The sequence below is a fragment of the Cygnus olor genome, chromosome 2 (assembly GCF_009769625.2).
Source record: "Cygnus olor isolate bCygOlo1 chromosome 2, bCygOlo1.pri.v2, whole genome shotgun sequence".
Taxonomy (NCBI): Eukaryota; Metazoa; Chordata; class Aves; order Anseriformes; family Anatidae; genus Cygnus; species Cygnus olor.
Window position 1 is genome coordinate 70504009 of NC_049170.1, and position 61249 is coordinate 70565257.

At 41.1% G+C, this 61249-nt stretch overlaps 2 long non-coding RNA genes across 3 annotated transcripts; one reads left to right on the plus strand and one right to left on the minus strand.

Moving 5' to 3' along the window:
- Positions 1-13529: 13529 nt before the first annotated feature.
- Positions 13530-16117, minus strand: LOC121065703. Of its 2 annotated transcripts, XR_005817267.1 has the most exons (3): positions 15645-16117; positions 14558-14670; positions 13530-14394 (listed from the first exon to the last, which is right to left on the minus strand). It is a non-coding gene; the product is annotated as an uncharacterized LOC121065703 (long non-coding RNA). The 2 variants fall into 2 exon arrangements; XR_005817266.1 differs by having other exon boundaries at positions 13530-14670.
- A 576-nt stretch (positions 16118-16693) lies between these two features.
- LOC121066367 lies at positions 16694-57076 on the plus strand. The gene is made up of 3 exons (XR_005817714.1): positions 16694-16823; positions 18555-18690; positions 55995-57076. It is a non-coding gene; the product is annotated as an uncharacterized LOC121066367 (long non-coding RNA).
- Positions 57077-61249: the final 4173 nt, after the last annotated feature.

Below are 61249 nucleotides of genomic sequence, written 5' to 3' on the forward strand. Positions count from 1 at the left end.
CTCCTCAATTTTTTCTTAAGGTTTCAGCCCACTAGGCTTAAACAGACTGCAAATAACCACTGTGTCACCATTTAAAATGAAACAGAGAACTTGGCTTGGGTCTCAAGAGATTGAAGTGAGCATCCACTCTTTGAGATCAACCAAATGCCATTTAATCCATACTGGCATATCTGAATAGGATACAGAGCAAATAGGAATTTTTCATTAATTTAATTTTTGAAAAAAAAACACCTCATCTCCAATTTGGGAAAACAAATTACAGAGGACTTTGTTTGCAAGTCTTGAACATTTTCACAGGATCATAGGATAAATTAGGTTGGAAGTGATCTTGGGACATCCCTAGTCCCACCTCAGGCTCAAAGTAGGGCAGACAATGGTGTTAGACCAGGTTACTCAGGGCTTTATCCAGATGGGTTCTTAAAACTCCAAAGAGCAAAATTGCACCACCTCTTTGAGCTGTGACTCTTCCAAAGAGGTCAATTGTTCCAGTTTTCTGGAAAAATGTCAGTAAGCTGAAGCCCTGGTTCAAAGGAACATGTCGCATTGTCAGGAGAGAACTGTGAGCAACCTGACTATGGCTTGAATAAATCATTAAAATGTCCTCCATCCTTCCCTTTGTAAAGTGGATCCAGTAGCATTGAAGGTGCCAGAAAGACTATCCTATTTTGAATTGCGGCTGAGCTCTGATGCAGTCACAAGTTCTGGCTCACTCCTTTCCTTCAGCCCTGGAATTCATCCAGTTCTGGACAAAGTCATGCTGGCCTTAAAATCCGCAGCTGAACTCTGTGGCAACATATTATTTTATCATTAATTTAGAGTGAATGAGAGAATCAGTGAAGGCACTCCCTTGCTGGCAGTTAATAAAATAATAAAGTTCAGGATTTCTGTCTTGAGAACTCCTGAAAAGATATGTTAAGTGTGAAATTAACCATAAGCATTGCAGCATGTGCTAGCTTAGCATCAAGGTGCCACAAGTTTTACTGAGTTTGACCCAGGAGTCCCTGGTCCGAAAGTTCATGGACTGTGCTCAGGGGGAAGCGAGACAACTACCAAGTTTTGGTTCAGCAAAGTTCCTGAGCATGGCATAAGCACTTGCAAATTTCCCTCTGCAAGTCTCAAAATTTTTGTGGTCTTAGTATTAGGATCACTTCCATGAGTGAATGAATAAATCTGTGATGGGAGTGTAACAGGAGAGCAGTGTGGTAACTGAGCTAATACTGGTTGCAGAAGCTTTTTTAAGGGTCTGCTCAGAAGCCTGACAAAGACTTTTTTTTTTTTTTTTTTTTTGAAAAGCTGCAAAAGTTTCTTGTTTCTTTGTCCCTGTCTCCTTTTCTATGCACCAGAACTTGATGAAACACCTTTTCTGGGTGAGCTTCAACAGGATAGATGAATTTGTGGCATTTATCTTGATGCCCAATGCCAGGAGAGAAAAAATCAATATTTAATAATTCCTTCTTAATACAGCCCTCCCATATCCCTGCTCAGAATATTCAAGGTCACCAAGCACTGTTCAAAGGCATGGGATAGTAAAAGCTGTGCTCTGAATGCTATCACATACTGCATGTTGTTCATCTCATGGGTTGCATTCAAGGACGCGCCGTGACAGCATATAATAATACTCTTAATCTGACGTACTCAAATGGCTTCCTTGTTATATGAGTACAAGAAACAACTTTTTTTTTTTTTTTAATTTTATCTTAAGTACATGTTTCCTACTGATAATGATGCCCTCCATCAGTCTACTTTAGTAGAAGCAAAGTTTAATCAACAGCTTTCCTACAGCCTCTCTCTTCCCCCCGGGTCTGGCTCTGAGCTCAGGCATGGTGGCTTTCTCTCATTTGCCCATTGCTGGAGAGGTCTGTCTTTTTGTTCTTCTTAGAAATGGACGGCGAGCTACAATTTGTATTTTGGGATCAGTTAAGGAGATAAATGTAAGACAGTCTCCAGCCTGTTGAGTTTACAATTTCACTCAAAGGTAAAAATCATCAGAAGCATGTAAGTAATACAGGCTCCAAATTTAAGGAAATTGGAGTACTTAGAAGTCCAGATTTCGCTGGTAGTTAATGAGACCTAGACTTGGTGAATTTTTTGCTGTACCCAAATGTAGACATTTCTCCCACACTCTAATTGTAGGACAGTGCAGACAAGCTTACACTTGCCTTCCACAAGGCACAAAGCCCTTTTCAGCAATGGTTTCATTTCATATTTATAGACTAGACATTTATTTATTTTCTCTGACTTTCCACTTTCAAACTGTGCTGGTGTATATCCTTTATGGTTCTGGGTGTTGTTCCATCAAGGAGCTGAATCAGTACAGGAGGAACCCATCTGTGTTCCCTGTCACTGGGTAACTCCCTGTACGATTCATGCCACCTATTTTGCCTCCTGTTTTGGTCAACTCCTCCACTTTTCACTTTTTAAATTGTGTTCCAAGTTTCAGTGATATTTGGTATTTGTACCTATGCTGACCTTACTTTTATTTTTTTGTTGTTGTTGTTTTGATTCCCTGTTCCAGCTAACCTGCTAGCAAAGCTGTGCTTGAAAAATGGGCAGATAAAACCTACTCATTCTACTGAGTAACCGTAGGCTTTTTCTTACGGTTTCACTTACAGAGAGCTGTCTTATAGAACCACCAATTTTCATAACGGGCAACTTTTTCCATATTGACTTTGCAAGTAATTGTTGAGAAAGTGCAGAGACCTCTTCTCTGCCTATAAATCCACCAAATGAATCTTTCTTAGCCTCTTCTGAGATCTTACTACACTACACTTAAACTACATGGTAAAACCCAACCACTGAGGATTTATGAAGCTTGGGTAATGGTAATTTATTGGCTTCAGTGTTCTTGCTCATTTATAAAACAGTCTGATGAAGAAGAAGCATTCATACTTTATTACTCTTCCTTGAACAATGACATTTTTATTTCTGAAGCATTGTTTTTCTTTTTGGTTTTAATTTAAAGACAAACCACAATTTCCCTTAATTTGACACAACAGAAAATTGGCCTGAGAAACTTTGAATTCCTTTTTAATAATTACAAAATTCATGGTCCAATATTATGATCTAATAACTGTGGGATTGAAAGTTTAAAACAGAATGATCACGAATAAAAGTCATTAATGAGATGCGATAATTGCATTTTTCTACAATAAGGTAGATATTTTTGACTGCATCTTCACAAATAATCCTAATTTCGGTAGATACTCTGCTATTACCACTACCTCAACAAAACCATAGGAACTATTATGAGAACAGCAGAATTTATTTAAAACTGGACATCTATGAGTTTGTGTCCTGACACATACACCAGTGCAAAACTGCTAGTGCATCTCCATGTCCTTCTTACCAGCTTTATTGGACAAGAGAGAACACAGATGATGCTAGTCTGCAGCTGTATGTGTACAGGTTTGTTAGCTGTCTCAGGCTCACTGGTGTATGTATAGTGCCTGCCTTTTCCTTAATGGAAAGCACTAATTTTGGTCTTTCTTCTCTCTCCAGCTGCCACATCCCTGAAACTTACAAAAATATAATTATCTGTGAGACTTCAACCCTTCTTTCAAAATTGGTTAAAATTAGCTAAAGAAAAAATTCACTAAAGGGAGCTGACAGACAGGAAATCAGGCCAAAAATACATCAGCCATCATGTCAGTTCTGTGTGTCATGGGTAGCTGCTAATTTAATACCACATTTCTTCCAGGCTGGCCTGTTGGGATAGCTATGCCTGCGTCCAGAAGGTATGATTACTCTGTGCCTGTTTCAGTGAGGAGCTCCTTGGAAACGTTCAAATGCGTCCCTCGACTCTGATCATCACTGCACTCTCAGAGGGGGCTTGGCAACCCAGGGTTTTCTGTTCCTTGTGAATTTAGGGGCACATCAATTGGCCTGTGCAAGGCAGGTGGGGCTTGCTTGTGGCCAAGGGCTTTAGAAATGGAAAGGATTGTGTACCAGTGTGGAACTCCTCTCTGGAGAGAAATCTGTGCCCTCAGTGATCACCCACCCTCTGTGCACAAACTGGTGTTCTCTGTTATGGGCAGAAATAACAGACCAAAGCTAATGGAGAAAGGCCTTCCCCATGCTCCATCTGCATTTTTGTCTGAGACACAGCCTGTCTCTTAAGTTTTGATCCCGTGTAGAGTTAGGGTGAGTTCAAGTGTGTAGTAACTGCTGCATCTTAGGTACAGCACCCCTGTGTGTCAGGCCCTGTCGCCCTGATAACATATTATCTTGCACGGGCTCTACTGCAGAGATAGCTTTCCATGCGTGGGGGGGGTTACCAATTTTAGGCCTACTGCTGCGAAAGACCCATATGCCTGGATTTAATTTTGTGCCTGGGAGCACTTCTGTTGGAGTCAGCAGGCATCTTCATCTATGCAGAGTAAGGCTGCATAGGTTGGCCTGGTGCAGGTCTTCTGCAAGGTTTATTCAACACCCCATGCCTGTAAAGACACCATAGCTGCTATTCCATTGATATAAAGGAGATAATGGTGTTACTTTCCCTTTCAAGGTGTCCTGCAGTGCTGAAGACTTTTTATTTGTATTTTTTTTAATTTCTATTGCACAGTGCAATTTGGTGAAGGGGTTTCAGAGAGAGCCCTAAACTAGTTAGCTTTTAAGTATTATAAGCAGTATAGTTGCATTAGCACAGAGCTCAGCTGGATAAATTATCAATGTGCAGCATAGACATACCCTAAATTTCTAGTATGGTTACCTCGGTGACACATTTTCAAACCACAGCTTAGCAAAAAAATATGATTTTTTTTTCCCCATCCCAAATACTGTGCTAGGAAAACTTGCATACATTTTGCTTTTTTATTATCACACTATTCTTTCCTTTAAATTCTAACCTGATTGCCTAATTTTATTTCATTCATTTTTTTTCTTTTATTGGTTGTATCCTCTCATTCATCTGAGCCTGGATCCTCAGTAACCAAAACTGTTTCAGCCAGGATATGGAAGATACCACCTCTGCATAATAAATGTTGTTTCAGTTCCCTCATGATGGAAGACTAGACAAGAGCAGAAAAGGAATGGAGGTTAAATATTATGTCCCTATATAAATCTATGCAGTTCTGAACACACTGTCAACCAGGACACAGTAGGATTAGAAAAAGCTCAGAAAAGGGCAAAAAGCATGATAGATGTAGTTTTTACAGCAGGAGAATAAGTCGCATTCTTCAGTCTAGGGGGGAAAAAGTGGCCGTGGAGGGACAGGTGTGTGGTGCCATGGAAGTCTGCTGCGGAGAACATGGAGAAAGTGTGTAAGAAACTGCCATGGGCAGCCACAACACAAGAATATTCAGTGAAATTCACTGGGGAGCAGGTTTAAAGGTCTTCAGGGAATAACCTATCTTGCAGTGACTGGAAAGTTAGTGAAGCTCATTGCTACAGCATGTGAGCAAGACCAAAAGGCATCAAAATGGGATTAGATTATGTGGATGAAGGTAATAACCTTGATAGTAGCTCAGCAATGATTAAGAAGTTTAGTGGGTAGAAATCAGGAGGTAAAGGATGCATTATTCATCTTAAAGGCAAAATAAGACATTATTGTCCTTTGTCCTTTTAGATACTAAGATGACTCTATCTGTGATGGCAAAAATAGCAGTTTACACAGCGTAGGTTCTTAAGCTAAAGCGTAAAACATTACTGGCTGAGGTGTATTTGTTCACTTAGTCTCTCAGAGGAAGAGTTGCATCATAACTGTACCAATTTTGGAAAGTCTGTAGGAAAATGAGAACTGCCATGTATGTCAGAGATTGATGCCTACCCTGACATACATGGTGATTTTCTTCTTCCTGGATGCACTATCCCAAGAATTTGATGAATGAATGAAGTGAAAATCATGGATTATCAGCATTTTCCATGCTCTGAAGTGGTATGAGGCAAAGTTTTAAGCTTATAATTCATATATGGATTTTGGAGTTGTTTTCATGTTTGGGGTAGTAAATACAAAGGCTCTGGGATCAGACTGTTTCTGCTCAGCTGAATGCTCATTCTGGGGCAGAGCAATTACCGGAAGCTGGACTGCAGGCAGCAAAAATCAGATGGCCTGCAATACACAGTCGGGAGTTGGCTAAAAAGATAACATGACTGACATAAGAAATCTGATCCCTGATCGTCGTTATGTGTTAGCAGCAAAAATAGTGTTATTTTTTTCTAGAAGAGTTTGTTCTGGCTCTGCCTTTGTACCTGGCAGAGAGGCAGTAACTCCGAGGCACAAATCAGAAACTCCCACACACAGCCCTTGATTGCTTCTTTTTCAACTCACCATGCAACTGCCATATGTGAATCCAGCAAGTGACACTTCCTAATGTAAAGCACTATCACTTTCCTCAAAGTACAAGCTTAAATAGACTGTATGATTGTGTAAACGTAATCAATAGCAAGTACAGAATGTGAAGAAGGATGGACTTCTAATAGGACAAGCGCTCTCTTACTAATAACAAATGCTAGTTACTCATACCGGTGGCAAAAGGCCAAGAATTTAGATGTCAGAGAAACCTGGATTCCTGCGTGTGCAAAATAAAACCTAGCGAACAAAGGGTGTATTGAAATTCTCTGCTATGGCAGTCAAGTGGGCCACATTCTTTTCTCTTTTCATTCTCTGCCTATCCTGCTACTGAGATGGTCAACATACAGCTCAGGGCAGAGCAGCAGGTAATCCTATCTGATCCTTCACTTAGTGCATTTTTTCCAGTATCTTAAGACCCATCTTTCCTGCCTCCTCTCAGCATCCCAGCAATATATGTATAACAAATAGAGTGAAGAAAAAAGTGAGGAGGCCTGGGGAATGTCTGTCTTAGTCTCCTCCACATTGAAACAACAGTGCTGCTTCAGAAAAGATCCAGAGCTACATATGCAGGCACTGCAGGGCTGAGCAAGATGGATTTGAGTCTGGATCTCCAAAGGACTGACAGGTAAACTACAAAGGGCAGAATCTTCATTACTGGTGATTTAGGAGGCATAAAGAGACACAACTTGATTTGTGGATCCCAAGCGGAGTTTTCAAGGCTGACAATTAATAATACAAAATCGCCTTGTAAACTGAATGAATCTGACACAGGGTCATGGAGAGAAAATTAAATTTGGAAGCACCAGTGCCATTTTTCTAGTCACTTGTGAGAACACTATGGAACTGTGCTTGCAGATACCTTCCTGCTTCTCTCCTCCTTCTGTGCTTCTCTCCTGCCCTCCCACCCCAAAATTCAAACCTTTCTCTGGGGATTTAAGTATTTAACTTCTTAATCTTGTAATCTGAAGTAACAAGACAGTTGGGTGACATTTTACAAGACGAAAACCATTGAGTCAGCCTCTCATAACTTCACAACTGTTAAAATCCCCACATGACTAATCTCTAATTCCCATCAGTCTACTGCAAATAAAATCATATATTGAGCTGTGCTACTTTAATATCCCAAATAAAGCTCCCACACGACTTCCAGTTCGGCTCAGAGCTTGGTTAGCCTAATACCATAGTGATGTTTATACCGATCACAGACTGCTTTAAATAATGCTCCCCGTAAATGTTTGTGGGAGATTATATTAAGATAAACAGTCCATAAAATCTCTTTAAAAATGCAGGGTGTCTGGCCTCCAGCAGAATGGTATTTAGCAAGATTAAACCACAACAGTACTTCTGAAATTGTATCTTTAGTTCTTCACAAACGAAGGACTATTCTGAAAAAAAAAAGATTCCTCTGCCTATGCTGATTTTCAGCCCAATCCTTTCCAAGTTATATCCAAAGGGCCCTTAGGGAAGCAGCTTTCTTGGTTTGTTCACCAGGCGCAGGTTCCTGGGCCCAGGAGATCTCATTTGCTCCAATTCCTTTCTAACTAGCAGGTTATATTAGGAGATATGCGACATTTGTGCTCTCACATAGTTTCTCCATTAGGTTGCAAAGTGATGGGGTGATTTCTGAGTTGGAGGCAAATGAAAAGACATCAAAAATCAAACCTGTGCCTGTGCAAAGAAAAGAGGGGGCACAGTCCATGCTTATTTTTAATGGCATCTAACCCAGAGGCGGCCATGGCGCTGTTTCTGGGCATCCTGGGTTTTGCAAGTCATTGAAGTTCAGCTGTTCTGCACAGCACAGGAGCTTTTTCCTTGTGCAAGAGCAAAACTTGGCTCCTCTGCCTGCTTTTGGAGGGACTGGCAGCACCTTGGGTAAGAGCTGAGGAGGGCTGGGGCTCTCCAGGCCATCAGATGCAGAGAGGTTTGGGGAAGGATCCCGGCTATCAGACCTAGAGGTGTTTGGGGGTGAATCTCTGGCTGGGGGAGGCATAGTGAGCAGTAGGAGGCTGGTACATGCTACATGAAGGTTTTGCTATGTAGCTTGCCTGCTAGATTAGGAAGGCTGGCCCTTTCTTTCACTTGCTTTTCAAAGGGTAGTGGAAAAATGGTGACATATTCTGTAATGTATAGTCTGTTTTAAAAAATGTATTATATCTCTGCTAGAGGTTGTGTTTCACTTACACTGTGGTTTAAACACTTAGTAAAAATCTCCAGTTTTACCAATTACTGTGCTGAGGAAGCTTCCAGCATGCAGTCAGAGCTGCACTGGGTATGGCATGAGGCCTTGCATGTTTCTCTTCATTTAGCAAACACTGTGACTTGAAGGATAACCTGTGCCACTGTGGATTTTCATGGTATTTTTATTGTCTGAGGAGTGAATTGCACAAAGGGAGATCTCTGAAGTGGTGTGTGATGTACAGCCTCTGTGACTGCCATCAGCAGTATGTTCCCATTATCCGAGGTGGGAAAGGGAAATGCAAATAAAATGTTTGTCTCCTTGGAAAGGGCTCTGAACTGCCTGAAACAGAGGGGACAGGCTGCAGCTGCTTGCTGGAGAGCATCCAGGTCAAATGCATGGCTCTCCTCTACCCGTGCAGTGGAGAGCACAATCTGCCTTTTAACTTTCTGCCTGTTGGTACAAATTCACGGAGCCTGCTTACCAGCTGGCGACACAGAGGCATGGATCCTGCCCTGCCTGGAGGGGAGAACCTGCATAAAATTAATTAAACTTGGCACCTAGCAGCAGAGAAGCCAAAAAGGCACCGACTGTGGGTCCGACTCCCTCTCTGCTCCCCACTGGTACAGGGGGACCACACAGCACTGCTCACTATGTGCTGCTGCTCTGACCTGCAGCAACATGCTGCTGTGGAGCTGTCGACCCAGCAGCTGTCATGGATGATGACTTTTATAAGGAGTGGAAAGATGTCAGGGCTTTTGTCTATGTGACCTGCCCTGCTGTGCAGACTATAACCAATGTGCAGTGCCAAGATGAAGGTAAGACTATAAGCAAGCAGACACGTGCAAGCACATTTATTGGGTTAGTTACAAGAGGGAATTTATTTTTTAGGACATATGTTGATTGCTGATGGCTGTTACACATACCGGCTGACAGTGGGCTTTCACCTCCCGGTAACAGACAAGACTCCTGACCTATCCAGGTGGCAGCAGGGTTTTTGTTCACTGCTCTTCTTTGGGATGCTGCTTCAGCATTTTGTCCTGGCAGCCCACCTGATTACAGTCCCCAGTTGGAATTGCTTTGCCTCTTGAAAGCTGTCTTGCCACAGCTCTGTAGACAAACAAGGCAGGCAGCAGGAATATAGCCTGGTCCCCATTAGAGCTGGAGAAGAGCACATCTCAAAGCATCTCTGCCATGTCACTGTTTTCCTGCATAACAGGCCCCAGCTTAATGGCAATTGTGAAATGCTGAGAGAAATGAGAAGTACCTGCAGAAAGAAAGGAAAAACTTCAAAGGCCAAAGTGGTATAAACATTTTCATTCTAATTTTGTGTCCTTTGGGCTTTTTATTTTTAATTTTTTCACTCACATTTTTCTGAGACCATTTATGTTGCCAGTGAAAATCTCCTAACTTGCTCTTATTCCTGGAAGTAAATATAGTCTAGTTGGAACAACACTGGTCAGATATTTCTAGTTAGAAGCTGAATGGAAAAAGAAAATTCTTTTATATATATATATATGTATGTATATATATATATATGTGTGTGTGTGTATAAAAGAAGCTTTGGTGCACGCTACCCTCTGGCTTTTTAACAGCTAAAATAGCTTAGAACAGGAATAAATTATTTGGTGTGAATATATTCTTGGAAGAACAGCATCTTGAGGTTCCCTAAGATCTGAAGATACTTTATATGTGGTAGTTTTATTACCTGTGCATTTTGTGGGACATCAGGATTTTAGACCTGTGCGATTCCAGTTCCTATACTTAAAGAAGACAATCAAAATCTTGGCTCTCGTTTAGAGAGACTTCTAGCAGTGGCAGTTGCAACTGAAGTTTGGGGACCAAGCGTATATCTTATTGACTTCATGCCATGGTCACAAGAGTTGCAGGCTGTCTCCTGCAGCTCAGTGAGTTGTTCATGCAAAGAGTCACGTTTTCACCATTCCATGTTGTTTTCTCTACCCCAGAGGGTAGGGACCTGGCACTTCACTGCTGCTTCATGTCCCTCCAAAAAAACAAGGAATTCTCATGGCTGGTCCTCACCTTTTGCTCTATGTTGTCCACAAAGCTTATGAAGTTAAATAAAGCCACCAAGCTTCATACATTTATTTTGACTGATTGATCCTTGACTTCTGGAGTCATGCTATTTCATATCACTTTCACATGACTATTTTTAAACATTAAGATTCTAATGCTGATGGCTACATAGCAGTGTTTGAGAACATAAACTCATCAACGTCAAAAATGCGAAGACAAATCTCCTTGGAATTCATAATTATTTAAAAAACTGTTCTGTTTCTAAGTCTGATGAGGAACTGATTCACTAATTCTGAATGCTAGTGGTTGGCAAGTACTGGTGAGAAGGTTGGGTACGCGCTGCAATGAATCAGACATGGCTGAGTTTAATGCTGATAAGAATAACACATATTTATTTGATATATATATGATATATATATATTTATATGTGATGTATGTATTTAATACTATCAGAATAGATCTAGAAATGTTAAGGAAAGCTGCTGCACGTTTAGGTTTTATTGTAGGAAAACCTGTTATGCTATTGAGAATCTTTTCAGCTAGCGAAGCACGTGAGATATCTTCATAGTGTCTAGCCAAGCTTGTGAAATACTATACAAGAGAGGTGAAGATGGAGAAGAAGAAATTAGTATTGTACCTACATTTCTTGGGGCAGCTAAATGGTGAGGTGAGACATCTCCTTTTGTTCTTGCCTGGGACTGTGTCTAGGCTAAGGCATATGCCTATACAGCTCTGAGTTTCTGCTATTTTTGAGTGCTGCTTTTTAAAATTGTTTTTACCATTTGCACATGCTTTTACCTTCTACTTTTGCAAGCACACAGTGTCAAAGGCATGTAAACTAAAGCTTCTTCAAGTTTTTCTTGTTTTTTATCATTTTTCTTCAAAATACCAATAGAAAATACCACAAGGAAATCCCACCTTGTGAAGTCTGCTTCAACCCATTTGCTATTTCCTGATGTTTGGTGAGGAACTACTACGAAGCATCCGATCACATCAAAGTGTGTTTTCCAGCAATATTCATACAAAGGATCCCAAACAGAGATAAATGTGCCTGCTTTTTGTGTAAAGATTAACAACGTGGAATAGCAGCCTCTCCACAATAGAAGACTCTTTTATATTTGTCCCACATTTCTACGTTTCTCTGAAATGTAGACAGCCATACTTCTGAATATGTTTGAGGTAAGTGTTGTTAGAAGCAGTAACCTACCTGGGTGTGAATGTGGTACGTACTGTACACAGGTTGCACAGACTAGTTTATCCTTAATTTTAGGGTAAATTTTGTAGTGTAGAAACACAGTCTGAAGCAATCCATGGAGAATTCATTCTTCTGATTGATGGATTTAACACTACCTTTATCCTACTATCTGAAATAGGGCCTCAGTAGAGGGTCCCCCAAAAATTCTAACACACAAAGATTAGGTCAAGTGCGGGACCAAGGGGTGGATACTCTTCGGGGTGCTCACTGTGGTAAGTCTGACAATTTAAGAGCAGAAAAATAATATTTTTGGGAAATCAGGTGCTCCTAAGGCTTGGAGGAGGGTTATATAAATGTTATCCCAACAGAGTTTCCCAGGAAGAAGACTTGAGTGTGCAGTACTTCTTGCAATCAGTTCTCTGCTCAAGAAGGGTTTTGGTGGAGATGCCATATGTACTGCATTGTATTAAAAGTAAGTCTGATTATTTATCATGGCGATAGTAGAGAGGCAGTAAAATGAGTTTAAATAGAAGCTATTTCAGTGGATATTCCTATTCGGCTGCTGCTGCTACTGGAAGAAAGGTGGCTGAAAGATAACACAGATGGCACAGCAGCCTGTCAGCTACCTTTCTTCATTAACTTAGACTGCAATAAAACACAGCTTTTTAAAACAAAGTTCAAGTAGCCAGAGCCTCTCTGCGGAAATTAATTTCCTCTGGAAGCTAGTTTCATGTAACTCATCACCTGCTTCACTGAACATTATTCATCCCTGTCAGTAGTGACAGAAGTGCTTGACAGAGCTGCTGAAAACTGGGTCATGTGGTGGATAAAACATAGCCTGCTTCCCCAGGCTGCTTTTAGTGTGGACCTCCTGAGACTGCAGTAAATAATAAATACCTGCAGGCCACTGTGGGCACTTGGTGCAATGTTGCAGAACTCATCTTTGGTCCATGAGAGGAGGAGATCCTGTAATAACATAAACCTACGAAGTAGGTCTTCACAAAGAAACTTTTGGCTGCCTCTCTCTGTTTATTACTCTGAGCTGTTACTGTGCTGATTTTTTTTCCTGATTATGTGTAGGTGTATACTCTTGCACAATGCAGTTTCTACCTGTCTGGATCTGTTTTCCAGCTTAGGGGCTTCTTTTGAGGGCTTTGCTGGTGTGGTGGTAGCAGCTGCTGGTTGTCTATGCCTCACTAACCCTGCTAACAGGAGCAGTCGTGCAGTGAGGACACTGTTGCACTGCTCCTGGGTAAGCACTTAGCTATGCATGGATAAAAGGAGGAGACGTTTGGCTGTGAGAGCAGCAGTGGCTGCCAGAACAGCCATTTCTTGTCTTTCCCATATGAAAAGATTGTGGGCTACATGGAAGTTAATGGCTTTTAGAACTCTTTATTAAAAGTGCGAAGTGGTGTTGTTACAGGCTTTTTAAAAGTAATATATTTTACTTGAAAAGCAACCTTCAAAGGACTAAAAAGAAAGAAAATAGGAAATTGTGATCTACTTTTTGTGGTATATATGTGTCTGTTCCTTCCCCTTTGCTTTCCCTTTTGCATTCCCTTCCTCTTTCCCATTCCTCCTTAGAAAGGTTAGGAATTTTCCCAGTTACTGTTTAACAACTTGTTATCCAGCCTCTAAATGTTGGATTTAAGTGTTTCCTCTCACTGGAAGAAGCAAGGCACTGAATCATTAACAAGGATATCTTTTATGCTGAATGTTTGTTAATGATTGATGTTAAACAGCTGTTAAAAAAAAAAAAGTAAAATATCTTCTCTATCGAAATACTTATCCTGCGATTTTCCTCTGTAAAAATATTTTCGGATGACTCTATCCACATGCATTTTTCTTTTTTCTGCCAGAGTTTATTCCTTAAGAATTTTTACTCTTTCCTACCTCACCATTCTGCTTGGATGCTTCATAGTGATAGGAGGCAACATCTGCATGGTCCCAAAGGTGAAGTTGTGCATTATGGCTGAGTCTTACAGCTGCCAAAGGCTGTGATCCTATTGCAGCTTGTCCTCCCTACCCCTGCCCTCTCACTCAGTGCTGCATTCTTCTGTTGGCTCTGTAGCTTGTAAAACTTTTTACTGAGTCAACTTTGCTCCTATCCTGGCAGAAAGCTCAGTTTCTTTTTCTGAGATAATCTGCAGATGGATTAGTGGCTTGTATCCATTCTTGGAGGCTCCTGACAAGCACCAGAGCTGGTGCAAGGTAAGCAAAAGAGTGTGTACAAGAGTGATAGGGGGTGTACAACTTCCCCTTTCAGCATTGGTGGCGAGATGTTGGATGGGCTCAGCCACCCTGTGCTGTTTCTCCACCCAGGCTGAGTCATGCATCACTTGAGCCGTAGCAGCTCACCATACGTGAACTCTCAGCATGTCCCAGGAATCAAAAGTAGAAACAGAAATTCACATAAAAATACTTTTCCAAAGGCTCAGGTGAGGTGAATGATCCTGCTGTCTCTCGAACTGCATTTCACCAGGATGAGGGACACTCTTAGAGCAATTACTCTCTTGTAGTGGTGTATCCCCATGGTGTGGATGGGTTTATTCCCTTAGGAGATTTCTCCAGGTAAACAGAGATGTGGATTTGGGCCTTACACCGTGTCTTAGGAGAGAAAGAAAAATATATTTTTGTCTGTCTACAGACCTTGAGGTTTTGGATAGTGATTGCTTCATGGTTAGCCTTGAGGTGACACTGGTTAGAGAAAAAATGAAGAGGAGAACTGCTAGTGTTGGAAGAGGAAGATTGGATTTACAAATTCAAATTGCAAAAGTCTGCAGAGATGTGAAAGATAACACCAGTGGATCAGATCACATTAATCTTGCCCTGCTATCAGCATTTCATCCCCATTACCTACCAGGAGTCTCCCAGTTCCCTCAGTACAAGCAAGCAAAGAAGCAAATCCATGCAGGAGAATGGAGATCCCTCTGGGGAAAACACACCTTTGTTAGGCTTCCATCTTGGTTGGTGCTACACAAAAGAAAAAAGCAGGAAGAGCTTTAATAGCAGAATAGAGAGCTCCAGCAGGCTTAGCAGCATGAACATTATGTTGGTAGATGGGCGCTGTTGTCTTTAATAGGTTATCTTTTTCCATTAGAACACTGTTTAAATTTTTAAGTGGTGCACAAGATCATAAGGGCTTTTACCGTGTGGGTTCTGATTTTCATGTGGGTTTAGAATGTGTGAGGGAAGCTAATGCATTAAGAACTACTCATGAATCTCCTCTATTTCCAGACATCTCCTGGGAACTATTGAACTATCAGTTCATCTTTCTTATGTGACTTTTAAGATCAAAAAAAAAAAAAAAAAAAAAAAAAAAAAAAAAAAAAGGAAATGGTTTTCTGGTTACTTCCCTGTGAAATATCTTACAAAGAAATACCGGGGCTGAAAACAAGAAGTAGAACATAAATTCCGAAGAGCTTAAATTCAACTAAACCCACAGTCAGGTTCCTCAACATTTATTTTGATTATATGTTCCAAATAAAGGTAAAAGTCATGGAGAAGAAGTAAATGGCAGTTTTTCTATCACAATTTGAATTCAGAATGCTTAAATATGCACAGTATACTCAGCAATATGACTAGCTTACAGATGGGAGGGGGGAACCTGTATTCATGAATTATGGGTCTAACAAAAGGGGTTGTTTTTTTCCTATCCCACAGACCTCACATCCATCAGTGTGTTTGACTTGCTTTTTCTTCTAATCACAATGATGAATATTCCAAAATTTCTTCCCCCTGGTATTTTACAGTTAAAGTAATTTCTAATTTGTTTTAAAACTTGTAAATATGAAGAAAGGCTTAGCTGTGTAGAGAAAATGTTTATCACTTTGAAGGTATCTTTGGAAGGGGTGGTGGAGAAATGCCCTGAATTTTAGGATATTTTCAGGTTCAGAGAACAAAGGAGGAAAGCACATAGACCTGAGAAAGAAAGTTAAGCAACTTACCTATTGAAGCAGTTGCCTTGAAGTGAGTGGAATTATTTCCCCAGAGAGAATTTGGTCTTAGGATTCAAACTGTCACTAAACAGAAAGTCAAATCAAGACCAGCAAATTGATTTTGCTTCCAGAGTCTTTCTTCAATGTTTCCCCTAATTAAAAAGTGAAGAATGATGTAATAAATTCAGCTTTTTTGCTCTTCACTGATGCATACTGCCCTGAAGAAACTCTTCATTGTATCCATTTTATTGTCAGGGTTGGGAGGTGGAATGAAGGCCCAAAGGTAAAATTTTCAAAGGTGAGCACCTACATTCAGTTTAACTGGAAAAGCAATGGTTTTACAGGTGGTGAACATCTGCATCTTTGCCTATTTCTGGGGCAAGTTGTGTTCACCTTTTATGAGAAGGAGGTCACCCGTGCCTAGATGTGAGCTGTCAGCACTCAGGTCTGCTTTCGTGTCTGGGTGACCTAGTCAAACATGTACAAAAGCTTGTGGTGCAGAGGGAAAATGAGAAACTATAAAAAATGAAAAGATAGTAAGTAGCTCAGGTCTTTCTTGACAAAATTTTGCATGTGTGTCTTTTGCGATCATCTGTTTCCTCTTTTAATACATGCACACAAAATGACTGCATATTTCTTCCTGCTTTTTGGGCTGTCTTGCACAACTTTCCTCCCCTGTTCCTGGATACCCGAAGTGCTTTGCACAATACTTCCCTTTTGGTTTCTCGTTTTCCTGTATCTGACAGTAATGTTTCTCACTAGGTTCCTTCTCTCCCTCATGCTAAATGAACATTTTCTCCTAAAGTGTGTGTGTGTGGTTTTTGTTGGTTTTGTTATTTGTTTTTTGTTGGTTTGTTTGTGTTTTTAACCTGGAGAATGGATGATGGGGTGCACAAAACCCATCCAGGTGTTGCTAGCATGTTTGGAGAAAGAAAAGCGAGATGCTAGCTCTAGGGGAAAGCTCAGGGTTTGCGTGTAATTTATGTTTAATGCTGCAGCAGAATTTTTTATTTTTTGTCTGGCTCTTCAAAGATGTAACTTCTGTGACATGTTTTGCAGCTTCTCTTTTGCGTGAGAGAGTAAAGGACACTTTGACTCACTTGAGATCCCTAGACATGTTAAAAAAAAAAGTGGAAGAAAAAAGTACAAGAAAACACACTCATGGAACTGCTGAGGTGACGTAACCAGGTATCTTTTCATGTGTCTCCTTTGGTTTCCCTTCTATCTCATCAAGTTTAAACAAGCTAATGCTATAAAGGATTAGAGCGGCAATGTTTCCATGCCACGTTTCAGTGTTCTGTATTTTTCTCATGGATTAACATTTAAGCTGTACTTAGCTTAGAGGTTTGGTGGAGGCAAAGGAAGCAACTATTTACACATGAAATGCTAGAAGGTAGTGCCTTTTCCTTAGTGAAATCATGTTATTCTTACTTTTAGTCGGGAGAAAATCCCTTCAATTCTGTGGTCCCTTAAAGCATCCTGGGAAATGGGATGTTTGATTTAGGCTCACTGAGACCTCACGATTTCCTCTTTCTGTGTGGGGTGAGAGGGGCCGATAGAGGAGGAGAGTTGGCCTCAACACGGTTCCTCTTCAGGGTGCCAAAACCAAATCTGGTCTGCAGAGGCAACCCATGTTCCTGGGCAGGGGTTGCGTGATGGCATGCAGAGCTCGATGGTTATTTTAGGAACACAGAGGTGCTGGGTCAGCTATTATTTGGGCCAAGGCAGCTGGGCCATGCTGCTACACTTGCTGTCAAAAAGGGTTGTGTTTGAGTTCAGTGGGAGCAAGAAAAGCCCGGAGAGAATGAGAGTTGCAGAGAAAATCAGTGGACCATTAGAGGTGTGGCAAATGTCATGGTATGACCTGCTGTATGGGAGAGAGCAGAAGAAACTCATGCTGTTGGAAGGACCAGGAGTGCTACTCCTGGCGAGGAGCATACCAAGTAAGAGCTGCGTTGGACAGACAGGAGATGGCACCTGATTTTTTTGGAGAGGTAAAGCAGTTTGCTGCAGGACTGGTTGGCTTGTTTGAATACAGGCAAGGAATGCATCTGGGTATCCGGGTATCAGGTGGTATATATCCAGGTATCCGTGGTATCAGGGTTAGGAAGCTGCATGTTGTAGCCTTTCTGTTATTACCTGATGGGCTTCATGGTGTTCACTTAAGTCTCGCACACCCAGCAAACAAATGTGAAACCTGTGTGTGGAAGACCTGGGGATTTCTGGCAGCCCTGTGGTAGAGTGCACCTGATCTCTGCCCTAGCAGTGGCCCAGCTGCTCCACAGGTCAGCTGTGCTGGGTGCCCAAGCAGCACACACAGAGCAGTCCCAATTCCCCAGCCTTACCTCAGGTAATGGCTGCCTGCCAGCTGCCAAAACCAACGTGTCTGGCTAGTATTTTCCCTTCTGAGTCACTTCCATGCTCATCATGAAAACAGGAGAAGAAGTTAGTATACCTGTGCGTTTGCCTGTTGTTGGTTAATGTCTTTTTATAAACACCTCGGGCTCTACCTGAACCATACTGAAGACAGTAGGATTATTTTGAGGTGGAGGAGATGGACCTAGCCCGTTGGTAACCACAAATCTGGAAAGATCAAAGGGCCAAATTCAAGGTGCAGCTGACTTGCACTCTAATACTTGTTCCCGTAATGAATTTCATTCAGAGTCTCTCTGCTTACAGACATGGTAATTTGGCCTGTAGTCCCTCCCTGAAGCAATCCAATATTGTAGTAGTAATATCCTACTGTGGCTAATAGTTCAAAGAAAAAAAATGGACATGATTGTGCCCTTCATCTCATACTGTTGGGTTTGCTGTAGACTGAGATTGTCCTAAGTGTAAATGGTCATGAGGACTCCGAACAGTTCTCCATAATGATAGAGTCCAACACTCTTGACTCAATAGGTTTCGATGTTTCCACAGGGAAACCCTGGAATTGAAAACCTGTCTTCCTGTAAGTGCCTAGCATGCCATCAGAGACCCCCTAACTGCTCCAAGTGGGAAGAGCAGTTCATTCCTTGGTTGTGGCCCTTGTGGAAGCAACTTGCAAAACATGATGGTGAGTTCTAAGTGTAATGCAGTTGCATGTCTTCTGTGGAAAGGCCTGGCCCCTGAAACTGGCTTTTAAAGATCTAACTCACTCTGATCTGACCTTCCTTGTTATTTGCAAGCACAGTTTGACATTTGGATAATTAAGCACATAATTTATGGCTGAAAAGGGAGGACGAGTGTTTTTTTTTTTTCCTGGGATCTGACCCAAGGCGTGGATAGGTCATGCTAATGGGAGTTCTTATATCTTTTTTCTGACTTCAGTAAACTTACCCTGAGTAAGGTTGTAAAACTTATATTGATAATTCTTGGCTCTACTGAAGTGAGTTGGTGAGTTGTTGCAGTTAGCCTGCTTCAGGATGGTCACAAAGGGATCCCTGATATCCTCTTTTCTACATGAAGATATTGCTTGTATTAAATATTTATATGGACGGAAATATTTTCTTTGTGGTTAGAAAAGTGGTTATACTATAGCTAGATAACCCATGCAGTTCCTGTGAAACCGCTGGCCTATCTAACTGAGACAATAGCCGCTGGGGTGAATAAAGAGAATGGTCTGAATCTGAAATGGCTTGTCAGGCCTTATTTTATCACTCATGGCATGAGCACAAAACTGGCATTGGGGGGATCATTTTGGCATGCGGCGGATGCACAACAGCATGAGCAAACAAACACCTCCGTCATTATAAGAAGTTGGGCATCTGGAGAGAGCTTTCCACTTGCAGAAAGCCACCTTTCCGTATGTTCCAATTGTTTCCACATTTCCTGTAGGTTCCGCATGTATACATATGCAAAGAGTAAATCAGTCCCTGATGTAGCCTTACAGGAGCAGTGTACGCTTTCATGAATGATGAGCTGCCTCTTATAAGAATTGCCAACAGTAGTCATGGCTGGACCCTTACTATTTTGTGCCAGCATAACAGTGAGTAATCGCCATGTGGCACTTGGCTGCAAATGGGCAGGACTTTTATCCCTGAGCCCCCAGGGTGTGTGCAAGGGGCTGGCAGCTGTTGTCCTGCTGGAGATGGATGTAGTACATTTGAAAAGAAGATAACTACATTACGATTGTGCAGAAAAAGCTTTCTTTCTTGCAGCTTTTCTGTTTTTGTTGTTGAACTCTCTTCATATTAGTTTAGATTACAGTTATACTGCTCACCCTTTGTAAATCTGATGCGTAGTCTCTGTTGGTGAAGGAAGAGACAGTTGATGAGAGGTTGATCTTAAACTGAACCTCTGGATCCAAAGCCTATGAAACTGAAAAAGTCTGAGACCCCTATTGGCTTGTGACTAATGGGCAACTCTAACACTGGGCTTACAGGATGGATGCACAAAAACCAGTCATACAGTCAATTTTTTTGTGAACCACAGGACACTGACACCTAATGCAGAGGCCTCTCTGACCAGCTGTATAATGTGCTGAAAGTTACTTATGAATGGAAACTCAGAACTTGTTCTTGCATTGGAGAAGCTCCATACAGCTTGTAATTCCAGACCTTGCTCAGATATCACCTGGTGCTTTTTAAAACCACTTTTTCCAAACCTCACGTCTATTGTAAAAAAATGTATAGATGTATATTTAAACATCAAAGTGGTTCACACTGTGTCCACAGCTCAGAAACACATTTTTGTCACCACTTTAAATACAGTAGATGTGTTTCTGAGATCCTGTACATTTCCTGTAAGGATATCTAAGACAATTTCTTTGTTTATTTTAAATGATATAAACAGGCCCATAAGGTCCAATGCTCTGTTTTGTTACACACCTTTAGGTTGTTGCTATTTCTCATGTTTCCAGTGGTGAAACTGATTCCCTTTTCTGTGTATAGTGATGAAGAATTGGTCTTGTAACGTTTGCCAATGCTGTTCCTGTTTTTTTCACAAGAGATCACTTCAAACTGGACACGAATAAAGGAAAAAATGGTTGATTTAGGAGCATGGAGTTCTCTGACACTCTAGAAGCAGAAGTTGTTCTTGCCTTTCACATGTGAATTTTTGCAGCTGGTTTGAAGTATCCTCTTTCTTGACCTGTCAGTGCACAAAGGCTGGAATAGAAAGAAAAAGTAGTAAGAACGAACCTTCTTGTCAGTATCCATTAAAACTATAGCCTGCTTTTCTTCCTACTCTGTGCTTCGCCTTTTATGCAATAGATATAATATAATTATAGAATTATAACTATATAATTTTAATGTAGCTTTTATGGGACTTGAGCATTTACCAATCCACTGAACAAATGTGATCAGGTCAAATGAAGATCAGTCTGTAGCCTTTCAGAGCCATTTGTTTTGTAGGGGCACTGAATATCTTAGCCTCACCTGAAGGCTATTTTGAAGCACCCTGGTCTGGAGAAAGCACAACAGTGTCTCTCTTCTCTTTTTGTATATGTTTCTCACTTGGATTTCTCATCACTTGAAAAAACACGCAAACAGCTGAATGATATTGAATGTTTTTTAGCCTCAAGAACTGAAAACACTTTCCGTAATTGATGGTTTGTTTTAAGACCACAGGAAACTACTTGTCACTATCCATTAATGAGCACTTTGCTAGCTGTTTGCCATCTTAAGAAAAATAGATGATGAAGCAGAAAAACCTACCATCAGCAGTCTGCTATTTCATCCCTCAGTCAAACTAATACTGAACTAACTCTCCGCACAAAACACCATTTTCATTATCTATGCTAACTATTTTTTCCCCAGCCTCATTAAAACCTGCCAGAACAAGAAAAAATTAGCTAAATGTACAGTGAGCTCAGGAGGAGGGAGACTCTTGCTCTTCCCAGTGGAGACTGGGGACTGTGGCTGGACCCTGCTCCGTGCAAGAGGCAAATCAGTGGGTGTCTGTGTTGTGGGCTAGGCTATTTGTCATAGCTCATGTGGGGAAAACATGTTGGAGAAGACAGAGGGGTAGAGATGCTGACCCATGTTCACAATCCCGGCACGCAGGCAGCATGGCAATGTTCTCATCTCTGCCCAAGGGGCATGTCTGGCTGCAACAGCAATATAAATAATTTAGCAATGAGATTTATAGGCTTCCTTTTCACTGGTGTCTTAGATCGTGTCTGGTCACAATCACCAAGATAATTGCGTTGCACTCGTGTACTAATGGCACATTAATGTGTAAGAGCAGAGCTGTGTTCTTTAGGTCACTGATTAAAAGGGAAAACCTCTATACTCTTGAAAAAAAATTGTGAAAGACTGTTTTTTCTCTTTTTATTTTTATTTTTCTCTGTGTGTGTGTGGTAAATTTTCAAAGGCACAATGGAATATCTCTACAGGTTGAACTGGCATCTGTTAGAAGTCGAGGCTCTTTGGCTGTAAAAGCTCATTGTTTTGCTCATTCTCGCAGTAATTAAACCAGTGTGTCAGACTTGATACGTATTCTACATACAGAGGTGGATACAGCAATTGCTTTGTGAGTGGAAAAAAAAAAGGACCCATTGCTTGCAGTTAACATTTCTTTTTAAAAATTGGGAAAATTGCCTTTTAGTTTTTCTGCTGCCCTAAATAATTAATGTTTTCCTGTTTTCTACAGCCATTTTCTGACATGCAAATAGCAATTCATTTTTATGTGGGACAAATCCTACCTGTGTGCTTTTCACTCTGTGAAATGGGTTTGGGGGGAAATATGCCTTTTTCCATGAAAATCATAATGACTGAATTATAGCGTGACTCAAGTGAGCACTGTTCTCAGCAATAATATTACAGTTGTCACAATTGTATGTGGGCTTTGACATTCCTGGATGGTATTTGCAATTAATCCGTACATTCCTGAGTCAAGGCAACTGGTGAAATCTCTCCGAACCTTAGGTGGGACCCAAATGACTTATGTCGAGGTGCTAATAGAGTCATTTGAACACATAACAGAGAACAGACTGCAAAACAGGGTCAGCCGGGAGCATAGGTGATGTAGGTTGTTGCCTTGGGCAGCAGCAGGCTGCCAAGGGCACAGCAAAATGGTCATGTCTTCATCACTTACTCTGTCTTTGCCAGTGCCCGGGGAAATCAGGTTTGCTGCCGCTGCCAGGGCAGGGATCAGGATGTGTGAGATGGGGGCCAGCTGCTTGCAGCAGTCACTACTCCTGCCCGGTGATTTCCCTTCTGGCAGCAGGAGCTGCCTGAGATGAGATGCACAGTCTTGATTTAAGGGGCTGCTTTTTCTCCTGGTGAACACTGAGATATTCCTTACCAGCCATGCTGGCCTGCTCAAATCCTGCAGGATTTGCAGCCTTCATGAGAATGGGTAGTCTCTCTGATACGTCCCTGCCACCAGCCTGTGGCATAGTCCATCTGGAGGCCATAAGCTTTCCTGTATTCTGAGCTGTACTTTGCAGGAGTGCCTGGCTTTCCTGGGTGGTTGTATTTTCCAGCACATGGAGGTATGGATACTGTCACAACCTTCTATAGCGAATTTCAAAGTAGAGGTAAAATAAATTTTATTACAGCGTATAGAATTTGTGTTGTTGAAGAAACCTTTATTAGAAGCTGAAACCTGAAGACATGAATCAGAGGTTCTGGGGTCCATGGTCTTCCGCACAACTTCTTGGCTGCAAGACAAGCTACAGTAAGGGAAACCTCTTGGTTTCTGGAGACAGAACCATCTGCAGAGCATAAGCATCAGTTCGGAGAGGCTTTCTAAGGGACATGTCCATCTTTCATGATCTCATTTAATGACTTCTCTCTTCAATAAGGACTCAGTGAATCAGAAATACAGTCTCAGCAGTGTACTCAGAGACTGAAGCAGAGAGCTAAACTGACAACTGGGCAGCAAATGTTATGTTCCAGCTGCAAAGATGTCATTTTCTGGTAATCCTTCCCAGTGCCTGCACATTGGTGTAGTTCAGGCAGCTGCATTAGACACAGTTGTAGATACTGCAATATTTATTGGTTTCAGGAACAGAATAGAAAGTATTTCCTTGAGTTTGAAAGCCAGGAATCATTTTGCACTTGGGTGTAGGATGGATATCACTTCTTCTGAGAGCAGCAGTGCAGGGCAAAGTGACCTGCATCAACAGGTGACCAACATCCCAGGTAAGGCCTGCGTAGGTGCTAATCTTTCTAAACGCATCCCCTTTTTCTTCCTCCATGATTAAAGAAGTGGTGGGGGAATGTGTTAACCGTGTTGATTCAGATTCTGCTCACTAACACCACAACAGCCATTTGACAGCACCACAGTGATTTCACTTACAGAAAGTGGGGGCAGCATACCACTGACTGGCAAATTCAGGGTTATAAGTGAATTCTTCTAGTAACCAGAAAAGGTGAAGGTTTCACCTTTGCTGTTCTTTGAGGCAGCATTGAAGACAGCATTGTCTTTAGCCCTCTTATGTATCTGCTTTTATTTGCACATTAATCCCTGCTTTGATTTTGCTTTTAGAAGTATTTCTGTACAGTTGCAAATGATTAGTTGATTGTGGCTGACCAAGTGAGCTGTCACCACCAGTCAGCTGAGCTGTGGCTGCTGAACTCATGCCTTTACAGTAACCTATCCCAACTGCTAAAGAAAACACGTTAGCATAAACTGTTGCATGTCCTCTATGTAATAACCCTTGTGTAACACTTTGTATCTGAGGAGAAAAATCCAAGTCACTGGAGCAATGCTGTTGATTGCGGTGAGATTTCAGATATGACTGCTTCATGTTGGTTGTTTTCAAGCTCCTAAGTAAGACTTCGTTCAGTTTTTCTCCACAGAATTCAACTCCCTATTTTTAGGTATGATTGAGCATGCCCCACAGGCAAAAAGAGGAGAAGATTGGGAAAAAAATCTCTCTGTAGAATAAGTAAAACTTGGCAGAAATGTTTGTAGGCTCTCCAACTACATGGTTAGCTCCAAGTCCAGCACAAAAGCAGTATCTTCCACTGAGACTCTATGAAATGTATGCATTTACTGGTACTTCAGTACGTAGTAAGGCAGTGTAAGTTCTTATCCACACATTTTTTTAAAGAAAAAGGAGCATATTTGATCTGTTACTTTTCAAAATTTGGGATTAAGATACACAAGGTAGTGTCATAGTTATTTTTAAATGTGCGAGTGTTTTATGGTAGGGCATCAATATCTGGCCCAAAATGGCTTCTTGAGAAAAGGGATGCCTGCTCTGAAAAAGTCTGTGTACTGCTGGTGAATGTACTCGGTGCCAACAAACACTTTGGAGTGCTGCGGATTGAAACCTGGCTGATCCTAGGAGCAAATTAGATGACTGTAGTGGCTAAAAGGCTTCTGTAATTAGGTCAAAGTGGGGATGCTGCTTGAAGCAAAAATCAGGTGCTTTTCAAAATGCATATTCCTGGCAAATAAGTTGCGGTTTATTGCCTCATTGCAAAGCTGGGCACTCAGTGATTCTAAGACAGTTGTCACTGGCATTTAAACACTGCTATTGCCTTATAGAAGCAGGAACAAACCACTGAATAATGAATACTTAATGAAAAGCTTGACGTAGAACTACAGTGAATAATTTGCTACAGAATTGTAAATAAAACAGTATCTTTAATTCACTGCCTAGGGCTATTTAAGTATACCAGGTATGAATTATGTCCACAGGGGAGAGAAGCTAAGGTTAGAGTAACCTGGGCTGCAAGCTTGGTAGCATATAAATATATATTTTATTTCTGCTGTGACAGCAGGGGGTGTCTGGGCCAGTTTTCAACATAGGTGTGCATGTGTTGGTATGTCTGTGCACCGAAAGCTAAATTTTTAGATGTACCTGATCTATATTCAGCTGTTCAAATGCCTATTTGTCCCCCCATCCTTCTGTGCTCTGTGTATGTTTGCATTAACATATTCTTCAAGTAGGTGATCACACTGTATTTTTCCCCACTGTGGACTTCTCACCTTAGTCAAGATAGATGGTGTTTTTCATTTCCTTTTTTTTTTTCTTCTTTACATTTCTCCTTAATACACATCTCTGAACCCTGCACTGAATACAGACTATCCTCAGGGACTGCAAATGCTCTGATCATAGTTTCTAAGCTCTTTATGAACACGGGTAGGTTTCTGCTGTAGGTCTGCCTTGCCACTAGCGAGGTGAGCTAGTGTTAGCCCCATTTCACATGTGAGCTTCTGGGATGCAGCTGTTAAAGCCATCACTGCCTGATATGTCTACTCATTTTTGGATTCTGTATCTGAGATGCTTAGCATTTTGTTCTGTTCTTGTATTTGCATTTAAAGCATGTCTCCCATTGACCTTCAGTGGAAGCTGAGGATTCTCATGCATTATCCATGTATCAAATGGATCCCAAACTGGACCTGAGAAGTCTAGGCATGTTTAGGGCTCTGAGGGCCTGTTCTTAGCGAACTGTGATGTAGGAAAGCTGTGCCAGAGAAGGGTGGAAATACTGTTTTTTAGAGTGGCACAGAACTGCTGTGACTACAAACCCACACTGTCAAGGCAATCTGGGAGACATCTCAGCTTCTTTCAGTCAAACCTGCTGCTGAAATTACAGCTGGTCCTCAGTCAGTAGCTTGGGCTGTGCCCCCCTCTCTGAGGATGACCTTGTGGGCACTTTTTACTTTCAGATCCACTCTCTGCTCCTTAGTTTGAGGATGAAGACCCCTGGGCCTGAACATGAGAAGGTCCTCTGCAAAACATGGAGCATTTCCATAACTTCCATGTGGACTTGCCTTTCATAGTCATCCCCAGAGGATCCCATCCTCAGGGCTTGGCACAGGGAAAGTTTTTCCTTCCTCCTCTGCCACACTGTCTTAATGACCTTTCAGGAGGAAAGTTAGGGCAAGAAGAGGGGCTCTTCCACTATACTGTGAAGTTTTCAACTCCTTTGTGGGTATTTGGGAAGGCAATCCAAGATACTTTTCATGCATAGAGCCCCTATACCTCCAGGTTTATCATCAAAGGGAAGCACAAGCATATGTAACCCAACTTTTGCAATTGTGAGCCCTGTTGGATGGAGTCCCCTGTAATATGCCCCCTTTGTGTCTAAAGTACAGTTCATCATACATACTGAATAAATGTGGAAAGTGTGAGAAAATGCTGTATAACTGAGTATTGGATTCTGTTGTATGCACTCTCCGGGAATGAATTAGGGTTTGCACAGGCACCTCCTGACTTGCAGATGTTAGATTTGCAACGTGGTTTCTTTGCACTGAGGGATATGGACTATGGGCCTGGTCTATCTTACAGGGACAGAACTAGTCTCTGCAGACTGCCTGAAAATGGGTCTTTGGTTCAGTTGTTTGCTCCCTGTGGTTATGTAAGACTGACTTTATTTCTGAACTGAGTAGCATCTTCCTTGACAAGTGGCCTCACAAGTTCAAAGCAATGTGCTACAAAACAGTGCTAGTATGGAGATCAGTATCTTGCAAGACTGGCTGTTTAAAGTGCTGTAGAAAAATAGCAAGAAAATAAGTGTATGTGAGACCAGAAGGCCATTTATCCTGCTAGCAATTCTCATACGCGCTTACTCGAGCTTATTGTGATGTGCCCTGGGGACTCAGCCTAATGGCAGAAACATTAAACCTTGGCATTAAGGGAATGGACTGTATAACTTGGTTGGAAGGTTACCCAAGCAATTTTATTATTTTTGCCTATGATATTTATGGTGAAGCAGCTTCAGATTTCTAGGAATACATCTTATTTCAATTCCTTCTGAGAATTCTCTGTTACGAGAAGTATTGGTTTAAAGAAACTATTCAGAAATAAACAAACAGTAAATTTCTCTGAAATGTTTTAATTCTGTTTTTCCAAATGTTACAGGCATCTAGTATCTCAGATTGTTCTGGGAGACAGAATGAAAACAGCGTTGAAGATCAGTTTGGGGGTTTGACAATTAATACATATGCATGGGGCCAACGTGACCGAGAATAACTTGATATATCAGCTAGGGCTCTTAGGGGGGAACAGGGACACCTCGTTTAAGTACGTTAGAAGAAGAGGAACAGCTATAGCCATGAGAGGTTCCTTCAGAACAGTTTGGTATATAGGAAATTCTCTTAAGAAGATCAAATCTTGCTCTTCTTTAATTAGAAAGAGGAGGACATGGGTCTTCAGTGTCCCAGATGAATGCCTTCACTGCTGGAGCTAGTGGAAAACAGACTTACCCCTCCCCGCTGGCGTGGTGTGAAGCACACATGTGAAAACATCTCCTTTCTCATTTTCAGATTCCTCCTGCTTGGATTCGAATATGGAGTCTGATTCCAGATTCATTCTGTTTTAATTTTTCCTGAAGTTCAAAGTCTTTTTGAGGTGCACCTATCCCAATTTAATTGAGTATTACTTCCTCAAGCAGCTGACACAACCCGTTTCAGCTCAGTTCCTTGCAGGGCTTGCTAAGCCCCGAGGGGGTGACAGTGGGGGAGTGAGCCAGAACTGCCTTAAAAAACTGTACTTTTGAGCTGCTGCCACATCACGTTAGCCTGACAGAGAAACAAAATGGAAATGAATCGGAGCATGAACAAAAGTGAAGGTGCTCCTGGTACTGGTGGAAGAGGCAAGCCAGAGGCCTTTGGCAGGGGATTAGAGATGTCAGCTGTGTGTTTCTTTGGTGCCTCTTTGGAACAAGCCACTGTGGCTCTGCATCTTCCCTTTTTAAGCATTCACAACAGCATTTTTTCCCCTGTTCATATGACTCCTTCCAAATGCTAACTTTAGACACTACATCTATGTGGGCTTTTGGAAATCTGTAGGAACTCTCTCTGCTTCTCTGGATAGAAGCCAGCTTTGACCCAGGAGCCATGTTAGCATGGTACAAAACCTGGTCTGATCTCTCTGGCAGGGTTTAAAAGCTCAAGCTCAGATTTTGCTAGCTGGCTTTCCATTATAAGAGTGGGTTCCTGTGCAGATGGATCAAAATAGAGGCAGACTGAGCTTGCAGTTACTTACAAAGTAAGGCTGAGTTTATCCTATGAATTTGCAGTATAAAACCCAACAAACCTAAATAGCATGTCAGTTCCTGACTCCTTTTTTCATTGCTTCTCCTGTTCAGGGGAGCTGCTACCTTTTCTGAATACGAAGTGTAGGGAGAAAACACCAAAGAGGAAAACAAGCAAGATACGTGATGTTCTCATTGTATTGAATTTTGTGCTGGAACAGGGGACCCTTCCCTGCAAAGTCGTGTACGAAAGATCACTCCTTTGCGTGCGACTTAAAGTTGAGCTTTCTCATTGCCATTTCTGTTATGTCCATGTTTTAGTGCTCTGCTGAGTTGGCACTGCCGGAAGCAGGTTGTTCCTTATTGTATGCTGACAGGAAACATTGCATCAGAAGGCACGCAGAGCAGGGTGGCTGCTGGGCATTTGCAATGGGAGATAATGTCTGGAGTGGCTTGAAACAGCGTGGTTTGTTCAGCATGTAAAAAACAAAATTCTCATGGCATTTTCCTCTGATTGCTAAGTCCACTGCAGAAGAGTAAAAACAGATGACACTTAAAAATAGGATATACCCTGAACCATTGCAAATGCCATCTGTTCTTCAAGAAACAACTGGTAGAAAAAAAATAACCTTGGGTTGAAACCTTGCATGAAGTTGCCATTTAAAGTAAGTGGGGTTGGCTTTGTTATTTTATTTTTTTTTTGGAGGTGTGGAGAAAGGGCTGTTTGATGGCAACTGAAAGCAAAAAGAAATGGGGAACCAGAGTGTATGTGTTACAGACATGTAGAGAAGATGTGTCATGAAGACCTGTTAAATAGCAAATGCGAGGATCTAAAATCCTAGTGACACTGGAAGAGACCCATGTACTTTTTAAAATCAGCTCATGCAGATGACTGCAGTAAGGTGTCTGCTCACCACCAGAAGGTGTTTTCTAGGGAAAGTCTCTGTATTACTAGTCACAAACAGATAAAGATTCAGTGATTCTCTAATTTATAGAAGGCCTGATTGAACCCAGTTCTCTGCTGAATGGTATGCCTTCCTCAACCATTCTCGTTCATTAAGATCAACCCAGCCTCACAGTGAAGGAATAGGGAATATTGACCTCATCCCTGTATGCTGCTTCCAAATCACACAAGCTGTTGGCTGTGGGAGTAAGGGCAAAGTCTTTTTGGGCTTTGGCTGTTCCCAGCTGTCAGCACTGCTTCTCTTGGCACTGTTAGCCAGGTTGACTGTGTGCTTACAATATGTAAAAGAATTGAGTTTTCACAGATCAGTTGCTCTCCCCCTTGGAGCTGCAGCAACTAACCGTGCCACATGCCCCGTCTGATGCAAAATCCTGGTCACTTGTGCTGTTTTGGATGCTGTGCTGAGGAGTAGAGTGGGACACCTTTAGCATGTTCCTGCGGTTTATTTTGGTACTGGAACAGTCCAAAAACAAAAAGCCATTTACCAAGCTCAGGAGCAACTCTCATCCTTTTATGTGAGCCCGTGGCTTCAGAGCATCTACGCGCTACTTGCAGGTACGGTAGCATATGAAATCAGCAGGCCACAGTAGTGCAGTAAAGCCTATGTCTTGGGAGTCTTATATGGGCTAGAGAACTGAAAATGGGATGCCTGCATTTCAGTGAGTTTACTCCTGCTCTACAGTGATGTGAAAAACAGCAGACTTGTATCCAAGACACATGCCAAGAAACTGCATGAGATAAAGGGAATGAACACCTCATGGTGTTTGCTTTAACAGGATAGTCGTGTTCCCAGTGAGTGTCCTAATCCTGTCAACCTCACTGTTTGTGTTAATCCCAAGTGGAACAGCGTGGTGAGGTAGGAAAAGGGCATTTCAATGAATAGGCTTGATGGTGATATTTCTAGTTCTTTTAACATCTCACAGCCCAGGAATAGTTGCAGTGATGTAATGTAGCTATTTAGAATTCTTTTCAAGCATGTTTTGAAATTGCTGCCTGTGGGATTGATAATTTTGCTTGGAAGTGAGTGCACCTGAGGTAAAGGCTGTATGCGTGTATTTTCAGGCTCTTCCAGTCAATCTGAATTTGGCCATACTTCTGATCTTATCACCAGTCTGAACAGCAGAATATTCGAGCGGTACTAGTTTGTGTGCAGCCTTTGAGACAAGTGGCTAAGGGACAGGCCACACCTACTAAGCACATTTTCTGCTGTGCAGCAGAAGAAAGCAACAACCTACTTGCCAGTGTTTGGTCCTAGTCCTCCTGAGGTTAAGACCTCTTAGTAATTGTCCCAGGGAATGAGTAATTATTTTGTGATGTTGACACAGCTACACCACATTCTTGCATTCTGGGTATATGCCTTAATTGTGCTGCAGCAAAAGATTGCTGCATCGCCCTACCACAGAGTGACAAAACGCTGTGACCTCGAGGGGAAATCTCCCTGGAAGCATAAGAAGTAATGTGGCTGGCATAGTTCACAGTGGGTGGGAGAGCAAGCTTCTCATTTCAAGAGTGACAACAAGGCCAAAAATCTCGAACTCCTTTTTCATCAAAAGTTGTTTCATACTGAAACAGTGCAGTCAATTTACCAGCCCAAAGAGAAAGGTAACACTGAGCCCTGTTTAAAGCAAAATGCACTGTTCTTGCAAGCATAGAACCTAGAAATATGAGCTGTGTGGCATGTGGGTCAATTATAGTTAAGATTTTAATTAATCTCAATATTTCAAAAACAAGCTGCTTTTGCCTACTAGCTTTTCCATCTCTTGGCAATGATGGTCTTGATCTTCCATGGCAGAAGTTCAACATCTCTCTACAGTTGAAGTAAAATCTTCTGCACTTCGATATGTTAGAACAGCCTCATTTTTCTCCAGCTGTCAAGCTTAATGCATTTTTAAAGCATTCTCCTACTTTAAGGTACAACTAAAGTTGTGAAAAGTGAATATGTAACAATGTGTTTATGTTTACCGTACATGTAATTTGTTCATGAGAGACCTAGGTTGGAAACTAAATTCTGCCACCCCCTTCATTCATTGGAATTTCGGCCCTGCTCCTAGGTTATATCTGACTGTGAAGCTTGTAGCATTATGAATCTTTATAATGGGTTAAATAAAAACTCTGTTGTTAGGCAATGCTAATTTTTGGCCTAAAATGTATGAGTTGGCTCAGAGTACATCCCCACCGTGGGTTTATATTTTGTATCCTATCATGCTCTTCTCTGTGACTTCCACCTCATGTTTGCTGTGTTGCCTAATATTTAAACAAGTTCATTAGTTACATCCGTGCTTTAAAAAATATAAACTGCATTTTTCAGGCTATGGACCAACATGCTAAAAAACCATCTGTGATATCAGTTGCTCAACTTATGCTCTCAGAAGAGCCTGCTTTACTTAAGGCGACTGCTCAGTACTTACAGAAAAATTAAGATGGTCATTAAGTACCTCAATTCATATTTGAATATTTCAGCTGAGACTCCATCATTACAGCTTTTATTGTATCTAACCCCGCTGGCTCTTTTGAAAGTGTGGCACGGTTAAGTGCTTCTGTCATTCCTCCCAGTTATTTGTGTGCCCAAATGTGGAGTTAGGTAACTTCAAACACAACCTTGAAAACAGGTGATGAAAGTGGTGAGTAAAAACTAAATGAAATTCCACAGCCTGAGGCTTAGGCAAAATGTCCCTTTGGGTGTTCAGGTTAATGTGATTGCCAAGGGAGGCTTCCTTCTCTTGAAGAGTGAATTTTGGACATGTTTATTCAGCCCTCTGCTCTGCTTGGATCACCATTTTAAGCCCACCCTTGCTGTTCTGTATATAAATAAGTTTAATTGCTAGATATCAAATTAGGAATTCTCTTCTGCTATTAGAATGGTCTCTGAAGAGGGTAAGAATACTTCTGAGAAGAAAAAAAATATATTTTTTGGATTAGATTTTGTAAGCTACACTGAAATTGCCATGCTGGGGGTTAACTGAAATTGTAGCCCTATAAAATTTAGCAAAGCTTACATAAAAGTGAAGGGGGAAATGCACATTGCAGGAAAGTTCTGTGTTTACAAAGTGACCCTCTGCACTGCAGGAACACTTTAAATAGGAACATTAAGGGCAATAAATCTTAGTTGTGGAGCTTTTCTGAATTTTAGTCCTTCTAAACATATTTGATGAGTGGTACCTTATGCCATGTAGGAACAACAAAGGACTCCTCAAAACAGTAACAACAAATACTGCCAACTTGAGGCCAAAAATCTTTAACACTCTCATTTCTTGCTCAGTATGTGCTTCACCTGCCATCAGCCACTACGAGTGGTGGGCATCTTGATTTAGTCATTCAAGTAGATGTGCTTTTTGAAGGTCACTGGGGATTTCTGTTCTGTCATTTAGTTCAGAGAGGAGGAAAAAAATGTAGCTGGGTTGTGAGTTCTTTAGATTAATGCTTGGATGTACCCGTTGGGTAATGTAGCCCTACATTCAGGTTTTTCAGTTGTGTTGGTTTTAGTGCCCAGAATTTGAGGACTCCAGATTTCTTCAAGGATTCCAAGTGGTTTTGTAGCCTGGTTGAAGCAAAAGCAATTGCAACAGAGAAATGAGCTACAGTAGTTCCAACAAGACTGCAGACTGTGTAGAAGCCTGGAACCACGTCCCCTGCAGATGTGCAGAACCAGTGCTGTTGCTCACAGTTTTGCCCATGTGTGTTAGACTCACAATGCTTGTCTCATGTTCTGTATTGCTATATGCTTCTAGGACAGCCCTATCCTCTGCCCAAGCTGCCAAGTACATGACCAGAATAGCTACAATCATCTATTGTGAATTTGTTTTCTCATATCAAAACTGCTACAATAAAAATAGGTCATTCACCTCTGATCAGGAACCAAGACTGACCATAACAACCTGTAGACTCGATTCTTATTTGTACATAGACCCATTTCTATTCACTTGATGTGTCATCGTCAAATTACAAGGCCCTTTGCCTTGCAAGAATGCTACAATTGGTTTTGACATACATAAGAATCAGGAGCCAAGTATCTCAGAGTGCTGAATGATTTATGACCATACTTTTAGTTAAAGGACAAATGACCGTAGTATTCACCATTTCTCTAATGCCCTTCCCTTGCCTTGCCTTGCCTTGCCTTGCCTTGCCTTGCCTTGCCTTGAGTAAAATGGTGGACAAAGCAATGTCTGAGGGTACATCCACATAAATAAGGGCTGGCAGCCTCAGTTTCTTTTGTCATACTGAGAACTGTGCAAGTTCCCCAGTGTTTCATATCCAGCCAACGTGGAGCATGGGCAGTGAGAAGTTTGAGTTTGCAGCAGTGTGTACGTGAGTCCTTCTGCATTTCCCAGTTAATGTCATAGCCCGTGTGTCTATTGCAAAGCTGCTGTTGAGCCCTCAGGAGTGACTAATTCTACCAGTGAAGCTCCTGGCTGCCCAGAACATGTCTTTTGTTCTTAACCTTAGCTTCTTGCAGTTCTGGAAAATTCCACTATCTTCATGCAAGACTGTATTGACCATTACAGCTTGTGTAAGACATGTTGAATCATACTGTACAAACTGTCTTTGGTCATGCATGCACTTAGCTGTTCTCTGAACAGCCTTCTACTTCCATCAGTGACTTCCTCAGAAGTGTTTTTCAGGTTGTTTCCATCAAGCAAGACTCCAGGCTCACTTCTATACTTCCAGCTCTTCCTAGAAATACCTATTTTCATGTTAAATTAGTTTGTGGTCTGAGTTCTCTGATTCTTAGTATCTTTCCATGTGAGACCAGCATTTTTTGACTCCGTTTGGTCCATTGCTGAAAGAAGACAAGAATTAACATGCTAATGTGAAACATCTCTGTACAAGGACTGGTACAGTCCCCACGCTTCAAATTAGTATGATTGGTTTATATTGTTGTAGAAATGTCTGTTCAAAATTTTCATGAGCCTTACTTCCTCCTTAATACATTTATGTTTTCTTTTCTATCACCTTAAAAGTTCCCATTTCATAGTGGGTAAAAATCTGTGCCCTTGAAATTTAGATTTTGTATAGAAAAATCTTTTTAAAAAAAGTATACAAAATACTTTTTCTGAAATCGTTTCTGATCATCTTTGTTCCCTTCTAAATATGAATAGGGGAATTCATGTGCTTTGATTCAGAGTTGTGAATAAGGCACTAGGATGAGGCTAAATCTGGCATGGAAACCCATTTCAGTAAAAGCGTAAGAAAAAGTGTACTACACTCAGCTCCTGGCCAGGAAATAACGTCTCTGTGTCTTTGCAGAGAGCTCCCTTTTCAGCCTGTAGACTATACTTTCAGATGTTAATAATGACTCCTTAATATTTCCGGCTGAGAAGGGGAGACATTAATATTCTTCCAGAGAGCTCACAGCAGTGACTGTAAATTACATGATACTCTGGAAACACAGAGGGAGGTGTTTCCTTCCTTGGACAGTTTAATACCGGGCCTTCATTCCATGATGTATTACCTGTATTTAGCTTGCATTTTGAGTAATATTGTGCCAAATAATGGCATTGTGGAAGCTGCAGTGCAGCTCCTACAGGACAGAGGGCTGGCAGGAGTGTCTGTCCATGCAGGTGAGCTGTCCTTCATGGCCTGTGGCTTATCCTCCATGAGAGCTATGAGACATACAGTCTGGGCTAAAATTTTCAAAGTCTTTCTAGGGATTTACATGCTGTTTTTTAATGGGATTTATGAGGATTAAATCCCTCTCAGTCTTGAAAATATCTTCTCTAATGCCCTTTATTCAGTGCCATGTCAGAAGTTTTGAGAAGTTTTTTTTTCCTTCATCTGGGGCCCTTGTTTTGGGCATGAGATGTTATCGTTGGCAGTTTAGTGCTTTTTCTAATTAATCATAGTAGCAGATTAAACACTTTGATGACATTAAAGAAGGCCAATGCCCAGACATCCTGGCTTCAAAGTAAGGGGAGAACAGTATGTTCATCTGGAATGTCTGTTTTACTGGGGACTGTTCTAGGAATTGTGTTTCACTTAGCAATAATGAATTGCAATGACTGTTACTTAATCAGGACAAATTAAGATACATTTACATAATGAGAATACGTTCAGCTGGAGCCAAGTCATTAAGTGGTGCTTAAACTCATATTACAATCTAAATTTTTGGAAGTTTCCAAGTAAGTATAAAATGAAGATGCAAGGCAGCAAATGTAATTGTTAATTGTTTTTTTCTTTTATTTTGTGACATGTTCTATATCTCCTCACAACTATTTAGACCAAGTTTTTAATAGCTTTTTTTTTTCTTTTTTTTTTCCAGTTGTTAAAATGAAATAATTGACAGTTCATCCAGGTGGCTTAGTGCAGAGGATTTTATTGTTATTAGGTAAAAATACATTTTTTATGTGCTTGCAGTGTCTTCCTCCGTGAGTGTTTTTTCTGCACATTCTTGCAAAAGCTGCAAAATTGTAGTGTTGTTTGACTTTGGTCACCTGGTTACTGCAGGCATAGGCTAGAGCAGCATGCAAGTGCAGGAGGAAACTTTCTTGGGTGCTGCCCCATGTTCAGTCTGCAGAAAACGCCAAATCCAGACTTTTTCTGGGATTCATTTCTGAGGTGGATGGGGAGGAACCTCAGTGGATGTGGAAATAGAGGCACCAGAGTTCTGGGTTTTGGGAAAAAAAACAAAACAAAACAAAACAAAACCTCAGAGAAATGGAGCAGATGATGGAGCATAGTGTATTTTCTTGCAGAGCAGCAACAAAGGTCAGGACCTTCCCTACTGGTACTCATGTATTTCCAAGATCTCAGCATCCTGCCAAACCTATGGGACAAGGAGGAGGCCTGAATGACGAATTCAGTCAGCATTGTTACCAGTCTGATCACCATCTGAATGTTGCCAAAGAAAAATGATATCTTCCTGACAAGCAATCAGCTACTGCCTGAAACCTCTGACTCTGAGGAAAAGAGAAACCTACAAGCTGCATGTACTTGCCCAGGTAAGAGAAGGGCTGATGGGCAAAGTCCGTGTGATAAAATGAAGTCAAAGTAAGGTTACTGCAAAAAGTCTGACTTTATCCAGACCTGTGATATGTTTTAAGCAAGTTAATAGGTAACAAATAGTCTTAAGATAACAAATAGTTTTGTCCGTAAGTATTTTCTCATTGATATTTAGGATCAGGTGCATAGGTTGATCATGAATGAGAACTGGAAGACATTGTTTAGAAGATTATATCTGTACTTATAGGAAAAGAGCCAAGGTTTCTGCCACCTTGACTATGTTTTAAAGTCACATATGTACAGCTCTGTGCAACTCTGAAACATCTGTCTCATTTGGCTCATCTCACTGAATTAGGTAGCCTTTATATTGCGCTCAGAAGGTCTTTGGTTTGGTTTTACAAATCAAAAATTTGGTAGGTTAGATAGATGGGAGACAGTTGTCACATCCTTGTATGTCAGTGAGGGCTTTTAAGCACTTACCCTTCTTATCTTTTACATGGTGCTGTGATAAGGGAAAAAAGGATTTGTCAAGCATCTTCATGGCTGTCATATCTGAAGTCAGTAATGTTCCTGTTTTTATTTACTGTGATGTAATGCTATAAAGCCACCCCCAGCTTCAAGAGTAAAAAAGAAAAAAAAAAAAGAAAAAAAGAGCTGGTGCTTTGCCATTTCTCCCCCCCCGCAGGGCTGGGCTGAGTTTCCCCGAGGTCTGGGAGGATACACATAGGGCGATTTTCTCAGCCTTGCTGCACTGTGGTGTCTCAGCTGGCAGAGCATCATATGGCCATGGGGCAGTAAGCCAGGTCTGGGGATTTTCATATGTATGTGTCCCTTCTCAGGTTGTGCATTCATTTATCCATGCAGAGGAACCACAGCCAAGTGCTGCACAGCAGGTGGATGCGGGGGCTCTCTGGGAGGTGGTAGAGGAAGCTGAGAAGGAGCCCAGGCATGGCTCTGAGTTTATGCCAGAAGGTAGGCCAGGTTTTACACCTGTGTCTAATTAATTAGTGAGGCCAAATAAATAAATGACTTCCAGCATTGCTTTTCCAGCTATGCTGTGATGGGCAGTGGCTGGTTTCCTGCATTACTTTTTTTTTTTTTTTTTTTTCCTCCACCTTGTCGACTCTCTGCTGTGCTGCTTGTACCAGGGACAGGGAGCAGGGTGGCAGTTCAGTCTCCCAGTTAATTGTGTTTTAAATGCGGCATGGAGAGAAGTTTTTACCTGTCTGAATACTTTAGCTGCTTCCTGGGCCAGCTCCCTAAAATTGGGGAATTTATCTTGCTTAACACATGTGGAATGTTGCATGTAGCTTGAAATGGAGACTCTTATTTCTCCTTGACTGGAAATCTCTTTAAAACCTCAGCACACCCACACACTGAAGGTTAGTCTCATTTGATGCATACCCAAGATCTCCCTGGGTGGTACAACACACTGCTGCCTCTGCACAGCTTTTCTTTTAATCTGCTGTGCTGGACTTTTTTTGGCAGTGAGGCTATTGCAGTCACTCAGAAACACTTTATTTCTTTGAGAAACAGATAAAAGGTGAATTTTTAAGAAGGACATACTCTCTAAACAAACATGGGTTTGGGGTCTTACTGTGAATCTGTAGCCTTTGCTGTGAAGTTTATGTTGATATGATAGATGTATGGAGAGGTTTGCCTTTATGAAACACAGGCTGTCTTCTAACTCTCTCTAATAAGGCAAGTGTCAAGTCCTTTTTAAAATCATATTCTGGTTATCCAGCCTACTTAACAAAAATGGCATAATGTTGAAATATAGTAAAGGCAAACTATTTTATAGCCATCATAATGGAGGACACTTTGCACTGTAATAATGTGATGATTCCTAGTAAGTGGCATTGATATCTTCAGGGCTGAATTATAAACTCTTTTCATAATACCTTCAACAAGTGGGTGAAGTGCAGGGGAATGCCTTAATTTTGGGGGGAATTTCTTACCAACCCTCTTTGCTGGAGAAGGGTGATCTTAGAACCTGCTGTTTTGACTCAGTTTCATGGCTCCACATTGCCACCTCTGTGTTGGTGTATGTTTTGGCACTATTAGCTGAGATGAATATGTTATGGAAGAGTGAAAAGAAAAATGCTGGGTGAAAGTGCATCAAGTTTTTAAAGCAAGTAAATCATGGAGAAGAGAGTTACAGAAGACAGAAGTGAGCAGAATGGATCAGCACTATAAAAAGGTGATTCATTTGGGGATTTTATAAGGTCCCTGGGGTCCACTAGATTCTGACCACACATCAGTTTTTCTACATTGGTCCTTCACATGTCATGCTAAAGTCAGCCAATGACTTAAAGACTTAAGAGGAGTCTACTAAAATGAAGCTTAAATAGAAGAGGTTATGAAAAGAGGAATTTCTTTCCTACAGGATAATAGTATCTCCTTCTTTTGGATCCAAATCTACTTGAGGTCAAACCAATCACAAAGCCAGGTCTCATTCTCAAGGTGTCTACTTACCAGAAATCAATGATGTAAATTTCCTTGATCTGAAACTTTCTTGAAACCTGAGGCCTGTGCCAAGGTCTTTGTTGTATTCTAGGAGGTTTCTAGAGTGTGTGAAAGATGATTTCGTGACACAGCTGGTGAGCAAGCCAGCTAGGGATGGTGTCCCAATGGACATTTTGCTTATAAATAGAGAAGGACTTATGGGTAATGTGAAGGTTGGAGGCCATCTTGGGCACAGTGATCTCAAATTAGTAGAGTTTGCAATTCTTGGAAAAGTAAGGAGGGGGATTGACAGAACTGCCACCCTGGACTTCCAGAGGGCAGACTTTGGCATGTTAAGGAGATTAATTGGTGGAGTCCCTTAGGAGGCAGTCCTGAAGGACAAAGAAGTCCAGGAAGTCTGGACACTCTTTGAGAAAGAAATCCTAAAGGCACAGGAACAGGTCATCCCCACATGCTGAAAGATGAGCCAGTACAGAAGAAGACTGGCCTGGCTGAACTCATGTAGAAAAAGAGGGTTTATGACCTTTGGAAGAAGGGGCGAGTCATTCAGGAGGACTATGAAGATGTTGTGAGGCTGTGCAGGGACAAAATTAGAAGGGTCAAAGCCCAACTTGAGCTCAGTCTGGCTATTGCTGTTAAAGACAATAATATGTGTTTTTTTATAAATAAATAAACAAGAAAAGGAAGACTAAGGAGAATCATCCTTTGTTGGATGTGGAGGGAAACATAGAGACCAGAGATGAAGAAAGGGCTAAGGTACTTAATGCCTTTTTTGCCTCAGTCTTTATCACTGAGACCAGTTGTTCTCTGGGTACTCAGCCCCCTGAACTGGTAGATAGGGACAGGGAGCAGAATGAAGCCCTCATAATCCATGAGGAAATGGTTAGTGACCTGCTACTCAGATGTACACAAGTCTAGGGGGCCAGATGGGATCAACCTGAGGGTACTGAGGGAGCTGGTGGAAGTGCTCACCAAGCCACTTTCCATCATTTATCAGTAGTCCTGGCTATCAGGGGAGGTCCCAGTCAACTGGTAGCTGGCAAATGTGATGCCTGTCTACAAGAAGGGACAGGAGGATCCAGGAAACTACAAGCCTGTTAGTCTGACCTCGGTGCTGGTGAAGCTCATGGAGCAGATTATCTTGAGTGCCATCACACAGCACTTACAGGACAACCAGGTGATTAGGCCCAGTCAGCATGGGTGTATCAAAGGCAGATCCTGCTTGATGAACCTTATCTCCTATGACAAGGTGACACACTCAGTGGATAAGGGAAAGGCTATGGATGTGGTCTACCTAGACTTCAGTAAGGCTTTTGACATCATTTCCCACAGCATTCTCCTGAAGAAGCTGGCTGCTCAAGGCCTGGATGGATGTATGCTTTGTTGGGTTAAAAACTGGTTGTGTGGCCAGGCCCAATGAGTCATGGTGAATGGAGTTAAATCCAGCTGGAGGCCGGTCACTAGTGGTGTCCCCCAGGGCCAGTTCTCCTCAATATCTTTACCAATGGTCTGGACATGGGATTGAGTGCAGACTCAGTAAGTTTGTAGATGACACCAAGTTAGGCACGAGTGTTGATCTGCTCGAGGGTAGGAAGGCTCTGCAGAGGGATCTGGATAGGCTGGACCAATGGGCCGAGGCCAACTGTATGAAGTTCAACAAGGCCAAGTGTCGGGTCCTGCACTTGGGGCACAACAACCCCATGTAATGCTACAGGCTGAGGGAAGAGTGGCTGGAAATCTGCCCATGGGAAAGGGACCTGGGGATATTGGTCGATAGCTGGCTGAACACGAGTTAGCAGTGTGCTCGGGTGGCTAAGGAGGTCAACAGCATCCTGGCTTGTATCAGAAATAGCGTGGCCAGCAGGACCAGGGGAGTGATTGGGCCCCTGTACTCAGCTCTGCTGAGGCCACACCTCGAATACTGTGTTCAATTTTGGGCCCCTCACCACAAGAAAGACATTGAGGTGCTGGAGTGTGTCCAAAGAAGTGCAGCAAAGCTGGTGAAGGGTCTAGAAAACAAGTCTTATGAGGAGTGGCTGAGGGAACTGGGGTTGTTTAGCTTGGAGAAAAGGAGGCTCAGAGACCTTGTTGCGTTCTACAATTACCTCAATTACCTTAAAGGAGGCTGTACTGAGGTGGGGAGTGGGCTCTGCTCCCAAGCACCAAGTGATGAGGAGAAATGACCTCAAATTGTGTCAGGGAAGGTTTAGGTTGGGAATTCGGAGAAATTTCTTTACTGAAAGGGTTGTGCAGCATTGGAATAGGCTGCCCAGGAAAGTGGTTGAGTCACCATCCCTAGAGGTCTTCAAGAAATGTGTAGGTTTAGAACTTGGTAGCATGGTTTAGTGGTGGACTTCGGTACTAGGTTAAAGTTTGGACTAGATGATCTTAGAGGTTTTTTCCAGCCTGAATGATTCTATGACTCCTTTCCAACAAACTCACTGTGTTGGCAATCTTTGAGTCATATCTGTACTTAGAACTGATTGAATGTTTAGATATGTTATTGCTGGACAAAATATTGAAAGGCGTGTGACACTAAAGTGCTTGTGAAGGAGAGCTATGGTAAAGTTTCTGTTCTGCTGTTCTCTCATGTTCTGGGTGACAACTAAAAATCAGCAAATAGCTGCTGCTCTGGAAGTCAAGAAATCTCAAGTGAGAAACATGGATGACAATTTTGTCAGAATTGGCATTTTCCCATGAAATATTGTTTTTTGTTGGTTAGGTTTGGTTTGGTTTTTGTTTTTTAATGACCAATTTTGTACATTCAGATAACAAGTTGCTGTTCTGTGCAACTTTTTGTTGATCTCTGCTACCAATAGCTTGTAGAGAGCACCGGACATAACTGGAATGCAAGTAACAGTTCTAGGGGATTAGAAATGCAAGGGTGGATCAGAATGCTTTTGGAACAAGTTAGAGGCGATACCCTGTACTTATTCCATAGCAGACCTTTGTGATCCCAGCATTACCTCACCTCTGAAGACAAGTAAAAATTACCATGCTTCTGATTCCCTTGTTCTACCACGGCAGCATGTCTGTAAGTAGTGCAAGTCATGGACGGTTTGAATGTATCTTCAAACAGTATGATGCAGCATTGCCCTATGGAATAGCCATGATTCAATCATGTCTGGTTTTTAATTCAAGTCTCAGATCTTTTAAAGATCTTGGCATTATTGTAGATGAAGGTTATAAATCATTTTGAGAGGAGCAGACTTTAGATAGAGACATTTTCTTTGAGGAGACAAATTTAGAAATATAAAATTGATAAACAGCAATAAGTATATTTGAAATATCCGAGCATATCCCGTTCAATTTCCTCTTCTTACATAAGTGTAGTCAAAAGCATTTATGGTTTTTCCAGAGTGGTATATGTAGGTTAGAAAACAGCCTTAGGCCAATTGTTAGTGTGTTAGTAATGTAATATCCTGAAGTCCTAACGCTGACCATTGAAGTGCTTCTTCAAACTTTACTTTTTGATCAGTGATGACTATAATGACAATCACACTTGAGGTTCACGTGAGGAAGATATGTATGTCTAATAGGTCAAATCTGAGTTCTCTTTCTTATAGCTCTTGTAAATACACAGTCACTGGGTAAATTTATTGTTATAACCTGTTAGTGAGAGCCTCCAGATTATTCATACAAATTGTGCTTGTTAAGGCTGGCCTTGTAGTGCTAGGTCCCTGGCTGACCAAATGCTGTTGCTAATGGAAACTATTGTCTTTAAAGAAATTGCATCTCTTGGCCTTTTAGTGAAGAAAATAACAGACTTCAAAGATTAAACAAAAAATGCAACTGTCACAATGAGTGAGGTTGCGTTGCTTAATATTACAGTGTTCCACAGCTGGAGAAAAATGAGTGTCATGGGTTGCTGAAAGAAGAAAAAAACAACCCTCTACCACCTCTTCTGACTGATAAGTCCTTTTATAAAAATCTCACGCAGGCAGAGAAGTTGTTTGGCTCTAAAAGCTGAAAGAAAATAAGGTGAGGGTGAACAAACTGGCTTAGGTTTTCTGGAATTCTGAGGAAACATTTGTGTCTTAAACATTAATTTTTAAGTACCATTTGTCAAAATCTCCTTGTGCAGCTCTCCATTACTTACTTGATAAATGTATTACTGATGTTGTCATGCCTCACAAGAGCAAAGGTACCACTGCGCAATTCAGATTTCTGCTCCAGCTGGTGACAATGTGACACTAACCACAGCAGACTTCCCAAAACTTTACTAACACTGTGCAATTACAAAAATGCTGGTCTTTTTTCACAAGCCACTGTACTTCCAGGAGCAGTTGAAAGCTTAACCTCAGCCACATTATGTGAGGCTAGTGCTAGTGCAGGAATTAAGTCTCCTTATGTCCATGCCTGCCTCCTTTTACCCTCTACACTGTGTGCTATCTGGCTTCTGGAAGCTAGCGTTCGTGGTGACTCTATTTGTTCCCTTGACTCATGCTCTTATTGTCAGCAGGTTCTAGGTCTTTTTCCTAGAACATCCTTATTCATATAGTCACTGCTTCATATACGTCTTCACATATGTCACTGCTTTCCTTCATGTCGATACAAACCCTTGGCTCTAATTTTGTGCCACGTGTTAGAGCCCTCTCATGCCTCTGTGTTTGTACCAGTTGAGGTTGTGCCACGCACTTGTGCGTTAATACACATGCTGCTACAGGGCAGAACTTTTGTTGGCCTACCTTATATTAAGGAGCTATTTCTAGTGATGGTCTACATGGGCAGACTTACAGAGAATTTGAAAAAGCATTTGACAGGGTGAATTGAAAATATTTCATGCTATATCATGCAGCATGTTGGAGTATAGATTAAAAGAAAAGAAAAAAGGTTATTTTAAAATGTTTTACTTTCTAGATATCTTCACATATTTACATTGAGGATCAGTCTAAAAAATTGTCTCTCTTTAAAAACTTCATTTTAAATTTGAAAACTATTAAATACTATCCCTGTTTTCTCTTCCTTTTTTTCCTGCTCACTCCTCTTTATACGTACACATGTATATATATACATATATATGAAAATGATAAATAGAAAAATAAGTACACATCATTTTTTCTCAACATTCCCCTTCCCCCCCCCCCCCCGCCCCCATTTGGCAGAATGATGTCCATTTGAAAGGATTTTTGTTAAGATAGGGATAGGCAGAAATTTTATTAATTCCACTTTTGCACATGAAAACATGCAAGGAAATATTTTTATTGTCTAGAGGTCTTTGCAAAAGCTTGCTTTTGCAAATTCTATAGAATTCAGTAGCAGCAATTTGACAGTATTTCCTGAAAATTGAATAGCTGAAGGGATAAAGTTAGGGTTGTGGTATCTTTGGGTTTATACTATTACTTTTCTTGGAGATTAATGTATAAAATTCAGTTACCTTCAGTAGGCCCCATAATCATTTTCAATTCCTCAACTATTGTTATATTAACTATTTATTTTGGCACAAGTTAGCTACTATCCAATATCTCATCTAAATATTACCTGATCTTCTTAAAAAAAAAAAAAAAAGGCAAAATAGATATCCAAAACTTTAAGACCTGGTTTCTTAGGAAATGAAATGTTGGTTCTGTGGGAAACTCCATTATTTCAAATGTATTTGTTCAACTTTCTTGGAAAAACAAAAATTACTCAGGTTTTAAGAAAGGGCTGTGAAAGTATCTAGATTAATGAATACCAAACAGTTCATTTTTAAAAACAAACAAACAAACAAAACAGTGGTTTTGCTCGTTGTATATGTATTTACTGTTATGTTTTAGCAAGATATCCATAATATTAGATGTATGTTATTGGAGTATCCTAAAAGAGGCTTGTTAAATTAAAACTCTGTACCCAGTTCTCCAGTGCGCTTTTTCAGGATGAATTTTTATACAAAGAGCATGGTCTGGTTTAGGACTATATGTCAGTCATTAGAGACAGAAAAAGGGCCTTTCACAGATGAATAGCATCTGGGAAAATTCTGTTGCTTGTAGAGGAGGGGTGAGAAGGTGGCCTCAGCCCTGAAGATCAGGAAGGAATTTATCACATACACATGGACTCATAAGATGGTATTTAAAATTACATGTTCATCCTAAAGTAAAAGAGATGTTTCAATAGTGTGCTAAAGAAAAACTCCAGCTTTTCCTACTGTAGACTATGTGTAAATCACCACTTTATTATTTCAGTGTGTCTTTTGAAATTTCTCTGTTCAGATTGTCTTGCAGTTGGAAATTCACATGTGCCTGCAACCCTCCAGAGGAGAAAGTGATTCAAAGGCTCTTCTTAGATTATGATGGGAAGTGGAGAACCAGACTTCAGGCACAAACTGGAGAGGACTTTGGTGCCAGCGTAACATCCTTTGAGATAGTTGCAGCTCAAAAGACCGTTGAAATGAGCAGAGCCAGATTTTGACTAGACACTGAGAAAAAGAGTAGCTCAGGTCAGTTAATCTATCATATTACATATGGGGGATCTATATGGTATGATACTGTTTCTCTGCCTGCTCTCAAATTGTGTAATTGGAGGGATACAGTCTTCGAATATGTCCTTGCCTGAACAGTAGCTGTTCTGATTTGCTTAGTGCTTTTGATGTAGGACTCAAGAAACTACCCCAGAAATTTCATGGAAATAGTGAGAGAAATATTTGTGTAGCAGCTTGTAGAGCTCACAAGAATGGTATTTTGGGAGGAATAGAAAATGTATGGAGAGAGAAACCAAGCTGTTCAAGGGTATGAAACAGTTTCTGTCCAAGCAGCACCTAAACAGATTTGGACTCTTCAGCCCATTAGTGCCATGACAGACATTGATAAAATCATGAGTCTGGTCTCCAAAACCAGCAAGTGACTTCAGATTTTATTATTCTTAGTTGCCATCTAGACACCCCAAAACCTGAGGAAGTTTCCTGTGCTTTATATACAACTTTCTTGACATTTCTGAGCCACAGCTGAAGGTGATTACTTTACAGACACTTAAAAAATCATGCTGGGAGGGGATGCATGAAGCAGAAATATTCAAAACTACATGGGCAATGGAGCTTGGAATAACCAGTACTCAAACGGATGAACTGAAATCACAGGTAGTACGTTCACTACCACCTTTCCATTCCAAAGAGAATTTCAGTGCCAAAGCGGTGATATTTCAGTACTCCACTGATATAGCAAAAATAAGGAAAGAGAACTGTAATTGTTGAAAAGGACATTTCTTGTAAGTTAAAAAAAACCTCAAAACAACAAACGCATCTCACACTTTCTTGGAAATGATCCCCTCCATCTTTCCCCCCCCCTTTCATCATACTCGCACATGCCTGTGATCTCCTTCCCCCAAATCCTAAAGGGCAAAGCCCTCAGTGGGTGGTTAAGAAATTAAAAAGTCAGACCAGCTACACAAGAGAGGATATTAACTGATGTCAAAGTTCTTGTTTGGCATCCCTGCAAGGGTACAGGGTTGATGTATTTCTGGAAGATGCGTCTGTGTTTTTCCTTTAACCTGACTTCTGAGAACTCTCCTAACTCTCTGACTTCTGAGAACTCTTGTGTAATTGCTCCTTTCACAAATCTCTAGCTGTACCAGAAAAATTTGTTGCCCTGAGGTCAAGATTCAGTTGTGTTGTGTCATCATTGAAGCCTGTTCTCATTTCTGATTCTGGCAGGCTGGCTACCTGGCTTCAATGAAGGTGATCAGTATGACCTCCAGTCCAGTTGTGGAGACACAGAACATCCACAAGGTGAACTGGATCATTTGAATGCAAATCTGAATATAATAAATACGTTTGTGGCTTCTTCCACAGATCTTGGAAATGTGATAGAAATTTCCGCTGAAAATTTCAGCTGATTCATAATGGTTATTGCTGTGGCTAACCAGGTTTGGACTGGGTCTGCTCACTGAATTTGTTGATCCCTTGAGCAAGAAGCCTTGCAGCAGAAACAAGCAGAAAGCAGAACAATTCTAATGGAATTTCCACTTAGAAAATTTCATCTGAGCAACAGTCCCACTTGCCATTTCCTTCCATCATATTTGATGGCACCCAGCACTTTGTACAGTCTGATCGGGTAACCATGGATTTCCTCATGACTTTAAGAGAAAGCACCAGCCAAAGTTTTACTCCAGGAGTAGCCATACAGCTCAGAGGATAAAATTAATCCCTTAACTGATGATCTAAATGAAGTTATTCTTTTGATACTGTTGTTATTGGTCCTGTGTTGGAGACACAGATATTTGCTCTGAATAAAGTGACTCAACTCCTTCCATACTCAAAATCAGAATCAGAGCTCTGCATGCGCCCTGAAGTGCTAGAGTTGTGATGTGTCTCAAAGAACCCCAGGGAAGAGGAAGGGAGAACTCCTAAATAATTCAGCAGTGAGGAAATCTTCCTCTTACCACAACATTTTTCTTACTTAGCACTCTAGAACAAGTTCTGTCTAATGTTAAGAGTTAGAGGCAGGTTCATGTTTATTTTTTAAAACATCTTTTAAATAGAATGTAATTTATGTTTCCAGTGTGGGGATAGAGAAAGTGTGTTGCTTATGCGACGTATTTGTCCTAAGTCCCACCCTTGAGATGTTAGTCACATGGATTAATTCACAGGGACTTTTCTCCTCTGAGAGTAATGGACCATATCACACTGAAATGCAAACAGCTAGAGTTACATTTGATTTTCATCAAGTATATTTGAATGATCTTTCTTACCTTGGCAACAGCATCAGTGCTCCTTTTCAATCCTTCCAAAAGCAGTTTCTCCTGTTGTAGTTTCATGGCTCTTTTAATTGCAAATTAGGCTAAGCCAGATTCTTATTCAGCTTTTGTTTAGGAAAAAACTCCCACAGAAATGTCTTTGAGAACGTGTATAAGTGAGGGTTCAGTAAAAATGTAAACCAAAAGATTTGGTCTGGTTAAAGAGCTGTAGGCAACTGAAATTTTTGTAGGAAGGTGTCTGCTCTCTTTGGGTGCTCAGTTGAGTGTACCCTGCGCTCCTGAGACACACTGAGCACCATCACATGGGCATTTCTTCGGAGGACTCTGAAGGAGAAGCTGAGTTGTGGCCACTGTGTGTTAGTCACTAGCATGTTGACATGTGATCTGTATTGAAATAATTTTGATGCTTGCAGTACTTTTGTCCTGCACATATATGTGCAAAAAAACATGCTCACAGTCACTCAGGAACTGCATGGTGCTGTGGTTGGTATAGGTTTATACATATTAATTGGGCTGCAGCTTTGCTAATCATACTTGTAATCTTCCTAGAACATACCTCAGTAGAAATAATCAAGAAATATTTTAGACGTATTTGTGAAATATATAGTGCAACTGCTTTTATCTATTTATAAAGACAGATGCTTTAGTTAGAGCTCAGGTTATTTTTACTTAAAAGATGACCATAAAATCACAGAAAAACTTAAATAACCTCAAGACACTAAATGCAAAGTCTTGGAACTTTCTGGGGCTTCAACTAAGTCCTTTCTGTTCCCTGGAAAAAACAGTAATTCTCCATATCCTTTGTCACAGAGCTCCTATTTTGGTTTTGGCAGAATAGGAGAAGATAAAACCATGACAATGTCCTGAGACTTGGTTTGGAGGGTAGACAGCTCATTTAGGGCAGGAAGGAGAGGAGTGTTACCAGGTAGGCTGATTTATAAACTGCTGGTGTTTGGAATTACCTGTAGGATTGGGATGTGTTATCCTATAAATCGCAGAGAGATGGATGACTTGATAGAGGACAGAGGAAGCTGCAAGAGAGACTCAATTATTAAGAATCCCTACAATTTATTGTGTTGTGATCACAGCTAACCCAATGGACATCACCTTCACATGGTAGCACAGGTCACGTAATGTATAACTGGAAGGTTCCTGCAAATCTGCAAGGGACTGTTGCTGGCCTTATTCCTATTTGAATTTACAAATGTTTTCTCAAGAAAAGGAAGTAAAGCCCTTTTTTCTGTTGCAAAATATTTTAGGAAAACATGTTTGGGGCAAATACTATTTTCTTTATTGTTTTGCGACATTACTTTGTTATTTTATTTTATTTTTTTAAATCAATATGATGTTTGTGATTGTTGTGAAGGAAGGGTCTTACAGTTAATATTTTATTCTGGAAAAGCTCAGATCAATATGCTTCACTCTCTCCTTCTAAAATTTAATTTCAAATAGGCTGTTGCTTCTTCAGGGTTAGCATTTTCTTCCACAACTTTTCTGTCTACAGGTCTTTGAAACAGGACGGAATTTGTCTCTCACAACTTTTGACTTAATATTGATGTTGTGACTTGGAATGAGAACTCCAGGAGAGAGCAAAACAAGGTGTCTGGCCGTTATTTGCTGGGCAGCCTTTTTGGCCTGTGAGTCTCAGCTCTCATAAGCCATGTGGACTTGGGCTTGATGATAGCTTGTCAGGAAAGCTGAGACCTTCCTGCACCATCTCATCCCCTCAAAGAAAACTCAGGAGGGGACACAGGTGGGGAACAAGAGTAGGAAATTTTTGAAGGGCACAAACATGTGTCTTACAGGAAATCTCTTTTTTCTGATGCCTGCTTGTATATCTTTCTGGTGGAAAACTTTGTTTAGCGGTCAGTTGACAAACTGAAATGTTTCACAGAATCAGGTATCGGCTCCATTGACATTTTCATTCCAGATCTATTTATTATATTTCATTCAATTTTGTGGAAGTCAAAAAGATAATGATTTTATCCAAACAGTCCAGTTAGGCTTTCTGAAAATCATTCACATGAAATATTTACAGGGGACTTTGTTTCATGAAATATTTTTAAGTTTTGACTTTGAAAGTGGTTTCAAAGTTTTTGTTTGTTTTTGTTTCATTTTTCCTTGATTCAAAATCTAAGTATTGGTAACCTGGAATTTATTGCATGATGGAAAATTCATCTTTTAATTTGCTATACTTGTAATGAGGAAATTTCCTGGCTTTTTTTTTTTTTTTAATTAGAATAATGGTGCTCCCCCCAGCTAAGTGACAAAATTCCATCCTTCTTTTTCAGACTGTAAGAAGTATTAATTGAATGTGATATCCTTCTTGACTTCTTGACCTAAGACTATGCATAGTTAAACAGCAGAGTTGTTTTGCCCTGGACTTGAATGCATTTTAATTCTAGATAAAATGAGTCATTCTACATGGTGTTACATAAATATTTGTATTCTATAGGTGTTAATAATACTGAAATACTAAAATGCAGAGCTGTGTAATTACATACACTTATCCTGCACCATTAAATACTTGATTTCTACTCAGTCTGAAACCTGCTAAGTCTCTGAAGAATCCATGAATATCCAGAGCATGAGCTAGGAATGGAAATGTAATACTGCTGAAAAGGAGAGATTACCAGCATTACAACATCCTGTACAGCTTTTGTTTCTCACTAGAAGATTCTGAAATGAAGAACTGTTTTAGCTTTCTTTTTGTTGTTGTTGTTGTTGTTGTTGTTGTTGTTGTTGTTGTTTTTGTGTGTGTATTGCCCTCTTGCTCCTAAGGTCTGTGGAGAAGGTAAGATATACAGTATGTTGCAGAAATCATCCCAGTAAAACAGAGATGATACTCTGAAAAGCCTCCTTAGCACAGTTCTTCCAGTTACGTATCTGGAATGTGCATATAAATTGGGGGGGGCAGCTTAAAAATTTTTGTTTTGGATACCTTTCCTAAGGGATTGCACTTCTAATGTGCAACAAAATCAGAAATCATAAACTGATACCCAGTTAAAATTTTCAGAGGTTCTTGGTCCTATGATTCTTATGCATATGGCCAGGTTCTGCCCTTTGTTTTACTGTTGCCTTCCACAGCACATCGGTGAGGTGCACAAGGTGGCCTTCCTTTTGCTCACTTTGAGTGAAAGCATGATTTATCTAGCAACCATGTATGGTAAGTCAGCCTAGCATTGGTTCATTATTTCAGTACTTACTTTGTCCCTGCCGGCATGGATAGTCTGACAACATATTTTGGTGGTCTGTCATACTGACTGTTTTTCATGTTTGCTCAGCTGGCTAGGTATTTATTGATTTGTATGGGGTTTGTCACAACAGCAGGGAAAAATATTTTGAACAGTGTTTTGGACAATGTCTGCCTGAAAAGCTGCAAAAATTGGCAAGGGAAATTAAAAGACCTGAAATGACTTTTACATTTGTTATCCAGACATATCCTAAATTGAAGGAATATCCTTTTATTTAGACTTGTGAAGTAATGAGAGCAGCTGTAATTCTTTTGTGTCTGTAAGTAGGACTCACTGCCAATAAAGGTATTGAGTCCCTGACTTAACTGTATGTTGCTTAGGTTGAACTCAGAAGGAAGAACATAAAGGAAAAATGAGGCTAAAGATGTGTGCATCAGTAAAGTCTTCAAGGCTCTCATTTACATGTTTGTTAAAAATAGGACTGCTAATGATAATGGGCATAGAGAGAAGAATCAAGGGAAGGGGGTGAGGGGGGTGGGGGGAAGAATATAAGGAAGAATTAAGAAGAACCAGGCTTGAGAAAAGGTGAATTTGTTGTCTTATGAAAGAGACAATCTTTTCACTGGATGAAGATTATATATATAAATATACAGTTTTGAAGAGTGGGGTGGAGAAACTGATGATCAGTCTAGATTTATCTCTTTTTATTAATGTTATGTTTTTGTAAGCATAGAGATTGCTTTCTTATAGTAGACATACCATATTACTTAGAAAATGATCACGAAAGTATTCCCTGCATACAGAAAACACTGGCTTTCCAAACTCAAGGTTCACTTGACAGGGAGAGAGAATCAACTGGTGCTGTAATGACTTCCTGAATCTTAAAAAAAAAAAAAAAAAAAAAAAAAAGTGGAAGGGCATGGTGAATAAAGGATGAGATGTTCATAAATCCAAGGTGTCCTTGAGGAAAATAAGGCTTCTAAGGCTTAGAAGATAAAGCAGCAAGCTCTGAGACTCATGGGGACAGAAATAATGGCAAACAGGAAAAGAATTAAAAGGCTTCAATCATTAGTAGTTTCAAAGGAACTGTTTCCTTTGTTTTCCTTGACTTAAATGGACACTGATGTGGATACTGGAGAACTAGGCTTAACCTTGATGCAGAGTCTGAAAAGAAGTTTGAAAAAAAATATCTGGGGCTGTTGACCCAAATGATAACCTTGCACTGAGCATGATGCTGCACAGAACTGATGTCAGCCCCAGAGACCAGCGCTGAATATGCCCTTATAGTCCTCACAACCTTCTGCTGACACCAGAAGAAAACATCTGCCACCCCTCAGTTTGAAAGTGATAGCAGAAAGAAGAGAACATCCGGGCTTCTAGAGGACTGGAGATCAGTCCCGGTCTGTTTTTCTTTATTACCCATGCTGTAAGGGTGACTCTGTCAAACTGTAGTCATCTGAACGTTTGGCATCTCATCTTAGAACTTGTAGTCTAGTCTCCTGCTCTCTGAAAGGTGATGCATTCCCACCTCCCCGGCATCCCTGAACATGGTGGAATGAAGGGCTCTCTGGAGCTGTCTGTCTCCATTTACTGCTGAGAAAGCACAGACAACCGATGTAGGCAATGCCAAATCTGGAACCTGCCACCTGGAACATGCTGGGCTGCCATTTGATTCACTTTATTTTCTTGGAGGTGGAGGATGTGCAAAGTCTGTTGAATACACACATCCCAGAGGTTAGCTAACACTTGTGTGTCCTTTAATTATTTATTATTATTATTGTTGTTATTATTTCTGAATATATCTACCTTGTTATGCTACAAACAGGGAGAGGTATCCGTAATTCTCAACCAGTGAGGTGGAGTAGCCACTGGATTTTCAGAGTTCATACAATATTAAAATAGCCCATTGGAAGGCTGTGTTTTGGATATCTAGTGGTTTCCATCCTAATTTGGAAAGAGCTTCCCAGTATCTCTGATTGCTCTGGTCCAAAGCTACTCCTTCAGACCAGAACTGAGATGGATGGTGATCCAACGTCAGATGCATCTATGTGAGTGGAAAAAGTAGATGAGGGTGATTTGGATATAGTGATCCCTGAATGCTAATGAAAAGAAAAACATATTTGGCATCATTACAAGTCAGGACTCTAGGGGCTCTGAGGATTTCAATATTGTGTCCTTTTTTATAACAATAATAAATTTGTCAGTTACGTAGGGAAACATTGTGAAAAATGAATACCTTTTACTGCATTCAGAGCTGTTGCTCTAAATCCAGCGAGATAATGGCCAATAAAACTTTGAGCTGGAAGATAGAGTTCTGCATTGCTAAAGCCTTCATTACGTGTGGTTTTAGAGAATGTACACATGTGCCAGAGTGTCTCATTGTTCTTTTGCTGTTTTATTATTTTGTCAGTATGAAGTGGCTCTGATTCCATCTATGAAATGCAAGTTTACCTTCTATTGATCCTGCTGTCCATGTATAGGTCCTTAGCAGCTTTGCAGAATGCTGTTAAGAGCAGTTAGCTTTTATTTGCAGCTGAACCATACTGTAGTTTGTTCCCTACTGAAATACATAGCATCTCAGTACAAATGCGCTTGATTAAATCTTTCTTTTTGTTTTGTAGAGGGTTGTAACTGAGATCCCCCAATGGCAGTTTCTACTGTAGGCCAATAGGACAACCATCTGTAGTCTGACCAGACCAGACTGCTCTTGTTTTTACAGTGTAGAGCAGATTCCTCATCAGTTGTTAGGCTGTGAAACTCACCACTAGGTTATCTGCTCCAGCTTCCTGAATTTGGTTTCCTTTAAAACTTTGACAAATCCAGTAACTTCTTGTTTAATGAAAGTGTGTATGTGGTCAGGCCTGAGTAAAACTAGGAGCTCTTCTATAACTGAGTTCAGTTTTCAGCACTCAGAGAAAGTACTCCATCTCATGAGAAGCAAGCATCTGGGTCTGTAGGTACCTCACATCACCAGTCCAATTGTTGGTTCTTTCAGTATTATAAATCCAGTTCACAGTGATGACACTTCCCCTGTAGTGTCTTATTTTTTCAACTGGTGTACAGCTAAAATATATAGTAGCACCATTCCTCAGGTCCTCAGAGGGAGGGGGTTACGCACACAACAATGGTTTCACACTGCATTGAAATACTGCAGCTTTTAGGGTGGGATATGCAGGATCTTTTTGTAGTGCAACCAGTGCTATGTCAGGAAAAATGTAGCTCCTCAGGCTGGAACAGAGCTAATAGGAAAGGGCACATGTTTGCATAAAAACCCTACCCAAACAAACCATGGAGTATTTTAAAACTGAAGAATGGTGTGGTACCCAAGAGATGAATGAAGAAGTCGTTGGTTTAGCATAAACCATACAATGTTCTGGCAAGATTAAGGATCTTATGCAAAACTATGATGATTGTTTATTAGTGCAGCAGTATTGATACATCCCATCAGAGGGATTCCTTAAAGGAATGTGTCATATGTGGAAAAAAAACTTGGTGAAATGATGCTTGTAGAAAACATTGAGCCTTTGCAGGGGGGACTGCTTACAAAGCACATTAAGAATAAGACTTTACAATTTAAAACACTATACCGGCAGGAGTGTGGCAGGGAAGCTGGGGATGGGTGGACTCCCACCATTCTCTTCTCCAAAGGACACCTTTCTGGGAGGTGAGCAGTATACTAGTTGCAGGTCCCCTCCTTGAGTAAGGAAAGCCCAGTACTGGCAGCACCTCTGACAGAGGATCAGAAAAAAGGAAATTGTTATTGTCTGCTACCTCTTTCCTGTCTCTGTCACCTTGTCTATAGTAAGTAGTCTCAGCATAGCATTATGACATGCATCTGCCTGGGGCAGTGTTATGGGAGTGCTGTACCAAAAGTTTGTAGAGAGATTTGTGGATTTCCACAGCAAGATACAGCACAGACATGCCACTGAGAAAACTCCTCCTGAGGTCACCTGGTCAGATTTTGCGGCTGGTCATACACACTGGGAGAAATGCTGTGGTCTTCAGCAGTGTAGTGTCTCTTGGATGCATACAGGCAATGGTGGAGGACCAGACCTTTCTTTTAATCTAAGGAGTCAGAGGCAAATGCAGCCAGAGGATTTTAAATGAGAGAACTGAAATTCAGATTCAGAGGATTATTTTTGGTTTGGTTTGGTTTGGTTAGAGACAGACATTAAGGATTTGAAGACAGTGGAGGAATTTATTATATCTGGCAGTCAGATGCACTCAAGTTTACCGTGGTTAATTTTATATAACTAAAATACATACCAAAATCACTTATAACAGAACAAAGTTTCATCCTTCCTAGTCAGCGCATTTGTAAACAATACAGTATTATAAAATATACTTCTAATTATGTGTTACTGTTTCGACTGTAAGGATGAGCAAACATTTGCACCCATGGGGAGCAGTGTTCTACTAAATATTTGGCAATTAGCTGAAAACAGCAGAAAGAGATCCAGATGGTTCCCTGATGTCCACATGCTTTTGATAACCCAGTGCTCTCTTTCTCCTCCGCAGCCAGGGAACCTCCTTCCTTTAACTACTGCTCCCTCTCCCAGGGCTGGCTGACAGACTACAAACTGCCTTTTCTAAGCATCCCCTTCAACTCATCCTGTCTTTGCCAAAATTCTGGTAATTTCTCTCAGGCTAAGTGCTGTCAAACTCCATCTTGTCTCTCCTCACCCCATCCCGCTGCCCTGCCATATGCCTTTGTATGGACAAACACGGGAGGTTAAATGCCTTCAGTTGCTTGCTTGTGTGGCTTGCCATGTTGTACAGCCCAACTTGGAATACAGCATCTGTAGACAACTGCCACTGAAACCCTGTCAGATGATTTTGGAAAAGAAGTAAATGGGAAGACTTGGTTCGAGCATGAGAGTTTTAAAGCTTCTGTGCTGGTCTCCAAATTGTTGTACGTTTCTCATGTTCTGGGGCCAGAGCACTTGAATGGGAGTTTTGTGTGGGGTGGGTAGGCTTAGGTCTGCGTCAATTCATGGGAGGGAGACAAAAGATAGAGAGGGCCTCAGCTGGGGGCATATGTCCTCCACAACTCAGCATGGGTTAATTCTTTCCTGTTGTGAGGTGAAATGTTCAGCCCCTCTTTTCTCTTTTTGGAATGCTTTGCCCACTGCTAATTTACATCTCAGGCATAAAAGACCCCTTTGTTTTCAAATGAAAAACATAAAGCCTCACTCCAGAGACAATTAAAAATGAACAGACAAAATATTATAATATACTGAATGATATTCAAATGTTTTTTAACTTTTTCCAGAAAAATATGCCTGCAGATCTGTGTACCATTGCAGAGATGAGTCTAGAGGGATTTCATCCATCAAATAGAACAATAAAATGACTTTTGATCTTTATGAAAGTGGTGAAAGAATGGAAATAAAAAAAAAAAAGGAAAAGGAGCAGCATAGAAGGTAAGAAATAGTGGAGAATACACCAGGAATTCCTGCAATATTTTACGCTTAAAAATATGCACACTTGGGTTGTGAACTGCTTCACAATTGTTAGAGAACCTTTCTCAAAATGTCCTGAAATGTCAGGGGCCCAAGAAACTCATTTCTTTTTAGACTGGAATCTGGCAATAGAGGAAACTCAATAGAAATGCCCGTAGGAATGTTTTAAAGAAATAGTGGACACGTAATGCAAAGCACTGGTGCCACAGGTGCCATTCAGGTATCTCCAGGTACGGTTCAAATGTCCAAAGACTGCCTAAGTTTGAAAATGGCAATGAGAAATTTTGTGCCAGAGCAGATATCTCATGTACTATGACAAACTTGATAGAAATGCAGTCTTCTGCCCAGATCCAATTCAGATCAAATTTGTACTGTCTGATGGTGGAGAGACATGGAATGTGTGGCTGTGGTGGGAGACTCTATTCTAGCCCTCCCAGTGTTGAATATCCTAGTTCTATGTCACATAGAACAGACAATAGAATAGGAAGATAGGGCCGATGTGTCCACATCTGCCACCTGAAAGTTATTTATCTGGCCTAGGGGAAATTTCTGAAAGATACGCTTCATGCTTCTCTTATGGCCAAACTGCACTGCAGAGAATTGATTTATTAAAACATGACAGAAGTGGGAGGGTAGGGGGAGGCACTGGGATGGGGTATGTTTCTCTTGAAATAAGGTAATTTGGTTGTGTTATGGTGGGACTCTGCCATGGAAAATTAGTCCTGAACAGGATCTTTAGAGAGCATTGAACCATCTTTCCTTTGGAAGGCAAGTGCAACTATATCAACATCATCCCTGACAGATGTATCTGACCCCTTCTTAAAGGTATCCAGAGATGGAGGCTCTGAGTTGGGGCCTCAAAGATTAAATAAGCATTAACATGCTGGAGCAATGAGCAGCTGTGATTACTAGAATTAAGCCTGTATTCTAAGGAGCTGGAAAAAATTAATCATCATTTAAAAATATCGGTGTGTAGGCTAATTAGCCAAGTCGCAAAGCTAATTCAAAAGTAAGCTCTGGGGAAAGGTGAGGCGGTAAATATCCTGGTTGTGCTTTTTTTGCAAAATTAAGCTCTCTATGTCTTTTTGATACTGATTTGATTAAACATCTGTAAACATCTTAATACCTTTTAGTGTGGGGAAGGAGAGAGGAAAACAATCAGAATGGAAGGCAGTCAGTGGAGTGTTAACAGTGAGTTACATTTTGTTTTCATTTCACATGGGGTGGAGTTGAGCAGGTGATGTGTGTGTGGTAAGATGTACCTAGTGATGTCTCTCCAACTTCTTACCTGCAGTGACTTAGGAGCCACTACCTTCCTGTCTACAGGTTTGCAAAAACTGCTGCTGAAAATCTATATTTATTACTAACTAAAATTTATCTGGTTTTAATATCTGGCCAACTGTTTTTGTCTCATTTGTGCTTACTATGGCCTTCTTTTAACATCCTTTCTGTCCAAAATTGCTGAGGGATGTATGAGGAAAATTATCTGTGAACTGTTGTCTTGGCTTCAGAACTGGGTCATGAGTTAGTGTCTGAGAATTTGGTCCTTAAAACAAAGCTGTCAGCAGGAATCATTGAAATTGCTCAGAAATACACTGTTTAAAAATTCTGTTTGTTTTTACCTGGACAGCTTCTTATCCAGCTCTGTGGGGATTTGATTCAAAGTCCAGTACAGCCAAAGTAGACCACTGTTCTTCCTTCAGTAAGGCTGGGATTTGGACATGAGTTACACTTGCTTTATAGTACAGGCTTCGTTCTCTCACGTACCTTCATCTCTCTCTGAAATTTTGCTCTAGAGCCAATGTAGTTAAGGCTACACAGTTTTGAGCTGAGTGCATCCTTTACAGATACAAATCCCTTTTCTAAAATGGGAAAAAGAGAAGTATATTGTGACTGACAGCTCAATCTGAGCTTTGCATCTAAGCAAAACTCCAGTCCACGTGCAAGGCAGGAAGTGAATGGCAGAGCTTCAGAAGTAGAACAGAAACCCACATTCTGCTTGCAAATGCACAGTTCATGGCTCCTGCAGGGGCTGTAGCTCAGCCCCCTGCAACAGAGGCAGCAATGCAGGTGTGGAATAACACGCTACAGCTATGCTATAATATATATTCACAATAGGACTGCATTACAGCAGGTAGGAAGCTTGTAACTGCTTGGAAAGTCTGTCAGAAGGTTGCCTTAATGTAGGGCGTTTGCTTGGAAATGGAGCCGAGTGTGACAGAGGGGGAATTTGAAGGCTCAGTCTGGTCCTGTGAAGCTGCAGCTAGGTTGGACTTGGTGCACGCAAAGGGGAGGTGAGCCAAAACGCAACACCTTCAGCTGAGTGTGAGAAGAAGACCTGGCATTTATAGCTAATGAGAGGGAGGCAAAGTAGATCCAGGCAGGCTGGGTTCCATCCAGCACAGTCTGCCTTGCTTTGGTGTTGTTTCTCTTACAATGGGACTTGGTTTAAATTAGGGTAAATATGGGCAGTGAAATCCAACTCTTAACATAACCCAGAAAGGGCTTCTGAAGACCCAGCATGCTTTTTCTCAGCTCCCAGGGCTGTCACTTTGTTTCCTTGCAGAATTCTGTTATTTATACAAAAAATACACACAATGCACGTAAACACATGCCTGCAGATTACTGGGTAGTGGTGGTATCTCATTACGGGATATGGCATGGAAAGGGCCAAGGTGAAAGTAAACCTGCTGCAAAATCCTGCCCTCTGCATGCCAGGGCATGGTTAAGGAAATGGGCTAGGTTGTGCCCTGCCATGAGGCGGTGGTGTGGAGGCTGCAGCTGTGGGAGACCCGCTGGCATCGCGTGGCAAGGAGCTGTGGCATGGTTTTCCCTTTCCTCAGTGCTGCTGATCCTGCTTTCTGTTACAGGGCTACATGCAGCTCTTTTGGGGCTGGCCTCAGGTTTGCACAAGCACAAGTACCATGTCTTTGTTCAGCCACAGTGTAAGATACAAGGCATCCCCAAAATGCAATGCAGAGAGTGGCGTAGGCACATATTGGCATCATCTTGGTCCATTGCCTGTAGGGACCAGTGGGAAGACACAGTCTGAGTGCCCTCACCAAGCTATTGATGCTGGGAAAGGATTGGAGGGGTTGAAGGAAGCTGTATCCTAATTCCACCTGTGTGTCACTGGCTTTTTTTTCTCACCTCAATGCAGTTTGCTGCAACAGCAGGCTGCAGGGTCTAACAGGGACTATGCAGAGAGTGCTAAGACTACAGAGGGTTGGTTTTTTGCTTTTTTGGAATGCATGAGTTTCTATCACTTGCTGAAAATTTGAAGTCATAAAATCCTGAAATGTCTAGAGAAGCAGTCAGAAACAGAAGACATAGGCACGTTCACGCATTGGTATTCTGTCATCATGTTTGACACAGTTCCTAGTAAATGTGTGTAAGTCTACGTGTAAATATATACACATCTGTTTGTTGAGCATTTTCTCTACTTACTGCTCTTAGGAGATTTTCTTATTAACATGAATAGAATGTATAGTTTCATATCACCTGTATTTGCAACCCATTGTAAAAAAGAAGTTTTGTGGTAGCTGCTGTTAGTGCATCTGAAGAACAGATATCTGAATCAGGTTTATTCAGATGCTTCAAACACGTTTGGTTGCAATGATGGAATTTATAAACCTTTGGAATGTCACTTTTTATTTGTCTGAGTGTAAAATAAACATGCCCCTTGTTTGTTCCCACCTCAAAAAAATAATAACCTGGAAATTGTTCTAAATGCTGGAAAACACACGTAGGATATGCAAAATGGAGAAACGGAATTGTCAGCTTTCCTGAATGATTAATCCTGGATTTTAAACTAGACAAACAAAATCTCATTTCAAACATAATCATTTTCAGAAAATCATGACTAAATGAGAGGATAGCTGTCCATTGTCCCAGATTATTTTGTTTTCATCTGTACTGCATGGTATCTTTTACCATGATTAATCCCAAAGGAGAACCCAATGTGAAGCAGGTCATGGGAAAGCAGTCTAATGAAAGTAAGTTTGCAACTCTTAAAAACACATCAATTCTCGGGATGCTACCATTTGCTATTCAAACAGAGTGAAGGGGACAAGCGCAGGATGCTCAAGTGCTGGGCCTCCACCCCCCATCAGCACCTCCTTGTGTGCTGTGCACTGCTGCCATGCAATGGCAGAGCTTTAGGTTTGGGGATGGCGGTGATGGTGGTGCTGCCACCCGTACTCTGGTAGAGCTGTGCAAAGATGTGCTCGGGCTACAAATGGGAATAGCTTGCCCTCAGCCATTTCCATCAGTAGGAGAAGTTTTGTACTTGTTTTCTTACTGTGTGTAACAGTTTTCTCCGCCAACAGCTTCATTGGTCAAGGTATAAATGAAGGTAGGGAGCTGACATTTGCTGTCCTCTCCTTAGAGAGAGGAATGCTGGCACTGCAACCTCACAAATGAAAAAAATAGATGAAATCACATTGTTCCCATTCTGCAGGGCAGTCAGTAACCTTTCTAAGGGGGAAGGAGGTAGCTTTTTTAAATTATGTTCCTTGGGAATTACAGATACAGCTACTATTAATGTTAGCAGCGATGTTTCTGTGCAAGTGTCCACCTTCCTGAAAACGTAACCCTGGCAAGCAGAAGTTCCAACTGTGCAAATTGATCCCAAGGAGATGGAGGACAATGGGGCTGGGGGTGGTTCCACTTCCAGAACAAAGGCTAGACCCAGCTCTGTTAACAATAAAGGAATATCTGCACGTTTTCATTTGTAAATGCTCTTAGAATGAAATGCAGATTTCAAGGGGTATATATATATATTCAGTGCAAAAAATAAAAGGCTATTCACCAATGTTTTAATATTATGCTGTAATTAAATAACACTTTCTGGAGCCAGTCATGACTTTAAGCCAGATCATGGCTAAAAATAATAAGGGAAGGATCACCACAGCAACAATCACATTGCTCCCCTTCTGCAGAGGAAGTGAAAAAAAAAACAACACTCAAACTTTGCCAACCTGAATAAATTATCCAGATTATCAGAACTCTAAGGAAAGCTGTACATAATCAGCTTTGTGTGCGTATGTCTGTGAGCATGTGCACA